This window comes from Varanus komodoensis, unplaced genomic scaffold (assembly GCF_004798865.1).
Source record: "Varanus komodoensis strain SLA01 unplaced genomic scaffold, ASM479886v1 scaffold10, whole genome shotgun sequence".
Lineage (NCBI taxonomy): Eukaryota > Metazoa > Chordata > Lepidosauria > Squamata > Varanidae > Varanus > Varanus komodoensis.
In genome coordinates this window covers 31,153,160-31,225,248 of record NW_025335269.1, presented here as the reverse complement: position 1 = coordinate 31,225,248, position 72,089 = coordinate 31,153,160, and the positions used below count along the sequence as shown (strand labels likewise).

At 42.6% G+C, this 72,089-nt stretch overlaps 1 long non-coding RNA gene across 1 annotated transcript; it reads right to left on the bottom strand.

The window, feature by feature from the left end:
• Positions 1–38,736: 38,736 nt before the first annotated feature.
• LOC123017692 lies at positions 38,737–56,033 on the bottom strand. Its single transcript, XR_006413646.1, has 3 exons — positions 55,955–56,033; positions 48,441–48,510; positions 38,737–38,805 (listed from the first exon to the last, which is right to left on the bottom strand). It is a non-coding gene; the product is annotated as an uncharacterized LOC123017692 (long non-coding RNA).
• Positions 56,034–72,089: the final 16,056 nt, after the last annotated feature.

The window sequence follows — 72,089 nt, the reverse complement described above, 5'->3', positions numbered from 1 at the left end:
TTGCTTGAAAATGTAAGCCGTGGTCAGGGGTTGAATATTCAAAATGGCTGCATGTATGCGCCACATTGGCTGCTTGACTGAGCAAAGCAACCCTGACTCTAGCCATAACTAAGGGATCAAAACATACGCATGGTTTCCTTTCTCCTCCTCGGTTGCAAACTGCAGTGCTACGGCACCTTATACTAAGGATCCAGTCTATTAAGCATTTGGTTGAAGCATGTCATTCAGCTGGTACTGCAAAGCCCTTGAATGCTGACACTGGGCAATGGCTTCTTGCCCACAGTGGCAGATTAAAAGATGTGTGGGATGTAGGGAACATTAGCATTGCCATCTGAGGCCACTAAATCCATTAGATAACATCATCTCTATACTCAGCCCATCTTGCATGCCTGCCAGGTGTGCTTTAAGCAGCTTTATCATGTTTGTGTTTCTGCTGTGACTACAGTTTGTGGGTGTGTGCATTCCTCTTCTTGGGCACATGCCTGTGTGAGTTGCTGATTATGTTATGCAGTTGATCCTGTCATGTAGCTATTAGCATCCAAGAGCATGACGCTGCAAGCACTGTGAGGCTGACAGTTGCTCCAAGACATCTGGGTTAATTTAGCCCTCAGTCTGGTGGCTGACCGAGGCCAAACCTTATTCATATGCAAATATTAGATTAAACATTTCCAAATTTTATTGGCAGTTTTTGGAATTGTGCTGCTGTACCAAAATTATAAGCATTATCAATCCCTTTTTTTCAAGTGAATCAAATATCTAGGGAAAAAATTTCACAGTACAGGCATGGAGCCCTTGGCCTCCATCCAATGTGCTTGGATAATTAGAGGCTCAGATGAACAAGGGGTGAAGGCAGATGAAGCATTGTGTCAGCAGACACCTGTGGATTTCTTGCCCACCGGGTGAAAATGACACACACACACACACTACCAGTTCAATACTGAATCAAAAACTGAGTTTTACCTTTCCCCTTGTGTGTCAGTCTTTCACACAAGACTGTTTCCATGTTTTAAAAAATGACCATGTGCGCTAATGCACACACACATAATTATAATTATCTTCCAAATAAATAAACAAAATCAAACAAATTGCTCCAGGGATTGCACGGAAGTTACATTGGTGATATAGCAGGCAATAGTCAGCAGGCCATCGTAATACAATTAGGATCAGAAATCAGCTTTTCCTCAGCTCATGCTGAAAAAGCATAGAAATTATTTTTCAAAACTTCCAATTCAAATGGGAAGAATGTGTGTTTTAAGGACAGCAAAGTGTTCCCAAACACCCTTTCCTGCTCATAAAACATCATATCCTCTACATGAGTATGAAGAAACTGCTTCTATTGCTTACTGCTATTAGTTACTGTGAAACCAAACCATGCACTGGAGACTGTATAAAAGAGAGAAGCAATGTGCTTTCTGCCAACAAGACTTAGAGTCAATATTAGATGAGCAAGATGGAGTGAGCAGAAGGATTGTTTCAGAGAAAGAGAGATGGTACTGGAAAGACAAGCAAGGAGAAGCTTGTCTGGAAAAGCTTGAGGGAAGAATGAGCTCTGAGAAAGGCCTTAAAAGAAAGTAGTGTCAGAGGGAAGGTTATCTGTTAGAGATGCAGGAGCCCCTGTGGCAAACTGCATGGAGATGGGAAGGAGAGAGTGGAATACTACCTTGCTTCTTGGTTTAATTAAAAAATCCATGCTTTGGCTTCACCAAGAGTAATATGCGCAATGTTCTCTACATGGGGCTACCCCGGAGGAGTGTCTGTAAGCATCAATTAGTGCCAGACGTTGCAGGTGAGTTGCTCACCAGCACAGGATATTATCATTCTGTCAGCTCAGTGCGGAAAAAAGCTGCACTGACTGGCAGTTGTTTTCCAGGCTCAACTAAAGGGGTTAATTTTAAAAGCTCTAAAAGTCTTAGGGTCTAGTTGTCTGAGGGACTGCCTGCTTGGTTACTGAGATCAGGAGGAGAAGGCCTTTCCACCAATTAGGCACATTAGGAAAGGCTTTCTCCAATGTTGCCCCCAAACTGGCACTCATTCTCTTTGCCACTGTGACCAATCCCTACTCTCAGAGTGTTTGGGATGTGTGTGTCAGGATGCCTCTTTTTAGCCTGGCTTTTAAATTTGTTATTACAGTTCGTAACATTGTTTTTTGACTGCTTTATTGTGTTTATGTGGTTTTTATGTGCTGTGGTTTTTAAGATTTGGATGTTTGAAAACCGCTTGGAATGTTTTGGAAAGGCAGTATAGACACACTAGGAATGTTTTGGAAAAAATAGGATAATAGATTTATCAGCGTTGTTTAGCCACAATAGTTTAATGTAATAAACTCCATGTACAGAGGCAGCACACCTCTGAATAAGATGCTGAAGATAAACTACAAACAATGACTACTGCCTTATCAGAGACTAGAAATACCAGAAACAGTGTTCATGAACCCTTGCCTGATCCAGCACAACAATTCTTTACAGAGAGAGAAACCATAACAAAGAGGCTTTATAGTAAATAAGCTTCATTTGATTGGATAGCAAATATAGAAGAGGTTGTCAAAGGACTAGATCTCAAACAGGAGGGGAAGGACTGGAACTTGAATGCAATGCCAAAATAGACAGAGTAACAACAGATTTAAGGATGCCTGGAGCACTGGTAAAAATGGAAACGAAACCTTGTTGAAGGGATGTATTCTGAATCTGCAGAAGAGGGGAGATAAGAGTTGTAGAAAAGGCCAGACTTTCCAAGTAAATTAGAAAAGATGCTTTTGAGATAAACACAGCTGTGCTGCCTATTCATTGTCCTTGACTGCATCATTTATGTTTTATATCTTCTGCTACCTGGTTCGTATTTAAGCTTGATTCTAAGATGCCCTTCATCCACAGGTAGCTGCCTAAGATAAGGCAACATGCTGTCCTGGTCCACACTACAAAAAGGCTTATTAAATAAGCACTGTCTATGCTCAGAGGTGCTTTCTCTAATATTACCTTGCCTACAAGAAATCTGTTTTCAGTTTGGGAGTCACAACTGTGAATAAGCCTGCAATGTATATGCCTGCAATCCCAAATCAGATGTGTTTAATAGAAAAAGCACCTCTGCACATACAGAATGTCATTTCCTCACTAATAATTAAGGGTACCTGCCCCATATATATCTGAGATTAGAAAACAGAGATTCCAGACTATGCTCACTCACCCTCTTTTTCAAATATCTCAGAAAAATGTTTTAAGACTGGGAGTAAACTGGGTGACTACACACAACAATTTGTCATGAAGCTATTCCCATTATTTAACATGTGAAAATTAGAGAGTAAGGGTACATAAGGCGATCCCATTCTGGAAGAAGAGAATCTAGTCTTTGTAGCTCACCATGCTTTTCACCCATTAAAAGGAAAAATCAATAATCACTGGACAAATTAATGTGTGCATGGTATAGCCCTGCCCAAAATCATTGCAAGGAGCTGGCCCCAGGTTAAAAGGAGCAAGGAGTTTGCTTATTTTCCCAAGAACTTTGGCACTGAGAAGCTTCCACTTCCAGACCTGTTTGCCAGATGTGACCATCTGTCTACAGAAAGTCCTGCTTATCCTTACAACCTTGTAGTTTGACCATGTTTGCAAATGGGAATGATTTTCTGGAAGTTCAGACTATTGTAGGAAATAAATTTGAACGCAGTTTTTTTTCCCTCCACATAAGAGTCCAAACACAAGGACTCTGTGCTTACATTTGAAACCGAAAATGAGCAAACATGGGTGTTCCCCTATAGGGATTCACACAGCAGAGTTATATACTGTTAGCCAAACATGGTAACTGACAGCCTTACTGTTCATATGTCTGGTCATGCTTGGCACACAGGCAGGGAGGGGAGGAGCAGGAGAAGGAGTCCTGTCAGCATCTTGCCTGTCAGACTCCTGGAGGTGCATGAACTGTAGTTTTCACGCCCATGGACTTTTGTTACGTAGGATTCTTCCAAGAGGCACAGGCCTAGTTCTCACAAGCAGCAGATGTGGTAGCAAACCTGTGTCTTCTTGGCTATACCACATCAGGCAGCAGATGGGAGTTTACATGACAGAATGCTCTTATAAAAGGGGTGAGAAATCCTACGCATAAAAAGTTGGCATGACAGAAAGAAGACTACCTTTCTCCCTGACCTCTAGGCCCTTTCCAGCTCTTCATCCCATGGAGAATCAAAGCATCCTGGAGTGAGGATGTGGCAGCAGGTTCCTCTCTGTTCTGCACACAGCCATTCCAACATTTGTGTTAGGGTTCCCTTCAAGCACTCCAGTGGACATGCAGGGACCTCAGAGGATGGGGCCTGCCACAGCATACCTGTGGTCAGACTGAACAGTGGACATGGACTCTAGATTTCTGCCGATTTCTTCCATCATGTGCATCCCTGCATACAGCGGTGGGTCAGTCTGGGCACAGGTTTGTCCTGTCGTCTGCTTCTTATGAGAACAGTGCCAGGGAGTCTTACAAGTTACTGTGGAAGTCTTCTCAGCAGAGAGCCAGTGTGGTGTAGTGGTTAAGAGCCTGGGACTGGGACTCAGGCGATCTGGGTTCTAGTTCCCATTCAGCCATGGAGCCAACTGAGTGACTTTGGGCCAGCCACAGACTCTCAGCCCAGCCTACCTCACAGTGTTGTTGTGGGGATAGGATGGAGGAGGAGATGTAAGCTGCCTTGAGCCCTTTGTAGGAAAAAGGCAGGATATAAATGGAAAAATAAATAAAACTATGCTGTGAACGAGTGCTGCAAGAACCTTCTGACCTCACACTTTACCATTCTGCCCACCCCACAAATATATATGCACCCTGTGTTCTGTGTATAACCTGAAACTCTGCATGATAGTCTGGGTACTGAATGAAGTGAGCCACAGTCCATTACAAAACCGGCCAGAACAAGTTTGTTATTTGGTACTTGCAATGAATGAGGTTTCCCTACTCTTTTCATATCCTGTGCAATCCTGTAATGTTTCACTGGCTCTTTGAAATGTTGCCTCATCCCAACAGGACTGCAGTCAGGAATGGAAGAGTATTGCATCTGAAAGCAGGTATTCATTCACCCTGGCGAAATGCTATTCAGTGGAAATACCTGTTAACCTTGCATGCTGCTTGCCATGTAAGGAACTGCACAGGCAATTCAATTAAACAATGAACAGTAAAACAGCAAGACAGTAAAACTAGCAATACAATTACAATAAAACCATTTAAATACAACCATTCTTTAAATAATAAATATCTTGCTACTAAAAACTCAGCAAGGCAGCAGCAAACAATAACCTGTTACAAAACCAGCTTACTCACCAAAATAGTTACAAAATAAAAATGTTTGCAAGAGATGTCAAAAAGAAAAAAGTGAGGACACCTGGCAGATACCTTTGGGAAGTGAATTCCAAAGGTTGGGTGCTACTACAGAGAAGGCGCTTCTCCTAGCCTTCTCCCCCCTCAATTCATTGGGGGTGGAACCTGGAGAAGGGCCTCTAATTAAGACCTTAGTAATTGGGCAGGAATGTTCCCTCAGATTACAGTCAGATGCGCTTGGCTCAGCATCACCCTCAGAGAAAATAGCCACCCCCCCCCCCAGATGCTCATGACTGATAGGTCAAAGCACTGTTTGATTGTTATTGGCCTGGAAAAGTCCAATTATATATTAATGCATTTTTCCAAAGGTTTGTTTTTTATCATCCGCTTTGCTGTATTGTTTTACTGTCTTATCTAACTCCTCTGCCTTGCTTAGCTCAAATACATCATGACATAAGCACAGAAAAACAATCCAGTCTACCTGAGCCTTTGCGCATGTGCCTTCAGTCAGAGAAACTAAAAGTCCAGAACCTTCAGGAAGAAAGAGCTGGTAGCGACATTAGGCAAAGACATTTTTAAGAGAGAGAAGACTGAAATAGTTTGGTTGGTGCTTTCCTATTATGAAACTGTAGCACATTTATAGTAAGATTTAATTATAGCTATATTATTTTTAGCTAGAGGGAAATGTAGTATTTTATTCATCACATTCTTTTTTAAAAAAGCTTTAAAATCTGTTCTTTTAAATCATCAGTTTTTATCCCTGCTGGTAATCCATGTGCAAATGTTATGGTCCCATGTGGAGCTCTGTGATTTGGGAGCATTACAGAAGCTGCCAACACCTTAGGCACACCTTAGTTTGTTCACAGAGTATCTTAGTCTGGTATTCAAACTGAGCCCCCTACAGTGGTGTGTTGTTATGGACATCAACATGGAAAAATGCTTTACCATGTTTTCTGTAGTATGAATCCTTTCACATTTACAATTCTCCTCCTGAAGCTTCAATATTTAACATTTTGTATTTTTATTTCCCCCATAAGTACAGCTGCCACTGTTTCCTCGTCTTTGCGGAACACTAATGCACACACTAACCCCATTTGTGTACCTCACAGAAAACTGTGTATACAACTGAAGTTCACTTACCTTTTGCTAAACCATTGATGGTGATCACAGCTGACAGAATAAAAGAGCAACACATGGTTGCTCAGCGTCAGCAAGAGCTGAAGTTAAAGGGGAACATCTGTAAATAGTCACTTTGCAGCAGTCTGTGGGGAAACAAGCACTTCTGAACTTGTTTGATGTCTTTAGCCTGTTGGAATAGGATTATATGGAAACTATCATTTGAAATAAAGGCCTTCAGTTCTCTTCCCTGTTAACTTTGGAAACAGTGCTTGTTCTCAACTAATAGACAAGATGCCTTGAATAGGGAGGGAGGGGCCCAGCATAGTGCTAAAGTACATGACTTGTGTGTGGGCAGAGAAGCCCAAGTTAAGGCCCTGGCATTTTTGCTTGGAAAATGATCTAGTAACAGGTGGAAGGAAAAGTCCTCTGTATGAGATTCTGTGGAAATGTGGCCCGTTTCATCTTCATCTATTCATGTGTGTGCTGCTTTTCCATAAAATTGTGCCTGAAGCTGAGCTGGGACACTGAAGGCTAGCTGTAATGGGATTGTAGGCCAAAATATCTGGAGTGCCACAACCCTGCTATAAGAATTGCACAAGTCTTATTCATCATCCAAGAAATGCATTTTTGTTTGAACAAATGGCTTGGATAAGTCTTCCATGACTAAAATACTGTTTATTAACAAGCAAGTTGGATATACAGAGGATTACAGTTAAGTGGGTTACTTGGAGGAAACCTGTTGAACTGGCTAGCAGGGTGATTCAGATAATTGAGGCTTAAGAATTTTTATGCTTTTACTCAGAGACTGTCACAGAACACAAACTCAAAGGAAAATAAAGCTAGTCTATAAAAACAACTATTACTGGGCCACACCAGCCTCCCCAGCCCTTTGAAATTAAAACAGAGGGCTGGGGAACTGTGCTGACTGAAGCTTTTGTGTAGAAGCAAGAATGGATTTCAGATAATCAGGCTGTAGCACCTTCCATAAGTGGAACCCACAGAAGGCAGATTCTGAATCCAATCCAAGACTGGGGGTGCTGTTTGAATATTTTTCCTAAATTACACATATACACATCTAGATATGTATTTTCAAGTTAAGAAATTTAGCACATCAGAGACAACAACTCTAGTCCAGCAGCTTTCTAGCTGTGATAGATTTCTGCCTTAAGGGAGTTTTCTCTGTAATGAAGCGTTCACAGTAAGATTCTCCACCCACAACCTGAAGTGATACAGTTCATTCTACCATGTCTAGACTCTACCAGCTCATTCCATTGCAGAAATCAGATCTATTTTAATTCTGCTAACATACATGGAAAACACAAGCCTAGAACATAGGATCAAATAAAAAATAGACTCAGTTATTTTCTAACTAGAGCTGCTGAACCATCATGATTTAGGAGTGATTTTGCTTTAGCCAGTTCAGGGGAAACCTTTATTTCCAAGGCTGAAAAAATACTGTGCAGAGCACTGGCTGGCAGGCCCTTGTAGCAATCATGCAAAAAGTAAAAGTAGCCCTTTTAAGTTAAAAAAGAAAGAAAGTATGCTTTGGTAAAGCAGTAAGAAAAGTTTAATCAAACAAACACAAAAGGCATCAAAATATATTATTTGTAATCAAATGCATAGTGGAAAGAGGGATGGCAAGAACAACATGTTATCACTGAAGAGCAAAGTCAGAGAAATCTGAAGCCTCAGCAAACAGGTTATTTAGGGGTGTTTTTGATTCCCCTTATTTCAGCAAAAGGAAAAGGAGCGGAACACTGTCTCCCTCTTAGCTAGGATCGAAAACTTCAGTCATTTCTGATGGATTAACTGGGGGTTATCTTCCACACTGCATATGGTGGTATGATGTGATGTACACAGGCCAATGGGAAACTGGTTGGCCCAGGCTCATGGAGCAGCTGCTACAAGTGAAAAATCAACCCTCCGGTGGCCAAAGTCAACTTCAAGCAAAAGGCTTTCAGCAGCCAATGCTGAAGGAAAACAAGGTTTCTAGAGGTCATTCTTTAAATAATGAGCACTCTTGAGCTTAGACAGTCTGCTCGATAATCCTGCTTCGCTCTTGGAACAATTAGTTCTCTCTTTTTTTCTTCTCATTCTCATTCTCCTCCTCCTCTATTCCTCCTTTTTTTTTTACAGTAGCTTTAACTGTTTGGATGGAGATCTGCCTATTGTCCTATGGGAATAGCAATACTACCACTACTGCTACTAATAATAATAATAATAATAATAATAATAATAATAATAGGGAAACAAAGAAAGGAGGAAGAGGTGATAATGGAAAGAAAGTCTAAGCATATAATCATTTGAGTGTGGAAACCCAAGACCCCATTGGGTGTCGCCACATCTCTGTTCCCTGCTGAGGTTCAGCGATGCAAGATTCCTGCCCTGTATGGACTGCTCGCATCTGAACATTTCATTTGTGAGTATTGCTAAAGTCCCCAGAAAAGTGATTTGGATTTTATTTGGACAAGATTTATTTCACTGAAAAAATAACTTTGTTATTGTTAGATGTCTCAGAAATCTTTCACCTAAATGCAGCCAGCAGCCACTAAAAACCTAAAGCATCAATGACAACCATAAACAATTCAAGTAACGTCTCACACAGCTTATTGTATGCCATCAATAATCTCAGATGGAGAAATGTCTTAAGCTGGCACACAACAGATGGTAATGTTGACAAAGTGGATCTCTCTGGGGGAGGGATGCATTCTGTAACTGGGGGTGCCACCACTACAAAGCCCCCCCTCCCTTTTTGCGATCCTCCATGCCTCAGTATTGCCTGTAGGATGCAGATAGGTTCATATCAGTGTCTAGTGCAATGTGTGAAGTGAATGCTTCATTACCATTAATTTTATTATTTGAACAGAAAAGCTCATTATCTATAGCTGTGTTCATAACTTTTAGAAGCAACCTACTATACAGGTTATCTTGAAGCATTTGCTCAGTGGGTTGAAGAACTTGAAATGATCTTTTTTAAGCAAACAGGCTTTTGGCACACAACAGCACTGCCTTGAGCATAGAATACAAAAAGCTTCTCTCATTAAGCATTTTCAAGGCCCTTTAAAATATGAATAATGTCTAAAGGTGGACCATTGCCCTCAGCACAACTCCTGCTTCATTAAAGAATAGAAGAAAAAAGACTGCACTGGAGTTGGTAAAGACTTTTGTTCCTTCTACAGTCCGCTAACCCTCATGTGGGAATTGGAAAGTTTGGAAAAATGAGGGGGAAGGCTTAATCCTTCCTTCCTGGTGCATTTTGGTCCTGATCCAAACTGGAATCATGCATTTGCCCTCAAGAAAATAAAATCATTGGACTCATCTGCACACCACACTATCCACGTAATAGGCAGGTTCGCACAACATGGCAAACCACAGTGGTCTTTTACCACTGTTGGCCTGTTGTGTCATCCAACCCCTGTTGTGGTATTTCAGTGTGGTATGTTTGGTTTTTAGCAACCACAAACAAGACAGTGATCTGTTCGATGATTTCTCAGTACCTTGGTGGCTTGTTGTGTCATCCTGATCCAGGAAAAACCCATCGTGGTACCAGGGCCATAACCAGAGACCCGCTTGGCAAGAGGGGCTTGTTCTTGCATTGCCATGCAGCTAACCAGAGAGCTGCTCTGGTAGTCGCCATGGTGAGCAGCTGCCGGGGTGCCCCCACGTTGCCCAGCTCCTGCCCTGAAGCCCTCCTTTGCTGCTGCAGGCAGTGGGAGGAGGCAGTTAGCTGGTCGGCTCTGGAAAGGAGCGTCTGCCACCGCTGCCCCTACCATGTGCCTGAGGGGAGGTGAGAACCGACTGTGCCTGGTTGGGGGCTGTGCTGCTCACCTGATTCCCCCCCACACACAATTCTTGCTCCCGCTTCCAAAGAGGCATCCCCAGCCTGACACCCACTGTGGTGGTGCCCAGTTACAACTGCTCCTCTGGCACACGAGAGTGAGGCAGGGCCGTGAGCGCCACCTCCCTGTCATGGCTGCCACTTGCAAGAAAAGCTCTCAGGTGGGCAGTGGGTTTGGGACAACTCTCGGGCAAGCAGGAGTGAGAAAGGTGGGTGAGGAGGGGGGTGGTTGACGGGTGCAGCCTCCAGCCAGGTACCATGGCCTAGCTGATTCTCTCCCCTCCCGCTGGCACAGGTGAGGGGCTTCCCTCAGGTGCGTGTGAGGACAGCAGGGGAATCAGCTGAGCGGCACAACCCCCAGTTAGGCACGGCTCACTAGCAGGTTTTTGCGTGCCCTGCTCATGTGCAAGAGAGGCTTCCTTCAGTTGCATGTGGAGGGGCAGCAGGGCAATTGGCTGGATGCCACCACAGCTCCTTTCCACAGCGATGCAGCTGATTCCCCCACCTTTTGCCTGAGTGTGGAGGGACCAGGCACCCCACTCCTGTTCCAGAGGTTCCCTCTGACGCATGAGGCAAGGGGCCCTGCTCAGCTGTGCTGCCTTCTCTGTAGCATTCCAGGGTAGGGGCCCTGCTTCTACAGCAGGGACTGCTTGACAGCCACAGTGAGGCAACCTTGGCTCCCTATTGCCTCTGTCAAAGAGAGGGGCCTCCTCCTTGCAGGAATGTCTCCCAGGCTGCCGCAAGGAAGACTGCGGGGGAGGAGAGGTTCCACCATGAGCCCGATCATTTCTCAGGCACGTTGAGGTAAACAACAAACTGTGGTTACCACACAGGATTGCTTGTCATGATGTCTGAACCTAGCCAATGACCCCAAGTCAGTCTGGTTTGGCTTAATCAAACCAAATAGATCTGCTTTCCCATCCACTTGTTTGGGCTTCTCCAATACTCAGTTTCCTGGTTTTCCATCATCTTTATCACTCTTGAATTCAAAAAAATGTGGCGTTCCAGGTTTTTGAGGGCCACTGTAAGAACAACCATCTCTCAAGACTGACATGACATTGTTAGGGTCCTAGGGTTGCCCTGTGATTTCCCCATGCTTTCCCCATATTTTTCACCACAAGGAAAATCCATTCTTTTTTTCTGGCGTGCCAAAGTACTGCTGATGTGAGCCCTCTTTTTAGGACCATGAAAGCATTTCTGTTGGGCACGATTGTAACATTTGCTCTGATGTTTCTCTGTAGGGGGGCCTGTAACATGAGTTCAGTTTGTGTCCTTTCCTTTCTTTTTGGCTGTGCTACAAACACAGCCTTTTCCCTTTTAAACATTTTGAAGTTTAAATATTATTTACACACTCCTAGATCAGCCATCTTTTGAAAATGCACAACTGCAAATTTCCGTCATAATAGTCCAGTGCAGTTCTTCCTCATTTGGAAAAAGGTGTTACACAGAGGCGACTTGTTGACTCACCTGTACACATGCCTACAGTGGGAAGAAAATGGTGGGGGAGGGGTGGGGAAGAGGTGGCAGGAGGAGCGATCTCAGGTAGGTAAGTGTGGAGGAGAACATGCTGCATACCAGAGGGCAGGAGGAAAACTCCAGCAGTGTGGAAGAGATCATGAAATTCCACAGTCAAAGGAAAGTGACACCATGGGCTCGGGCTGCACGGAGGCCACTGTGTGAGCAGCTCTTCAGACACTGCTATTGCCGTTAATGTCAAATCTGTAAAATGAACTTCGCTAGAACTGCCAGGCTCACAGTTAAAAAGGAAAATTCCAGTCAGTAACAGCACCCAGTATTATCTCTACAGTAAGCTATAAGAATTAGCAAGCTAGGGAAAAATAGAAATAGATTTGTTGGGCAGCAATTACCCAGCAGAAAAATCAATTTCTTACTGTTTGGCCATTAAGCAGATGGATTATTCTGAAAAAAGCAGAATAGCACGAATTTATTTGAAAGATTTCTGTAGTTCAGACATAAGGAAGGTCCTCAGCTTCTTGTTTTTACTTCTGTTGATACCATTTAATTTGCCAAAACAATAATCATCATGCTGAACCTGTATCCGGAGTCTCATGAAAGTGGCTCATTAAGTCTGAAGGAAATGGTGGGCTCAGACAGGGAACCAAGGACGCTAGGGAAAAGACATGTTTAAGCCACAAATAGTTAGCGTGTGCTGGGCAGGATTTGCATATTGAACACGTTAAGCTCCATGGCTGAATGGGGACTACAACCCAGATCTCCTGAGGTCTAACCCCACCCTCTTAGCCACTACACCACACAGGATATTGTGTTGTCCAAAGCTGCCCATTTAACTGGCTGCATTTAAAAGGAAGATGGTCAAGAGATCCATTTTTGGTTGGGATTTTTGATTCTAGCAAGAAGCTTCATTTTATGAGGAGGCACTGGCATGGATTCATTGCAACCATTGGCCTTTTTGGCTAGTCTCCAAGCCTTCCAGGTCAGAGCTGAACAACTGCCAAAAATTAAACTTGGCTGATTCCAGCTAGGCAGCAGGAAGGGTTTTTCCAATTTCTCCTCCTGGAAACTGAAGAAGCTATCCAGCCAACAGAGATTGGCTCTGGAAGCTCACTTCATATTGCTTAAGGGATGAGGGTGGGTGGGGAATAAACTTTGGTAAACCCTGAACCTGGAATCCTAGCAGAAAAACCTTACCTGTGAGTAACACATAGGCAAGACTAGATAGAGTTTATCCTATGGCATGATATCAAAGGATTCCTCCATTGCTTAAGAAGTTGTAACTTGAGTCTAGGGCTTAGAAAAGAGGTGTCTCTGGATTTCTGTCTTTGCACACCTTTTTAACCTTTTGGCCTCACTTCTTTAATGACAGTGAAGCTTGCTGCTTCAGGCTTATGTATGCCCTGTTTTCAAATAAGGCCTCAGTATTAAATTCTATGCCTTTTGCTTTGATCTTGCCGTTGTTTAGGGTTTTAGGCTGGAGACCTAGAGATGGAAGTTCTCTCATTCCTGGGTGCCCAGAACATCCAGAAAGGTCTGAGCATCTGCTGGTTTGGACTGGGTGGATGAAAAAGCGGTGGCAGCAGTCTGCTTGCTGGTTTGCTTGCCCGCTGGTTGAGGCTTCGGGAGCGTTCCTAACCCTCTTGCTATCTCCTATCCTTTGCAAATATGAACCTCCATTCTGTAATGATAACAGTAACATACACTAACAGAACGTAGCACGTGCTAGTTTGATAGTTATTTTAAGAGACATGGTGGTCTGACTGAATGGCATATGTTGTCCGGGGCTGTTGAAGTAACATCTGTATTGTGATCTCCATTGTCAGCCTGGAAAATAGATACATCCTGTCTCAAGTGTTACCTTCTTATTTCTATGCAAAATTTTAAAAACTTAAAAATCCTTGAAACAAATTTAGGAAAATAACACTGAAAAACAAAACTGGAAAGATTTCTTGTATTGGACATAAGGTCATCCTGATAATCCATGGTTTGACTGAGAACAATCAGAGCTACTAGCAAATATTCCTCATTTAACTGATTGATATTTGTATGCTTTAAAGTTTTCCCTGGTTAGGGCTTATTACTGTTTTAGACTGGCTGCTGCTGCTTTTTGCTCTTGTTGACATTGCCCATGTGTTTTCTTGGGGATTTAATATACATCACTTTGAACAACCCTTGTTGAATGGCAAAGTAGTTCATAGAACACTTTCAGAAAGAATGTGTTTTAGTTACTTAAGGGAGCCACGCCAATGCTTGAAGAGTCATGCGTTCCTCCTCTGTGCCTAGCCTAGGTTCCAACAGCCGCGAGCAGAGGTCTGCTTGCGAAACGGACCTTTCCTGTCTCCCGCATCCCATTGCGATCGCATGGGATGAATTTTGCCGTTCGAAGGAATTGCTGTAAATAGGGTGTCCTACCTTGGGTGAGCATGGAATATAGAGGACTCCATGTGCTAAGGTCTATAACATGGGGTCTGCTTTGTTTTTGGTATGTACCAAAATCGCTGACTTATGGTGATCCTGTGAAGGAATGCTCTCCCACATGTCCCTGTCGCTGACAGTCCTGCTCTGCTCTTGTAAACGCAAGACTTTGGCTTCCATTTTATGGAATCAGTCCATCTCATTATTGGCCTTCCTCTTCTTCTGCCTTCAACTTTCTCTGGCATGATTGTCTTTCCTAGTGAGTCCTGCATTTTCATGATGTGCAACAACTTTACCTTCATCATTTTTGCTTGCAGGACAAATTCTGTCTTCATTTGGTCTTGGACCCGCTTGTCTGTCCTTCTGTCAGTCCAGGGTATTTACAAAACTCTCCTCCAGATCCTTGTTTCAATTTTCTTACTGTCGTTTCTCTTCACTGTCCAGCTTTCACACCCGTACGTAGTGATTGGCAGTACAATACTGTGTGGATGGCCTTAGCGCTGGTCTGCAGAGAAACATCCTTCCATTTGGCGATCTTTTCTAGTTCTTTCCTGTCCTAAGCCCTCTAATTGCTTCCCTTCCAATGTGAATTCCCTTAATTCCTTGACTGCAGGGTCTCTTTGAATTGATGATGAAGTCAAGATATGTAAAATCCTTCAGAGTCTTCGTTGTTGACCTTAGCGTTATTTTTTTTCCCTGTAGTCATGATTTTTGTTTTCTTAATCTGTAGCTGCAGTCCTTGCTTTGTACTTCCTTCTTTCACTTTCACCAGGAGTGGTCTCAATTCATTGCTTCTTTCTACCAGTAATATGGTATGATCTGCATACGTGCAGTTATTGGTGGATCCTCCACTCCTTACTCCTTATTCCTCTGATCCTAATTCAACTTTCCTTATGATATGATCAGTGAACGAATAGAACAGACAGGGAGACAACAGACAGGGAGCCTTGTCTGATGCCTTTGCCTAAACCATTCTGTTTCTCCGTCTACTGCCCTAACAGTAGCTTCATGTCCATAATTCAAGTTATGCATGAAGACAATCAAGCGCAGAGCTGCCCCCATTTTTTTTCAGGCCATCCATAGCTCCACACAGTCAAAGGGTTTGCCAAACCTATGGCATGTGTGCCACAGCGGGTATGCAAAGCCCTCTCTGTTGACGTGCGAGCAAAGTCACCCCGCATCGCCCCAGCAGACGAGCATCAGATAACAGCGCAAATAGGGGCGATGCACATACTCGGAAAGGAGTTGAGGTGCCAGGCAATGACATCACAAGCTGCAACACATTAGCCACGACTCGTCCGAGCTTTCGCATGGCTGGTCAGTGTGCTGCCAAGGATTGCTTGGACTGGCTGTTTTCAGGTTTTATTGCAGTCTTGGGACTTTGCAATAAGTGGGTTTTGGGTTGCAGTTTGGGCACTCGGTCACTAAAAGGTTCACCATCACTGGGTTAGGGTTATAAAAACAAGGAGTCCTGGCATGATTTGATGGTTGGAATGTGTTTAGAATGGGCAGAAATGATGAGCTGTGCAGAAAAAGCTACTCCAGGAAGGCATTTTATAAATTGCAATATTTTCAATGGAAATTTAACCCTATATTAGGGTTAAGGGTGTGCACCAGGGTAGGGTAGGGTTAGAAAAACAAGGTGTCCTGGCATTATTTTGATGGTTGGAATGTGTTTAGAATGGGCAGAAATGTTCAGCTGTGCAGAAAAAGCTACTCAAGGAAGAGTTTTTCAAAACCGCCCTATTTTCAATGGTATTTTACCCCTATATTAGGGTTAGGGGTGTGCACCAGGGTAGGGTTAGGCCAGTGGTGGCCAACCTTTGGCACGTGTGCCACAGTGGACATGCAAAGCCTTCTCTGTCGGCATGCGAGCCAAGTCGCCCCAGCATCACCCCAGCAGCTGAGCATTGGATAATAGCGCACATGGGGGCCATGCGCATGCTCGGAAAAGAGTAGCGGCGCCAGGCAATGATGTCACGTGCCATGACTTGCCTGAGCTTTTGCATGGCCGGTCATTGCACTGCCAAGGAGATATAAATATATATATGCTTGGACTGGCTGTGAATTATTTTTTCTAAACTAAAACTTAAGTTTTCAGGATTTATTGTAGTGTTGGCACTTTGCGATAAATAAATGGGTTTTGTGTTGCAGTTTGGGCACTCAGTCTCTAAAAGGTTCGCCATCACTGCTTTAGTCTATAAAGCATAGACTGATCTTCTGATTTTTTTGGTGTAGTCCAGTAGCTAATATATGTATGAAATATGATCTCAAGTGCCTCTTTCAGTTTGGAATGGAGTTTGAACATCAGGCGTTTCTCATTCTATTTGGATAAAATTATATGTTGCAACATCTTGAACAACACTTTGTTTGCATAGGAAATTTGTGCTATTGTACAATAGCTGCTGTACTCGTTTCCATCTCCTTTTTTGAGGATTGGAATGTATACTGAATGTTTCCAGTCTGTGGGGCATTCCTTTCATAGAAACATTGAATAGTGGAGTTGGAAGGTGCCAAGAAGGCCAGCAGGTCCAACTCCCTGCTGTTGCAGGACACCACGTTACACCATCCCACTCAAATGACTGTCTGGTTTCTCCATGAATATCTCTAGTATGGGACAGCTCTCCTATGACCTCTCTAGGCTACTGGTTCCACTGTCATATTGCTCTTACAGTGAGGAAACTTCTTGATATCCAGCCTGAATCTGTTTTTTTGCAACTTGAGCTGATTATTCCATGTCCTAAACTCTGGTATGAGTAAAAAGAGATCTTGTCCTTCCTCTTTGTACTTTAAGGTACTTTTAGAGGGATATCATGCCCCTCCCCCCAGTCTTCTCAAGGCTGAACGTGTCCAGTTCTCTCAGTCTCTCCTCACAGGGCAGTCTTTCCAAACCCTGGATCATTTTTGTTGCCCTCCTCTGGACCCTTTCTAATTTTCCTGCAAGTTTCTTAAATCTTGTTATCCAGAACTGGAGACAGTATTCCAGATGAGATCTGACTAATGAGATGTATAGAGAAACTACTGCTTCTCGCGATGTATTTAAAGCTTTGTTTATTTAAAGCTTTTGTATACTGTCCAACTACCACAGTTTTGGAAGTAATACTTCTCTTAGTGCATTCCAAAACAGTATTCGCCCTTTGTGCGACTGTATTGCATGTTGGTTCATATTTAGCCTCTTGTCCACAATAACTCCAAGGGACAACTCCAACAACTCCTTTGTTTCTATATATGCTAGCATAGTCTTGTTAGGATCTGGACTGACTCATTCTCTGCAGCTTGGAATAGTTGTACTGGCATCCTGTCTACCAAAAGTACTTTATTTCTTCCAAGAGCTTTCAGAGCAGCTTTCAGTTCACTTACCAATACTGCACATCCTTCCTTAAAGGATTCCTCTTTGAAGGAGTCTGTCCTCCTTTCCTCTTTTCTGTATAGTTCTTCTACATATTGTTTCCAACTTCTATTTATTTTGTCCTGTCAGATAGGACAGGTATTTCTCCTCTCCTGGTATTTCTGCATTGCGAATATAGATTAGAATTTCCCACTGAATTTTTGGATCTTCTGGCAGAAGTCCCTTGTTTTTCCTTTTTTGATGTTTTCTTCTGTTTCTTTGCACTGGCCATAGTAATAATTCTCTTTGTTTCTACATGATAGCCACTGAAAAAGTGCATTCAGGATTCTGACCCTATTTCTGTCACCTTTTGCTTTTGTTTCTCAATTGTCCTTAGTAATTGTGAGTGTTCCTTCGAGCATTCATCACGGCTTCCCCGCTCCTGCTTTTCTTTGCTACAGAAATTATCTTTTGGCATTCTTTCCTAATAATGTCTCTGGTTTCAGTCCAGAGCTTTTCTGGTTCACAGTCAGTTGAGTTTGTTATTTCAGGGTCCTATATATTCAGTGTTAATTAAGCAGGCTCTGTAATATGGGCTTTCCTAGCCTGCTCGCTATGCTTGCTATGCCTGGCCATGTTTCATGTCCTGTGGTCCATTAGAAAGAAAGGGTGTATAACAAATTCCGGCCTGTTATTGGCATCAAGCTTGGAGATTTTTCCTTAGAATTGCTGTCCTGCAAAGCACTCTTTGTTTTATGTTGTTAGTGCTTTTTACAGTCCATGTGAGTAATCCATAGCATTATTGAAAGCAAAGGATGTGTTAATCCAGGCATCAGAAAACCAAGGACAAGAACCAAGCCCTCATCTTTGGAACATGGTAAACACACATTAGTCAAAGACAGGTACTAGCCTCCTTGACATTTGACATCCACAGATGGGTACACACTCTGCTAAGGTTGGCATCACCCTTGAATATCTGTAGTTCTTCACTAATGGTAGCATTATTGAATAAATCAAGAGCTTCTGATTTATTTATCTGGTAGAAGCCCAACATAGCATGCCAGTGCACATGGTCTGGGTGGACAGATCCAGCCCACCTTGGATCCATCCTGTATCTTGAATGGTAAACCACACGCTATCATTTTGGCTACCTTATGTACAAAAAGTGACACTCTGATGGGAGTGGATTCAAAAGGCTCAGTAGGACCCTGTGTGTTTGATAGCCTGTTCATCTATAGGTTGAGAAGTTCCTGAAGATGACATCCATGCACCCCCAAACCCCAAAGTTCTATCTCCCACTGTACTGGGCTTGGTAACCCCAGTGACCTTAGGATGTTGCTGAGATAGCATTTTATTTTTCTGTTAATAGCAGGTTTGTTACTTAGTAAGGACAGTAGCAGCCAAGAGGCATTTTGCTCATGTATGCAGTGCTTCTACTTAGGTCCATTCAGTAAAGCTTTAAAATAAAATTTGAAGGTGCTTCCAGATGAGGCTTTTATGGTGCCACTGCCCTGCCTCATTCATGGATGTTTACTGGGGGTCCAGACATCATTGTCCTTCTTCTCTTCTTGACCCTTGTGTTTTCTTATAGCTTCTTCCATCTTTTGTTTAGCACAGGAAACCCATTATGGAGAAAAAGACAGAACTGCTGTACAATGCTTTCTGATTGCTACCCCCAGGAGCCCTTCATCTGGGAGCACTCCCAATCTTCCTCCCTCTGCCCACAGAGGCACAGCAGTATTCTGGGATGGTAAAAGAATGAAGAGGTGCTTGAAAGGGAAGTGCCTGAGACAGTGAGGGGTACTTCCACAGGACAACCACGCATCTGCAGGGAACAGGCTACCTGATTGCATGGCTTGAATAAATTCTTTAATCAGAAGTTCTTTGGGGTTTGCTCCACCTTCACGTTGCATCCGTAAATCTCAGCTTCATGTAGGCATTGTGTCAAACTTTTGCCCTGAAAAGCCTAATGGTGAAGTGAGCTAGTTGTTGTTGTTTACGAGAAGCTATGAAATCTTTTAATTGCATCAGCTGTCATATAAACTTTGTAATTAACAAAGCAAATGTAGTGGACACAAGCTTCAGACTGGAAAATAAATCTACTACTGTAGATGGGGCTAAATCTGCTGTAACCGGCAATCATTCTGCCAGTTAGAACGATTTAGAAGCACAGACCAAAATATGGACCATATTTATGTTCTTGTGATAACTTGTCAAAAGTATCTTAGGACAAAGACAACTGGATTGTATACTGTAGGAGACATGATAATCCACATTCCATAGGAAGCCATGCCATGTGGCTTCTGAGCCATTCTACCCTTGATGTTCCCACCGATAATCAGGCACTTCAGGTGCAGGGTGCCTCCTCTTTCCTGCCTCTCCTCCCTCAGTCCTCCCATAGGTATCCTAAGGCTTTTAGCCTTCCATTCAGGAAGAATATATTATTGCCAAGAGCTCTGTACTCCAGAAATTGTGCCCCTTCTCACATTCCCTGTTCCGGTTATTCTACTCAGAGTTATTGATGCCAGTCCATCTACTTGGAGATACCATGTGTGTGTTCTGCCTGTGCTCACTGTTCAGTGCAATTCAACACACAAAGGGATGAGCCAACACATTTCCAAATGGTTGGAGGGGATAGACAAAGATGGAGCACTTGCTCCCTTCAGTTCCTCACAAGCCCTGTCCAGCCATCCCTCATCCGGGCAGGGTATAACCCCGTGAGCAAGGGGAGCACACCAGCCTCTCCCGCCGCATGCAGTTCTGTCACCCTCTAGCTGGACCGACCAAATGGCAGAGTTCTTGGAAACTCACTGTCTCTCCAAAGGAATAAGTCATAATTGCCACCAAAAGAGGGCAAAGAAGATTCTGGAGCACCCAAGGCACGGAATGCTTCCTGAGAGCTCCAGGAATGCACTCATGGCTCTTATCTTGCAGGCTGAAAGTGGACTTCCCTTCAACTGTCCACCCATTAGAGGGACTGGAGCTTCTTGGGTGTGGACTAATTGATGTTCACAGTGTGTGCAGTATAGCCAAGCGGCCAATGTTATCTCCCCCTCTTTCCTGGCTCCTCATGCTCGTCACATACTCCTCGTCCTCCTGAAATACCAAAACTGTGTTTCTCAGCCCCATTTTACATCAAGCTTAAGTGTGTGGTTTTAAAACAGTTTGAAAAGATGCCTCCAGTTGTAGATCACAGCCTTACCTCCAGGTTAACATGGTGAAGATATGACTGTGCCATTCAGATAAACTTTGTTCTGGCACATTCTTTAATATTTACCTGGGCTCATGTCCTCTTAAATTCTCTACCTGTTCCTTGGAAGTTAACACATGGATTCTCTGTGCTCTTTTGACAGCTGAAATCCTAAAAACCGTGGAGGGATTTCATATTTCCTCTTACAATGCAATGCTTTGAGGACCTTAGCACATTTTTAGTATATGAACTCGTGGCATGTAGATGCCAAGTTCAGATGGATGATGGTTTGGACATCTGGTCTGCTTTTGCTGAATATTACATATACATTTTTAGAAAGTTATACTTTCATATAGATGTATACCTATACATTTCACATGTATCAATTGAAATGGATAGCTTTCAATTTATAAAGATATATTAGTGTGTTTCTTTCTTGGTTTTTCTGTTTGTTTTCAGGACAGAAAACCACAAAATTTTATTACACCCTTGATCTGCCCTTCTCTTCTCCCAATATTTGAAGGATCTCCTTTGATTTATTGTTTCTGGACTATGCTTCTTCAAAGGAAGAAAGGAAAGCCACAATCAAAATTGACAGATGCTTCAATTTTGTCTCCCCAACTCCTTTAAAAAAAGAAAAGAAAAAGTAGCTTTTATGTAATTGGAAAGAGCAGCATTGATTTCCTTTTTGCTTTCCTCCCCTGTGCAGCATCCTATACTGAGAAGCTTGTAGCAGAAAGATGCAAAGTGTTCCACTTGCAGTTTCTGACTAATGGCAGATGGTCCAGACTGGATAAAACCCCAAGAGTATATTCCCTAGATCAGTGGTTCTCAAACGTGGGCCATATGGCCATCCAGGTGCCTTGCCATTTTTCTAGGAAGGCACAGTAAGGGCAATATTTCCAGGGGTCCACCACTATTTTCTGAGGGGACCACCCAAACTTCACTGCCAGGAATATGAACAATTTGTCATAACTCTCACAGCTCATCCTCTAAGGTAATTTCAGCAGCACAAATATTGAAAATTGCTACAGTTTACAGTAAACACCTTAATGAAAATGACAATCTGTAATGAATGAACTTTATTAATCTAATGAAATTTATCAATCTAAACTGTATCTAAACCATATGATACAGTTGAGATTAATAAAGAAGGCAGGTGGCAAAGACTCCGTTTTACAAATAGTAGCAATTATGAGAAGGGTCTCAGAGGTCAGTGAGGCTTAGAAGGAGAGGAGACCATGAGCAAAAAGGTTTGAGAACCCCTGCTCTAGATGATAGGCTAATAATAGTAGTAGAAGTAGTAGTAGTAGTAGTAGTAGTAGTAGTAGTAGTAATAATATAAAAATATCCCACTTCTTAGTATCCCACTAAGGAAAACCTTTTCACACACACCGACATGCCATGATAAAGGGTATATATTTATTTTCATCTGACTGATGCTGGAAAATTTGCATGTATTATTCTTTATGATATGTTTCAAGCGTCCTACTTAAAACTGGTAAGAAAGCAGCTTCTGAAAACTGACATCTGATTCCCACCAAGCATTTTGTAGCTTTCAGGATAAGTAGAGATGTACTTTTCAGATGTTTGGTGCAGTCTGCTTAGAACCACTCTAGGACTAGTGAGAACAATTTAATGCCTCTAAAGATAGGAAGACAGACTAAGAAGTTGTTCTGTTGAAACATCAGATTTCATAAGGATTTGATCATTGTATCTTCTGGATCACTTTTTACCTTGTTAGAAAAAGATTTGGAGATCAGACCTGAGGGATAGGTCTGCACTGTCAGGTTTACTTAGACCAGTCTTCCCCAAGTTACTGCCCTTGGATATTTTGCAGTTCAGCTCCTGTGAGTCAAAGCTGGTAGGGCAAATGGTCAGGAATATTGTGATTTCTAGGGAAGGTTGACATCATCTAGCAAGAAGGAGGTAGGAGAAAAAACATGGTATTAAAAAACAGAACTGACCACTTTTGGCAAATACTTTCTTCCTGGCCAAACTAAACCAAATCAACATTAAAATATAGAAAGCAGGCATTGGGGGGGAAGATGTGGATTAGGAGCCACTAAGCTCTGCTGCTGTTCTGGTCCAATTTGGGCAGCCTGGACCTCTAACATGTTCTAGGCCAAATGTTCCCATGCATGCCACCTTGCAAAGTCTAATTGCCTGGCATAGAATTACTGTCAGGCGCCCACTGATGAATTAGTGACAAGCTTAGTTGCAGGTGAACCCTAGCCCAAAACAGATGTTACCATTTAGCATCTATGGGCCCCAACATCCTGGCAGAGACCGCCCTGATGCTCACCTTGGGCTGCCTTCCATTTTGTTTTCTTTCTGGCATAGCACTTGGAGCAGCATCAGGTAGCTGGGCTTAAGCTTTGGTGTTCTTTTCCCAACATGTCCCTGATGTAGCATTGCTTGAGGGCCTTGGCTAGTCTCAGCTGGCCAGTGCTGCTTTGAGAATTGCCTCTGCCAACAGGCAAGCCCATCTGGGCCTTCTAAAAGAAAGGGGGCCCACCAGCCCAAAGCCTTCTCAAGGTCTAGACATCAGCCCTGTTCTCCCCCATTCCCCACCGCACACACGAACCCACCTACCCAGACAAGGATTGTCTTCAGGGATCAGAACTCACATATAATCCCATGGCCATTCATATGAACAAGGAGGATAAATGGAGGCTCAGGTGGGGCTGGGGAATGTGAAGGGATATTAATAATCATTTCTGAATTTGACATAATCCCTGATACCTAACTGTTGGAATATTTTGATGAGAAGAATAGCTCTCTTGTGAATTGACCCCGTCCGCTCAGCTTTCTTTAGTCATAATGCCCACCCCTTCTTTGTTCTACATCTTTAATAGTAAGACTGTGGGGAGGAACTATGTTTAAATGTGCAGCTCTGTGTCCGGACGATATCACTCTACAGCATGCTTCCTCCGTGTTGTCACTTGGGCACATGTTCAAGGGCACCTTTCATCTCTGTCAGCTTTTCCTTAGGAAGCTGTTCGTTGTTTAGTTTCATCACAGAGCTGAGATCCAAGCTGTGTACAAGGAGCTTTTCCTTTCTTGTCTTTTCAGTCTGTCATGTTGAGGTGGTGCTGTGCTATTGCAGAATGGCACACATACACAAGTAGGAAAACCCATTTTCCTTCTGTCAAGAATAATAACTCTTTTTCCCTGCCCTTAAAAAAAAAGAAAAAAGAAAAGCCCCTGGGAAACTGTTTTTGAAAAACAGAAGTGAAACAGGAGGATCACAGCACCCATAAATAACGGTGTAAGGAATCCTGAGTGTACAATAAATGTCTCATGTAGCTTGTCACATTCTATGTACTTAGCCAGAAAAAGCTTTACTAGTAACTTTTGCTTTTCTCAGTTTGCTTCCTCTCCTACCTGGTGCTCTGAACCTCAGGTGGCCCTATAAACTCTACCTTTGGCAAGATGCAGAGCCAAAGAGGACTTCAGGAAAAGAAAAAAGCCAAAAGAGGCAGCAGAGACCCCAGATGGCCACATCTGAGTAATCAAAGCTCTGTTTTTAATCTTTGATGAAGCCATCCGCTGGTTAATTGCACAAATTATTCCATTAATGGTTTCTGTTTATCATACGGCAGAATGGCAGGAGCAGTGCGGTTGCTGTCATCATCAAATGGAAGTGTAGGCTGCCTGGTGTATCTCAGGCTGCCCTGCTCCCCATGGATTCAAGCAGTCACTGCAGTGGTCATGAAGGCAAGGTTGTGTGTGTGTATGTGAACTTGCGCTTGTGGAGTTCTGACTGTAATCAAATGACTTGTTACTTCCCATTGTCTGAAGTCTGATCTCTGGTCCCTTGGCCAAGATGGGAGCTGTCATAATGCTATCACTTTATATCTCGGTATGTCACTAAGCCTGCAGTTTATTTGTCCAAGTTCCATTTTAATAATCCTCTTTCTCCTGGATCTTGTGATTTGACAATAGCAGAGTTTATCCTGTTCTGTTGTTGTTTTTTTCTTTCTCAATGCAGCACAGGGATTTTCTTGTCATTCTGACAGAGCTTGCCAAAGCCAAGCCAAAGGAATTAGTGTCCGTAAATATGAATGTGTTGGGAGTCTGAAAAAACAAAGGCAATAACAACTGTTCAAAAGGGGTGGAGTGATATTTTTGGTTCAGCAGTCACAGAGATATATTGTGAAATATACTGTGGTGGGGAAATGAGTGAGGTCAGTTAACTTATGTCTAAAGTCAGTGAGATGAATGTCCCACAAAGGTGAGATGAGTAAGGTAGGGTATAATCGGGGAAATTGTAAAAGGAGGGAAAGGTGCCTTTTCAGGATCTAGATCTGCTGTTAACATGGAAACTCGATGTTGTCACACAGAGCTCTTTGTAAATACCTTGTTTTCTTGAAGGAGTATTCACAAATCCAAATCACATCATTAGTGTTATTAATGTTTTTTTGTTTTTGAAATAAAAAATAGCCATCTAAAATTTACAGCAATGCCAACAAAACCAAAGAGAAAATAGTAATTTGATGAGGTTAAAGTAGCCAGTATTTCATTAGCGTCCAGTGAGTTTTCATAATTTAGGATGGGGTAGACAACATGCAGCCCAACAAATGTTTTGGCCTGCCGTTCCTGACATGCTTCATCATCGCCTGTGCTGACTGAAGCTGGGGGGAAATGTAAGTGAAAGCATCTGAGGGGGCACAAGTTGGTCACCACTGACTTAAGGAGTACTTTCTGTCATATGACCCTTCTAAATAGAGTTCCACAGGAAGAGCTAGTGCGGTTCCATCTGCCATCTGTGAGGACTTTTGAAATGGCAGTGTTGGGGAAAGGTGTGACAGAGGGTCAGCAAGAAGGCAGATCTGGATTGAATGTTCTCCACTTGTCTGTTTGGGTATAGTGATCTTAGTCTTTTGGGTATTGTTGGGAAAATTTGGATAAATCCTGTCTGAAAAGCATTACTCCTGTGTGCCTTTGCATTGTGGGATCAAATCCTGTCTTCCTTCTCAAAACCAAGCTGTCACTGTTTAAAATGGCATTCCCCCCCTCCTTTCTCTCACCTTTAGCTGTAGGCTACAGCAGATAGGCCATTTTAGCCCAAATACACATTATAAATAGTCAATGTTGGAATTCAGTTTACAATAATCTTTTGGTAGCCCAGAGGGCTTCATGTGCCCTGATCATGCAGAATGTTTTGAGTCGAGATAAGGGTCTGAGCTTATCATGAATAGTTTCTAGTAGCTTGAATCTGCATGTCTGAGCAGACCTGGAGGTGGGTTCAAGTTACTCAACTAAAGTGGCAATACAGACAATTATAAATATTGTAATCTCATTGCTACAGTGTGATTGACTGACATTTCTTTATCTGTTTTGTATGTGGTGACTTCAGAATCTTATTGTAATCTGCATTCTGTCATCGATTGCCCTGTACCTGTGTACCTATAAATGCCCTGTAATGGTATTGAAGCTTTGCAGCAGAGTTCACCTCTGCCTGCCCGGTAATGCATGCATTATCGTGAGTGTACCGCGGGAACCTTGGGGTAAAACAATAAAGCCTCAGATGGTCTGGACGCTTGGTCTTTCCCATGAACCCGAGTTTTATTTCCTCTTCTCAAATTGAGATTCCGGGATTCTGACAGTATGTTTTATCATCATATGTTCTATGAAATTTTCTTATTATAAGTGGCCAGTATGTAGACATGCTGTCTTGCTCAGTCTCTGTATTGGATAATTTCCAGATGGTCTCTAATATTTTCTTCTTGGGCAAGGTGCTACAGCATGAGTTAGCTTCTCAGCTCCAGGTGTTTGTGGGTGAGGCCAGTTATCTAGATCCCTTTCAATCTGGTCTCAGGCTTGTTCATGGGGCAGAGACTGCCTTGGTGGATGATCTATGCTGGGAACCGGATGGGCAAAGTATCTTTCTGCTGGTTCTTCTGGAGCTCTTGGTGGCTTTTGATACCATGATCCATATTATCCATAGATCCATCCATGATCAGTCTGAGATGGGACTAGGTGGCACTGTTTGATGGTGCCCCTGATCCCTATTTGAGAAGCAATTTCAGAAGGTCTGTCTTTCTCATTTGGGGGGATCTCCCAGCCCCCAAATCACCAACACCCACCCCATTCAGCAGCATCTCCCAGTTCTGTATAGGACTTTCTTGAGGCTGGGAACTAAGTGGTGGGGAAGCCCATTCCTGTCAGTGTGTCTGATCCAATGTAAGCCTAGATCCAACCCTTTGAATGGCAATTAAAGCAAAAGAATGTCACTAGGGATGCAGCTATTATTAGTATTGATTATTAATTACTGTTAATAGCAAGTCAGTTTATGAGTTGCTGTGTAGTTGAAACTCTCAGGCAACACACGCAATCAAAGCAAGTAAAATCAAATACAACAAAGCCAATTATACTTCAAAAGAATTATGGTTTTAAAAACAGCAACAAAATTAAAAATACAACTGTGGGGGCTGTCCAAACCCCTGCATTTTAAAAATTACTGCTACATTATTTTGTGTCCCGAACTGGAAACTAATTCTGTCCTCAATTTATGATGGATGCCTAGTTGTGGGAACATTCAGACTGGATGATCTGCCGTGTACTCTTTCTAGTCTGCAGATAGCATCTCTTCTGTGTCAGCAAGTTATGAAGCGTGCTGTTTTGTATCCAACCCTTTTATTGCTTTGCTTTCTGATTTTGCTTGTCGTTTGGAGAATGCTCCAGGGGTTGTCTTCAATTTGTCAAACACACTAAAAAGAAAGAATCAGTACAGCTTGGAGGAGGGGGGAGAGGGAGAAAAATTTAGTATTTTAAATGTTTACACCTATTTTTTCTGCTGACAGAAACAAAGGAGGGAAAACATTTGGAGAATGTACTGCTAATAGAGCACAGTCACTATTTCCCAAGCACTGACAGTTTACCAGACAAGATCTTGCTTTCAGGAGGTCAGGAATGAGGCGAACGCAAGTCTAATGGACTTTGATGAGTTTCATATATTGCTACATCCTGGAATAAATAACTTATACTGCAAGTGGAGAGATGAATGAGAAGTAGCTGAAAAGTAGGTATCAAGAGAAATAGTTGGTATGCTGTTCTTTTACTGTGGAACTGGGTTGTGTGTGTCTATATTAACCAAATCCTTCAAACAGATTGCTTTATATTTAGCATGGCCTTTAGAGATTTCACTAGTAACAAAAGCAAGATCAGCATACAATAATACAGCAAAAGTGGTGGAAGAAATGCATTAAAAAAGAAGTCTGGAGAGTTTCCATTCCACACGAAATGATGCAAAACTATCTGATGACAAAACCTCATGGAACCCACTAGTATTAACTGTGCTCTAGTCCAGTCTATTTTAGGACTGTATAGTAGTAATGCTTGTATTTGATTTGCAAGTGTAAATGTTAGATTTGCAAATAGTGTTCGCCTCTGCAACAGTGTTTGCAAATAGTGTTCAGTAAACATGGCATACACATATTGTGCCAGCTAGAGTATTTATCAGGTCATGGAGAATGGGCAGAGACAATGAAGCATTATGTTAGATATGGCTCAGCTCATATTTTCTTTACTAATAACCTTGGGACAGCCTCTTGTGCTTAAATGGGCAGGAATAGGGTGAAGTTAGACTCATAGACTAACCAAAGTAACTTGCCTCTGTGGATGCTTCCACATGGAGGAGTCCTAGTGCTAACAACTACAAGGCACTGCACAGCTCTTCTCTCTGGTTTGTCACAAGAGATTTATCCTAGTAAGAAAAGGATGGAAAAAGTGGAGGGAAATCACAGTAGGGTTATGAATGGTGAATGGCATCATCTGGACCCCACCGTGGACAATTCCGTGAATCAAGCAGGGTGATGGTGCCATAAAATCCTCACTGGAAACACCTTTGAAGGTGAGCTCCTGGGGCAGCTTTGAAAACATCCTGAAAGGAAACAGAGGAAGCTTCCTTTTGATCAAGACTAAAGCTGGTCTACAGCAGAAGGCCCTGCTTGCCTTCATTGTGGAAGGCCTTGCCATTCCCATAGGTCTGCCAGTTTGCTGACTGAGCCATGAACACATTTTACTCTGCAATTGGAGTTGTGCAGCTTCTTGTCTGTTTTAAAGCAACTCTCAGAGAGTTTGATGGGGCTTACTCCTAAGGAAGTGTACATTAGAGCTGCTAAATGTACCATTTAATCAGTTAAGCTCAAGGTCTGACCATGAGCCCACCTTGGCTAAGGTATTGCAGCTGTTCCCCATCCCTCAATGATACTTGATTTAAGTTTTTAGACTTTCTGCCATGTTTCATCCGTGCGCAGAACACCCCTGTTTTTTCAGCCTCTTCATTGGCAACCAAAGCTGCTTAGGGTGTGCCTCTATCACCCCTGTAGCAGGAGCTTGCAAGCCCTCAAACTCAGAGGCCAGGGAACATCCAGTGCAAAGTAGGCACCTTTGCTGGACAAGGGCAGGGCAGGGCAGGGCATTTCTCCCCTCCCTGCCCCCCCATGGCACCAGCACAACCCACACAAACACAAAGTGGTGATGCACAGCCAGCCCCCACACTGGTCTGCAGTGAGCAGGATGTGGCCCCTGCATGGATGGCAGAAAATCCTCTGTGGACCAGTGCCAGTGCACAGACCAGTGGTTGAAAACCACTGCCCTGGACCAAAGATGGGCACAGACTGTAATTGGGATGCACTGTAAGATCACTTTATGATATGAAATAGATCAGAAAGGATTTCTGGCTCCCACTGGGTTAACAATGTCAACAACAAAATGACATTCCCCCCTACCCCAGATTATACAGCTGTAGTGAATGAGAGAGGAGCTGAGTGAGAGAAAATGTACTGTACTGGTTCAAGTACTGGTCTAGGATTGGGAAGATCAAGGTTCTAGTCCCCATATGACCACAAAATCTCACTGGGTGATTTTGGGCCAGTCACTGATTCTCAGCCTAAGTCACCTCATTGAGTTGTTGTGAAGATAAGACTGAAAGGCAGAAGAGGCTAATGTAAGCTGTCTTGGGTTCCCTGAAGGAAATATAATAAATAACCAAACAAAACAAAGCTGGCAGGTTTTGTATGTGAGAGAAAAGGCACTAATACATTTTTGTGTAAAACACCTTCATTCAGTTCTAGTATGCAAAATAAATTGTGGGTCTCAGAGTTCTTTAAGCGTGTGTCTTTTTAAGTGTATGTCTTTTGTGCCTTGCTCTAGCAGGTCGATCTTTGAATTCTAGTTAGAGACCAACAGAACAGTTCCCACAAGTCTGCCCACTCACTGCTGCAGACACTTGATTATTTGCCTTTCTTTTTATCAAGTCACATCTCTCTGCTCACTCTTTAGGCCTGATATCCCTGTATGAGCTGCTCAGTCTGGCCCAGAAAGCATTCTCATTATCGTCTATATCACTGTGAAGCAGTCTCAGATTCAACAAATAAATAGCACCATACAAAAATACTGCAATGTACTGGGAGCAGGCAGGTTATTATGGTGCGTCTACTCTGACTGCCTCAGACATGGCTTGGACTGATGCTCTGATAGGCTTTTCAGGAAGATAGTGACCTAACCCCAAACACATAGAGTACCACATTTAGCTATTATTAAATCCTTTATTTACCAGCCATACTCCCCAGGAGATAATAGACTGGAGAAGGCTTACGCAGCCGGTCACACCCCAGATGTGCTAGACAATAGCCTCATTGGCTGGAGATGATGAGATTTGTAGTCCAAAACATCTGGAGGGTATTTTGTTGGAGAAGATTAAAATAGAGCCCTACAGGAAACCCTGACTACTGTCTCAATATCAGAGAAGAGACTGTTTTTTTTTAATTTCTGAAAAAAGTTGCCTGTTGAACATGGGCCCTGGTCCACAAAGGGCCTTCATGGAGTAGTTTGCATTGTAAAAACAAACTTTCCTGTGGGTCACTTGGTAGGTTCACCTCTCCAGAAGTTCACTCCCATCTTTTCCATTCTGGCTAATTCATATTTTCCCTTAGTTTGCAAAGTAATCGGGTCTTAGCAGAGTGCTGTCAAGGCAAAGGGAGCAGCTGTTGGCATCATAATCTTTTGTCTAGTCCTGTAAAAATGTGGCATCATAGTAATTTGCTGAGTCCTATAAAAATGTGGGAACACATCTGAAACATTTGGTTTGTTTTATGTGGCATTCTCTTCTTAATACAATATGTAGTTGATATATGAGAGGCAAACACCAGTAGAGGTGTAGTGAGGTCCTCAATCATATCCATTGGTTGATAAAGAACCTTCCTCTTTTGTTCCTCTTTTGCCTGAAACTGGCCCCAAAATGTTGATGTATTATTCTTGGCTCCATAGGCTTCATTATGTATTTGAATGTGTATACCACCTTTCTGTCAAGAAAAATGACACTCACAGCGTCTTATTTGTAGAAATGTATTTGCTAGTGGTATCTGACTTGCTCATTATAGGGCATAGTTTCTTGTGGGAATTATATAGATAACAGCTCCCATATCAATTTTAAGTTGGAAAGTTTGTTTATTTAGGTTTATGTTTGCATACCAAGATGGCAGATGTTCCACTGACAATATAGATAAATATGCGATCTGTTATTCATCATTTACCCCTTATTTGCTCCTGTATTATTTTTATGATTATAGGCATTCTACACACTACAGCAAAATGCCCTATTTTGTGGCTTGCCTACGTACGGTATCCTTTGCAGGGCATTGCCTGCAATTCTTACAGCATCTTCCATATGTATTTTCCCCAGAGGTTTTGATGACGTGTCATATAATCTGTGCTGAAGTTTTAGACTACACTTCTGGTCTGACTACTTTTTCCCTTCATTTTCTTCATAATTTTTATCGTACCCACCATATCTGGTATATTACTGCTTATCAGGCTAGAATGGAAATCCAACTGTTGTTTAGTTAAGGTTTCATACTTTCTCATTTTTGTTATTGCATTGGCTAATCTAAGACGAGGATCCAGTGGAAGCTGATCTGCCAATTTTGTATCGTTGTTGCTCCCAACTACCATGTGCCTTATAAGCTCCTCTTTTATTGCTCTGTAGTTGCAGTGTTTGGCTAGGATGTGTGCAGCAGTGATAAGAGCTTCTGTAATTTCCCCTTCCTCCTGGCATCTTCTATTGAATTTTGCTCCCTCATAGATGATATTTTGTCTGCTTCAAAGTGGTTATCAGAAGTTTGTTTCACTTCCCTATAAACTTTCTAATCTTTTGCAGTGAGAAGTAGATTACAGACACTGACTTGGTCTGCATGAAATCACATCCCAGGGTGTCTAACCCTCAAACAACCCCTGCCTCCTGTGTTTGCACAAAAAACCCAAGCTATGATAAACCAGTTGCATGTGGGATGCCATGCAAAAATGCACTTGTGGGCACCCAATATGATGTCAAAGCTATCACAGGTAATTTAACTAATTCTGTGAGCAGCCCTGAAAACTACAACCCTGCTTGCAAAATAGTGAGCATGCCCTGGCAGTTCAGGCTTCTTCCTCAACTGAGAAGCTGTATTACATTTCTCAAATCTCCACAACCATTTGAGCCAGCTGCTTGAATTGTGAAAGTCAGGGTGTTAAAGTTGAGGCTTTTGCATAATAGAACCCATAACTTTACAAACCTGTGCCCTTTTAAAAATTCTGCTCGGCTGTCTGATTATTCTAGGCCTCTCCCTTTGCCTTCCCTCACCAGGAATGTGCTCTCTCTCTCTCTCCCTCTCCCTCTCCCTCTCCCTCTCCCTCTCTCTCTCCCTCTCCCTCTCTCTCTCTCTCCCTCTCCCTCTCTCTGATGGCGCCTTGCCTTCCCTTGCCTTGCACCATTCATCATTCTTATAGCCTGGTTATTTGTCCCCTTCATTTCCTCACACACATACACAAACATGCCCTCAATTCTCTCTTGCCTAGATAGAGAGCATAACATCCCAACACCATGTACAGCATCTGACATCATGACCAGTAACCACTAGTAACCAGAGGAAACTAAAATCCCTCTTGCAGAATCAGTGGTGCAGCCAGGGTTGGAACTTGGCGTCCAAAACTGGGGACTTGCAGCCCAGGCCCCTCATGACTACCCAGAAAAACAAAATCCGTTTCATACTCATACTGTGGCACCATAATTTAAGTGAGCTCGATATGCAGAATTCCACGTGCTAGAGTTTTGATTAAGAAGTGGGTCACTCAAATGGACTGGTTTATGAGGCACCATGGTTGGTTGTGCTGTGTGAAGCCAGTCAGCGACTGGGTAGGTTTGCAGAACACCCTAAGCTTTTTCAGGCTTATACGCCATGTACTGCGAGGGTTTGCACAACACAACAACAGAGCAGAAGACTACACAGTGTGGCCTGTTTGTCCCAGAGCCAGCAGCAAGCATAACAGACGAGCGGGCACTCCCGGGCTCCAGGCCCACTTTCTCGGGTCCTCTCTCCCCCGTCCTCCTGCAGGCAAGCCAGGGGACACCACAGGGGCACTTCCGTTTCCTTGCTCCCCGCAACCGCTGGTGGCAGGCAGTAGGGGAAATGGGGGACTGGTGGCTTGGTGGTTATGACAACCAGGAGGACACCCTCCCCACTCCAGCTTGAGACAGAGGACATTTCCATGGGAAGGCTGATGGGCAGCCGAGATGGAGGGAAAGTGCTGAAGGGAGGGAATGGAGCAGGGAGGGTTGGGCTCGGCTGTGGCTGCTGCCCAAGCAAAGCACAAACCAGAGCTGGGTAATCGGAGTGACCCGAGAGAAAAGAGAGAAAACTGATGGAACTGCTCTCCAGCCAGAGTGCGCAGGGCCTTCTTACGGTTCCTCCCATGCCTGCTGTTGTGCTCAGGTGGTTTCAGGGAATGCTTCAGAAAGAGGGGCTTGTCTTCTGGCTTCTTTGAGAGGTTTGGGATCTTTTGCTGGGGTCTTAACACGTGGGAGCTTGCCCTGGCTTTACTTTCGCACAGGCGCACAACACATGTACAGAGCAAAAGAAAGCATATGCAGAAGAAAGCATAGAAGAGGAACACAATTCTAATGCTGTCTAGGCAGCAAATATTCCTAGTGCATCTCAATCTTACTCTGAAGAGGTAAAGAACCTTCCGCCATATGGACAGAAAGAAGCTAAGAGGAAAAGCAAGGGACTCCCGGGCTACTACTTGCCAATCGGCTCTCAGCAGCAGTCCCTTGTCTAGGCGGGAGGGTCGCAAACGTTCCATGTCCCAGGCTGGATGCCAGATCCGTGTTCAGAGCTTGCACGCTTCCAGTATCTACGCCTCTGGTTCTTACTCTTTTTCCACATCTTTGCTTCTACAGGAGCAGGAAGGCTGCTATAGTTTCTCAGACATAGACTAATTACTTGATGGGCGCTTGATTGCTCTTGACCTTAACTATTGCTGTCTGCACCTTGGCTATGTCTGTTCTCTATGGGTAAAAAAACATGTGCTCTTTGTATTTGCTGGCTGCTGGATGGGGAAAATCTTTAGAGAGATTAGGCAAAACAACCATGCAAGGATTACTGCCATTGTCCTGAGCCAGCACAGTAAGTGCTACAAACCTGGAAAGCTCCCCATCCCTGAACTTCTGCTTTCCCAACACTTCTCGTGGCTTGTGAGCACGCCCATATGGCACCAATATCGGTATTACTTGTATGCACACACTGCCCTGCATGGTGCTGACGAGCAGGGGCTCGCTGCTACGCACCGCTTTCTCAAGCCACGTTCGGGACTTGGGGTGGTGATGCCAGGCAGCTGCTGGAACGCCAGCCCTTCAAGCCCCATCTGGCGTGCTGAGGGCGGCTGGCTGTTGCCGCCACTGCCAGCACTGCTGCTGGGCTGATGGGATGGACCGAGTTGCAATCTGCTCAGCCTCTTTTAGAGAAGAACATTCAGCGTGTGGCTTGACCTTCCTTCCCCTGTTACCACCCTCTCACCCGCTGCTCTTTGAGGTTGGGAAAATGTCCTCAGGGAGAGATAAATAGGGCGGTCTTGAGATAAGAGACCTGGCAGGCCAGGACAGAAGGTGTCCTGAAGCTGCTGTAGCCTTCTGCCTTCCCCCTTCTGAAATGCCCCAGTTAGGTGGATGAAACAGCCATCTAGCAAAAACACAGACGCTCCACTATTCCTCTTGCTCTGCATTGGATGCCAGTGAGCCTCTAAGTTCGGGGGTTTATAGGCCTCCCGATGCAGTTTCACTCTAAGGCTGGTGACTTCCAGGGCTGCCCAGATGGAGGCAGCAGGTGGATCGGATAGCCCTGGCCCCTGCAAAGCAAAGGGCCCAGGCCTCAACTCCATGTGTGCACCACTGGCACCTGTCCCCGCCTTGCCACTGGGGTTCCCCTCCAACAGGCCCTAGTAGGGGCAGCATCAGGGCCTCCACATCACACCCTTCCCAGGCCCTGTAAACTCTCTGGGAAGGCCTGGTGAGTCCGCAGGTTCCTCGGAGAGGAACGGAAATTCACAATTGCTCTTCTAGTATGGCAAATGTATAGCTCTGGCATTTCATTTTTCCACTAAGCCCTTTTACAAATGTCAGCAGACTAATCAAAGATCAGTAATCATTCAGTAGTATGACAGGTGAGCTTTACTCACGAAGACTTCAGGAGCATTTTGTAGCTCTGAACCTTCACCCTACTCCACTTAGAAGCATTTTTCCAACCTTAACATAGTAGCAGCCCTTTCCATTCAATAAGCCAAATAAGGAAAAAAGAGTGGGGAGGGATGTAGGAACCCTCCAGACTATTCTTACAGTAATTAATAATGGATACCATGGGAATAGGTTAAACCGTGGAATTTGATTCCACAAAATGTAACAATCGCCACCATCCTGAATGTCTTCGAAAGGAGCTTAGATAAACCCTATGTCTCCCCTTTTAAATTTTCATTAGATAGAAGTTTAAAATTGAGGATTGGCTCAGTCATCAACTCAAAAAGAGAATGCAGCCAGGAGTGAGACTTGGAACTACAAAAGGTAATCAAGTGTAAGAATATTTCAAGGCCAAGATTATCCATACTAGTGTATTCCTAATTGCTGTGAATGGACACAAAAGTAGGACTGTGGAGAAAATGGACAGGAAGAAAATTGATGCGCTCGGTACATTGTGCTAGAGAGAAGCTTTGTGAATACCCTGGACCAACAGAAGGACAAACAAGTGAGTCCTAGATTGAATCAAGCCAGAACTTCCCTTCAAGGTTAAAATGATGAAACTGAGGCTGTTGTACTTTGGGGACATCATGAAAAGGCAAAATTCACTCAAGAAGGAAATAGTGGTAGGAGAAGTCAAAGGCTGTAGTAGAGGAAAACTAACTATGAGATGGATTGATTCCATGAAGGAAGCCACAGCCTTGAGTTTACAAGAGCTGAGCAGGGCTGGGGGGGGGGGGTGCATTTTGGAAGGGATTCATTCACAGGAACTCTGCCACTTAGGGACAACTTGGAGGCACATAATGACACACGGGCCGGGTTCACATGTCGTAACAACCAACGTGTCACCATGTGGCTTCCATGGTGTGTGGTTTCTGCCCACATGTGCTTGACAGAAGTGTTAGTAGTTTCTACACTAGCTTGGTTTCCACCTGATAGATGTGAAAGGATGATTTGAAACAAGGGAGTAGAAAGATTTAAAAAGGTAACAAAGGAGAGGAGGGGCTAAGATCAGATAGCACAAGGTGTGAGAAAAGGCAGGATGGCCAAATACTGACTCAGTGACTTCCTGATCGTTTATTGACAAGCTTGGCAGAACGAGATGAGCCTACTGTAGCCCACTGGGGGCAGGGCTGGATTGGGAAGAAGGGCCGGTGCTGGAGCAGCGCGGAGTAGGCGGGCGGAAAGAGTGTAAACTCCCGGTACCTCAGCCAATCAGGGGAAAGGAGGAGGGAAGAAGCGGCCGGGAGCAGAGTTCAAAAGGGGGATGTGAACAGAACAGGTGAACAGGAAAATGGGAAGGAAATCATTTCTTTCTGTTCCCTTTGTTGCAATAAAGTTTTAAAAAGAACTCTCTGCATGCTTGGAATATTTTTCTCTTCCGACAGAAAGGAAAGAGTGATTTTAATACACCCTACTTGCTCCATCCCCCTGCTGTTGGCCTGTATCTCGTCAGCCATCTTACCTGAAATTCAATCCCTGGCTGTATGGCTGGACTGGTTCTTACAGCAGCTGCTGCTCTTTCCAGGGGGCTCTGTGGTAGCTGCATACCAGGACTATAGAAACCATGACGCCAGGAATGGAAAAAACCAGGGTGAAACATGGGCATTATAGAACAGGCTGTTGCTTTTTATTGTAGTTTCTAAAAATCAAACATAGCATGCTGAAAAACAACGGCAGGGTTCGGATGACGTGGCAGAGCATCCTGCACAAGAAACCACCATGGCTTGTGTTGTGTGAACACACACGTAAGACATGATTCAAGACGTTTCTGCAGGAGCAACCCCCGTGCAACAGCCCTTGTTCCTACAAAATGCACTTCTCAGTTATATGCAGCCGCTCTTGTGCCTATTCTACGCCTCTGCTCTGCCTCTGCTCTGGTGCCTGCAAAATACTCAGCTCAGTTCTTTGCAGGAAATTTAAAGGTTAATTGCCTTTAAGTACCCTTTTATCTCTGATCACTGATGGGAGGTAATGACAAAGGAGGCTTGCAAGCCCAGTGGAAAAGCTGTGGGGGATACAGCGGGTCCACTGGACCCAAATTTCTCCATTGCTGCCCTAAAGTAAAAGTGATGTGTCTTCAGTTTTGGTAATCATTTTAGAACACTCATAAAATATGAATTGTCTGCAGATGATGGTTCTTCTGAGGAATATTAATAACATCAGATCCCAGAGCAGGAAATTACTCCATTACTTATCATCTGCTACAAAATAGAATGATTACTCAACATGTATTGAAAGAAGCACCACCAACTCTAACGCCAGTTTGTGAAGAGAAATATGAGACAGAATCACTGTGGCCACAATCCGCTGGGATGTGCTCCTGTTGCAGTGAAACGAATGGGCGGTGGAACAACAGCCATTTTGGGGCCAGTCCCTGGAGCAGGCCACTTGCCACGAGTCCTCCACCCTCTCCCTTAGGTGGCCACCACACACGCTCTCTTTGGCTGCCTCAGCTGGAAGTGTTTGCACTTCCGCCAGTGTAAGACCCCTGTAATTAAAAGTGTGGAGGATTGGCAGCCCAAAGCTCCAGCTGACCCTCCCCCTTATGGCCACCCACCTTACATCTTTCAGAGGGGGCTCTTAGAGAAGGCACAGGGAGGCATATATGCAAGGAGGCATTCCTTCAGATATCCTGCTCCCAAACCATTTACGGCTTTATATGTTAACGTTAACACCTTAAATCAGGCTCTGGCTTCAACTGGGAACCAGTGGATGGTGTGTCCTTGCCCCCCAGTCCTCGTTAGCAGCCTTGCTGCCCTTCTTCTTTTGAGAAGAGGTGCCACAGCCTGTGCTCCACCAAGCACAGGGGTGATGCAGGTTCTTTCTCCATGTCTCTCTCCCCCACCCCATCCCTCCCATAGATCAAGTGCTCTTCAGGCACATTGCCCCTAACAGTGCCTAGCTCTGCAGAAGGGCCCCTCACAGCTGGGCATTGAGCCCAGATGGCTCTCCGAAAAGCCCAGCCAGCTGCCTTTACTGTCCAGCACAGCTCTACAGAGAGTCGCCATGAAAGGATCCTCAAGGAAAGCCAGAGGGCAGGTGGCAGCTCCGGAGCGCGCCACAGCTTGCTCTCTCCGCAGAGCATTTGCCACAGCAGGAGAGCAGGGCTGGGCGTCTCAGGGACCTCACTGCTGTGCTGCCAGGCTGAGCAGCAGCTCCAGAGGGCCTTGCTGGCCCTGTTCTCTTGCTGTGGCAGCCAGTGGGGCTTTCTGGAGCAGATCCAGGGGGCGCGCTTGCTTGGCAGCTACTACCTGCTGGGCAGTACCTGAAGGGGGTCTTCCTGGCATGAGGATGAGGAGTGTGCCATTTGCCCACTCCACTGCCCAGTGCGGGAGACCCAACCAACCTTATGGAAGCTCTAGCTCTGCAGCTCATAGTATGGATGGAGGACTCCAACCCTGCAGCCCACTTTCTAACAGACATCTTAGATTCATGAGGAAATGATTACGTGACCTGGAACTTGAAGAAGACATTTCTGTTCTGCCAGAATGGAGATGAAGTCTTGTGTTAGAGCTGGAAATTTGACTCACCTGCCCTTTTCAAATGTCTCCACAGTTCTGGGCAGAATTTATACTGCTGTATTATGGATTTGGCTTCCTCTGGGGAGAAAAATGATAACAAAACAATAGTGTTACTTTCTTTTTGTTATAGGAAAGGTAGGAGCAAGCTATGAAGACATATATTCCAAAATAGGTTCAGAAAGAGTTGACTGCTGACTCATTTTGGTCTCTGCAGATCTACTTCTGAAATGAGTCACAGCGCAACAGAACATAAAGAATGTGTCTCCCTCCTTCTTATGGATTGGCCAGGTCATTATTTCCCATATTTTCCATGTGTGTATAGTTATGATAATACTCTTTAAATTCCACCTGCACAATGCGACTTTCCTGTTCTCTCTTCCACCCTGCAGCTCCCCGTGTGTGCCTTAAATTTGCTCTGGAGGGTCCACCAGCCTTCTGGAGCAGATTGGGGATGAGATTATGGAGTGCTGCCGGAAAGCGGGGAAATCCATTCTGCTTGCAGATGACCAGCGTGATATTAGCCATGATAATTCAGTTACATCCAAATGAAGTTAGTGAGTGGTTAGCCCCATGGAAAGCAACTGAAGTCACACTCATGTCAATAGGGACAGGCATGGCTAACTTAGTTTGGTCCCCATCTATAATCAGGAAGATAACCTTGTTCAGCATCATAAAAGTCGGTGAGGGTGAATTGAACCTAGTCCTGAATGGGGTTGCACTCCCTCTTAGGGACAAGGTCCGCAGCTTGGGGGTGCTCCTCGACCCGGAGCTTTCATTGGAAGCTCAGGTGACCGCAGTGGCGAGGAGCGCTTTCCTTCAGCTTCGGCTGATCCATCAGCTGCCCCCCTACCTGGAGTACGACTGCCTTGGGACAGTGACACACGCATTGGTGACTTCCCGTCTCGACTTCTGTAATGCGCTCTACGTGGGGCTACCCTTGAAGACGGTCCGGATACTTTAATTTGTTCAAAATAGAGCTGCCAGGCTGCTGACGGAGACTGGGCGTTATGTTCACATGACTCCAGTCCTCCGGCAGCTTCACTGGCTTCCCATTGAAGTCCAGGCCCAATTCAAGGTGTTGGTGATGACCTATAAAGCCCTAAATGGCTTGGGTCCTGGTTACCTGAAGGAGCGCTTACATCCATATATGCCCGCCCACCCCTTGAGATCTGCAGGAGAGGCCCTTCTCCGGGAACCCTCCGTGAAAGAAATTAGGAGGGTAGGTACTCAGAGGAGGGCTTTCTCTGTGGTGGCACCCAATCTATGGGATGCGCTCCCCAGAGAGGTCCGCCTGGCACCGTCGTTATTTGTTTTTCAGCGCCAGGTGAAGACCTGTTTATTTAAGCGTCATTTTAATTGTTAATATTATGCTTATTTTATCTGGCCGGGGCGACTTATTTTATATTGTTATTTTTTGTATTTTAACTTGATGTTGTGAGCCACCCCGAGGCTTCGGCGAACGGGGCAGCATAGAAATGTTTTAATAAATAAAATAAATAAATAAATATTGATAAGTGTCATAGTGCAACATTAAAAAAAAGTATCCATGAGAGACAGACTGTTTAAAAAGAAAAAGAGAGCTTCAGGTTGCATTATTTCCAATGGTGTGTGTGCACTCATATGTTCTGTCCCGTTGTCATATCTGACCAATAGGTTTTGTATGATTCTGAAAACAGAAATCATAGTGGCATAAATGTGCCCACTATGGGTTGTGGGGTGTCTCTCATGTTTCTTTTAGCTGCCCCCCCAAAAGGGAATCTGTTATGGAGACCATATGGAATGGATTAACTCCATAAAGGAAGCATGAATTTACAAAAGCTGAACAGGGCTATCAAGGGCAGGACTTTTGAGTCATCTCACCACAAGTTGCAGATGATGGCACATTGACTCAGAAGTTAGCCCCGCTGTGTTAAATGAGTTTTATTCCCTTGTGATTATTCCAAGGATGCAGGTTTACGCATTCTCTGTATTAATTTCAGTGGCGTTTAAGTATGTCAAACCTTCTCATAAACACATTGTATGGGACAGTTCACATAATCAGAATAAGCCACTGTAGCTAAAATAAGTCACAGTTGCTTATTTTGGTTATGGAAACCAAATTTATATGTCTGTATAGCGGACAGCATAAAATGAATACCACAGATAAAATTTAAGGGGGAATAAAGACAGTTTAAAGTTGCAAATGAGAATCAACAATGGGAATACATTTGGCAAAATATAATTTGAAAATGTGATTTATGCATTATTGTAGTGACATGGGAACTCTTTCCTGGTTGTGCATACATTGGTAACCTATGAATTAAGTAGCCAGCCATATGAGTGAGCAAATTTTATAACTGGGACTAACTGGGGTAGGAGGGGAGGGGGCAGCATCTGCATGACTTCAGAAGCATAAATCAAGACTGAGACATAAGCTCAGCTGAATGACTATATTTAGTTTGAGTTGGTGATGAGGAAGGAAAGACAGAAAGACAGAAAGACAGAAAGAGAAGTGTTGTCTGGGAAGATCAGCAGCAAAGTCTGGAAAAATGATAATCTATCTGGAATAAATGTAATGGAAAGTGGGTGTGAGTATGGATACTCATTTTTCTCTTTAGCAGCTGTTAAAATACAGCATGACATTTTTTTCCAGTATTTCTGGCTAGACTTTGATTTAACTGTGTGAGCTGTGAGTGAACAGTAACTGTTTCTCATTGGCATCCCGGGCAATGCTTACAAGGCCTGCTTACGACCGAAACCATGCAGGCAACATGTGAGAACCAGTCCTTCTAACTACACTGGTGGGAATCAATCAATCAATCCTAGCAATTCCTTTGTGAAGCAATTCTTTGCGCAGTGCAAGCTTTCCTGTATGGGGTTGTAAATCTGTTGCATCTAGTTTTGGTTTGGTCACAGAATTTAGTCCAAGCACGTATTATTTAGTATTCATGCAAGCTCTCCATGCGGGAAGCTCTGCATTATGTAGGGACTCTCCTTGACTAGAGAAGGCTCCCAGTTCAAATCCTTGTCCTCCAGCTCCTGCAGAACTGATGGGTTTCTATGTCCATGGTGGTGGGGATGTGTGTGGAGGTGGACAGAGCCAATACAATTGTCCACGTGATTCTAATCCATGTGAGCTGAACCCATCTTGAAAGCCATGGAAACCTCCTTCTTGGGAGGAGCAGCTCCAAAAGCCATAACAGTTCCTCCAACATTGTGGACTATTGGAAGCTGCCTTACACTGTCAGACCCTTGGTCCACCCAACCTATTTAACTAAGTCAGTCAAACTTACACTAATGGCAACAGCTCCTCAGGGTTTTAGGCTGGTGTTTTTCCAGCCCTGGAGATGCTAAGGACTGAACATGAGACCTTCTGCATGAGCTGTGGCACCTTTCCTTGAGCAACTCAAGCTGTAGGGCGGCTTCCCCCAAGCGCCTTCAATTCCTTGGAGAATAACTTTTAGCAGCAGCACCAAGAGAGAGGAGGCCCCCAACTTCCTGTTTTTCTTGACACCTTCCAGATCTATTCTGTTGGAGATGAGAAAACTTGCGGAGGGTGCCAGGTTGGCAGAAGCTGCCCCAAGGTGGTGGCCACCCTTGTTACATTGACCTCCACAACTAAGATACAAGAAGCCACGCTGAGACTAGATGGGTGCAGACTGATGCAGAGGGCCTAACCGGTTCTGTGGCTTGAAGACAACAACAATAAAAGGAAATTTATTGTATTTTATTTAGCTCTGTCAGGTACTTCAGAGAGCTAATGCCAGTTAGAGATGATACTGTATGCATGCATGCATGCATGCATGTTTATATATTATTTCAATAAGAATAATGTTTGAAGAAAAGAAGAAAAGAAAGGAGAGAGAAAAGGAATAAAAGGGATAAAGAAAAGAAAAGAAAATAGATAAGAAACACCAAGGGATCTTAAATAAGTATTGTATAGAATATCAAATATAAAAGATTTTGCTGTATGTCAGTGGTTGTTCTTTCTACTTTGATCACATTTTTTGACATTCAGTGAAAATTCATTGACATTTTCTTCTCAATTGTGATTCTTTAACTTTGCTATTCACCTGGACGCAGCTTATTCTAACAACAGTGCATTAATATAAACATTAATCCCTAGCATGTTCTCAGAAATTCTATTCCCTTTATATGTATATTTTCTGTTATTTTCTCCAGTAAAAAGTAGGTCATGTAAAATACAATTTCCGCTTATCATTAAATTCTTTGGCTATTATCTATTTAGAAAATTAGTCAGTCTTGCCCTTACATGTACTGCAATACTACATAGTCAGCTAACTTACTTTTCCAATCTTCAATAATTAGTCTTTCTTCTGCTTTCCATTTTGAGTTAATTTTAACTTTAGCCACAATTGCTGTGTACTTAAATAATGCTCTTCATTAACTCAACTTACTATAACAATGAGAATCAGTGCATCTCTGAACAATATTTTCAGAAATTCTATTCCATTTATATAACTCTGCTTGCTGTCACAGTGAAGCATTTGTGAAAACATTAACCTCTAACAAAATTTTCAAAAATTCCACTCCGTTTATGTATAGATTTTTCTATTAATATTATCCCCATTATAAAGTAACTTGTGCATAGTATAGTTTCCACTTATCCTTGAATTCTTTGGTTGGTTTTCTATTTACATAATTAGTCAATAGAGGAGACACTATTGGGGTAGACGGCAAGAAAACTGACCAAACAGGAGACTTTTGCGTCTTTTTGGCACGATGAATCTCTTTCACATGGAAGACAAAGAAAAGCTTTGGACTGCAATCCCGCTTGCAGGTTGGCTACTTAAATCTGTGGGATTTCAAAACCTAGCTGTGCACAGGCTTGCAAATAATTTAATAGGAGAATAGACCTTTCTAAAGGACCTTTCTAAGAATATAAATAAGATGTGGTTGTGATATGGAGGTAAAGGAAAGGAATCTGATAGAAAATCCATGATCAAGCCTATGCCAAGCTGGCTGCTACAGTAATCAGAAGCTAAAGTGCGATTCATAAATAGCTTGTTTCATAATATGCGGTGAATACATTAAAGTGAAATGACATTCACTTCTGTAGCAGCTAAGATGAGAAAGGAGAATCTCTAATGAGTTAAACCTTTTAACTCTCTTGTGTCTGGTTGTGACCTTGCACTCTTGCATTTTTCCAAGACAGAAAATGGGCAGAGTTTGGATTATGCAATTAAAGGATTCCATTTTAAAATATTGGACAGCAACTGAGTTCACACAGTTGCTATCCTTGACAACCAGCCTTGTTGATCTCTGGAAAAAGAGGGGGGTTAAAAAGCAAAAAAAAAAAAAAAAGGCCAGGGCAAGCCTGAAATGGCTTGCTAATGTGGCAAGGGGGTGGGGAGAAAGACCTCTTCCTTTTGCATTGTCTAGGGGAGGACTAGGGGAGGGGGGCAACAACCCAAGATGAGGGGAATCATCTGTCAGGCTTGCTGTGGGTTGTTATGCATGCCACCAACCTACTGTGGCTTTTGCCTGCCTGGATTACTGGGATGTGCAGACGTGCACAATATCCTCCTGTGCACACAGACCACCGGGTAACATCGGGTAACATACCTTTGTGTTATGAGCAACTTAAAACAAGCAGAAACACTCATTTCCAGAATGAAGCTAGTTAGTAGAGCTCACACGCTAGCTCACTGCCAAGCTGTTCTGATCTAGAAATGAGTAATCCGGCTTGTTACCAGGGCTACTTTTGGAAGTGCAAAAGCCCCTTTGTGCAAGTGTTCTCTCCTGCTTGCACAAAAGAAAGCGTGTGGAGGCAGTACAGAATACTGCCCATCATGTGTAACTTGGTATTTTCTTTCACCCTTCAGGACACAATGCAGCTGTGATTCAAAAAAGTAGGATTTGTCTAGCAGAATCATTAGATGTGGTCACGCAATTTTTATTTAAGAACAAAAGTTTCAGTTCTGTCATTATAGGACTACGTAGGTCACAGATGTTGGGGTGGCCCTTCAAATGTGCTAGATTGCCGTTCCCACCAGTCCTAGCCATGGGTGGGTGTCCAGCAACTTCTGAAGAACTGAACATTACTCATCCTTGAAAGAGAATAAGGAGTTGAGGAGTTTTATTAAAATTCTGCATTCAAATATTTAATAATTCCTACAGAGTGGCAGGTGGTTTTTGGAGATTTGCCAGGTGGCAACTTACTGAATTTCAGGTGTCTGGCAAAAACCTTCCTTTTCTGGGGCACCTTTGGTACCATCTAGACTATTTACATTAGTGCATGGTTTTAATAAATTGATGTTTATTTTATTGTTATTTAATTATTTCATTCTGACTTTATTTTGTTTATTTATTGTGAACTTTTAATTGAATTATTTTATTAATGCTATTTGTTGATTTTATACTGTAATGGCCACCTGGAGGGCATGCTGCGAACAGGTGGCTTTTCAACAAATTTAATAAATGAGGGAGCTCTTTTCTGCATTTCTTTTAACCATCTTGGTTGGTGAATATTGGCTATCAAATGTTAAAAAGTGCTAATCTGCAAAGAATGCTCTTGAGAAAACCTCTTAGACAAAGGCTTTAATTCCACAAATGGAACCCTTAAAGAGGAGATTCTTCATTGCAGTTTCTAAGATGAAAAATTTCCACTCAGACGCCATGGAAAATTAATCTACCATCACCATTTCAAGTTAGTTTTTATAGACTTACTGGCTGTCTTTTCTGTAGCAGCACTCTGGTTTCCCTCCCATGAGAGGTTCGACTAGCTTCACTCTTGATGACTTTTAGATAGGTAGCGAAAACATTTTTGTTCTGTCTGGATTTTACTGCTATCTTTAGCCAAGATCAGAGCTATTAATTCTGTTCTGCTTAATTTTAATGTTCTGCCATTGTTTAAATCAGATTTGTGGGTTGCTGTTTTTTGTTTGTTTTTTGGTACTTTGCACTGGAAGTGCTTGTTAGGGCTGTAATGACTTAATGTCTTCAATAGTTAGATGCAGTTCAGTCTAGCATTGCAAGAACATGCTTCAGCCAGCCTTGGGCTTGTGTGTTGTCTACAACTGGAGTGATTGTGAGATCAGAAGCTTCTGCTTCCATGTAAGATTAACCACAAGTTAGTGCATCTTATAAACCCTAGACTGCGGTTCTTATTGAACAAGGTTAGCAGAAACAAGTTGGCTTCACAAGATGTGGTTTGAAGTTGGGTACTTTGCCTAGGTTTAGATGGCACAGCTCACCATGATTCATCAAAAATGGAAATGAACTCCTCATGGTTATGCTGGAGAAGATTGGGGGAAGGGAAATGCATGAGCCACCGCAGTTAATTCGCAGGATGCAGAGCTCTGCTGGAGCAAGGAAATCATGCAAGGGGGAGAAGCTTTAAAATCGTGAGGGGTCTGGCAAGTGTACCTGGAGCTGGAGGTGGTGGATGCTATGTTGCCCACCACTGAATTAACAGTGCATCCAACTGTACGAGCCTTATTTTTCACAAAATACGGACACTTGACCACATTTTAGATGCTACCAAAGAACTGTACAGCCTGTAAGGCTCAAAGAAACACAGAACAAAATCTTCAGTTAATCTGACCTGTCAGGATTGCTGTACCGGGTCAGCAGGCAATCCTTAACACTGACAGAAATGCAATGTGGTCTCATGTTTGTTTTCTGAGGCAGGTGGGACGCCCAGTATCTCATTAGTTTGACTTTGAATTAGTGCCATAAATCAAGAGATCAGCACAGCTGCTCCAGCAAAGCAAGGTGGAGTGCTTCCTTGAATGCCATGCTGCTTTATTTCTGTCCAGTTTTCATATTTTGGGGCAGGGCTGGCTGCATATTTGAGAGAAATTGCTCAAATATGCTTCACAGATCTGAAATGGAAATATTTTGATGTGGCCACTTTAGACAGTCATGACAGCATGCATCAGACACCTCAAAGCACCACTGGCAATAGAAAGTCACATCAGCATAGGTGGTATGACGCTACAGTTCATTATGAACCAGTATTTCATACTCATTTGCACAATCTGCGTACAAATTGGACAAATATATTAAACCATTTTATATTAATTTTGAGCTTCCCACTTTTCAAGTATAATGGTTCTCGCTCTCAGAATCAGAGGACAAGGAAAAAAGTAATTTTAACTGTTATCCTTGCTTTTTAAGTCTTGTCTAGGCACCCCGTCTCATTACTGTTGAATCAGTAAATGAGAGAAAAAAATGTGCTTGCATTATAAAACATAACACTGTTGGTTCTCCTGGATATTTCAGCGGCTTTCAACACCAATGACCATGGTGTCCTTCTGGACAGGCTGGCTGGGTTGGGAGTTGGGGGCACTGTACTACAGGGGTTTCGCTCTTACCTGGCCGACCATGTCCAGATGGTGGTGCTGAGGGACAGTTGCTCTGCCCCATGGTGATCACACTATGGGGTTCCTCAGGGCTCTGTACTGTCCCCCATGCTGTTTAACATATACATGAGACTGCTGGGAGAGGTCATTTGGTGGTAGCTTTAAATCTCTTTCTCATCTAATGCAGGTGAGGCAGTTTCCATTCTGAATTGCTACTTGAGATCGATCATAGGCTGGATGTGGACCAATAAAGTGAAGCTCAGTCTAGATAAGATGGAGATGCTGTTGGTAGATGGTCCAACTGCCTAGAAGGTGGGCCTTCAACCTGTCCTGGATGGGGTTGTACTCCCCTTAAAGGACAGGGTCTGTAGCTTGGGGTGCTCCTGATACCAAAATTATCACTTGAATCTCAGGTAGGCTTGGTGACCCAGGTAGCACCTTCCTTCAGCTTCCTTCCTTACCAACTCGGCCCCACCTGGACAGGCAGAGCCTAGTCACAGTCACCTAGACTTGAATAACCTCTCAACTGGACTACTGTAACGCACTGCAAGTGAGGCTGCCCTTGAAGACAGTCCGGAACCTTCAGCTGGTGCGAGCAGGGATGCAACCCCCTGTGACTCCAGCATGTCTCACCTTCATTGGTTACCAATTGAGCTCTGCCCCCATTTTAAGGTTCTTGTTTCAACATATAAAGCCCTAAAGAGCTTGGGACCAGGGCATCTGAAGGACTGCCTCCTTCTGCTGTCCTGCATACCCCCCTGCCCCACACCAATCTGCTCTGGACAGGCTACAGTCCTTCAGAGCTGATGGGTGGTGGAGCTGCTGGGGGAAGGGGATGCCTCTCGCCAGCCCTTTTTGCGCCATTGGTGGGTGGATACAAAGGCTGCCAATGACACGTCCTGAAGTCTATTATGTCACCTCTAGTATCAGAGGTTCTGTATACCAGTTCCTGGGGGATATGGGCAGGAGAATGTTCTTGTTTGTGGGTTTCCTATGGGCAACTAGTTGGCCAGTATGTGAACAGAAAGCTGGACTAGATGGATCCTTGGACTGATCCAGCATAGCTTTTTTTTGCATGCACAAAATAATTCCTGAGAATGGACATAATTTCTCTTATTTCATAGAACAGAAAGGATAGAGTAAAAATTATGTCCAGCATGTCCTCAAGTTGTGATCCCGAAGTCTTCTCCTGCATCATATCCACCGACTGGTGAAAGGCAGTAGCTCTGTGTATGTGTGTGTGTCTGTTTTTTGAACATAAACGCCTTTACAAAAGTGTGAAGAGACAGGAACAAGGGAATGCAACACGAGTCCATCGATGATGGTTATCTAAAATAGAACAGTAATTCAAAGGATCTGTCTTTCAGTCAGAACTGTCAATCATTAATTTATTTACGTGTGACTTACCAGGGGCTGTGGAGGAAAAGCACCATGGCAACACCTGCATTACGGGCTTGCTATCTCTGCAGCCACCTTCCTGAGGAAAAGCAAACATAAAATGTTTAAAATGCATGTAGCTTTTCAGCAGGAGCTGGAAACACAGCTGGGCCTTTGGGGAGGAAAAGAACATGATCTTAACCTAATTTCCTTTTTATAGCATATTAGATAGTTAGGTAAATGTATCTAATACTCTATACAGTTTTTGCAGAGTGTGCCTTATTTCTGCTATTAAGCAATAAACTATTTCTGATTTTGAAAAAACGAAGCACTGTTGTAAGTGTATTTCTTTTCACTCTAGCACAATTCCTCGGTTTTGACATAACAACTCAAATAGTTGTTTTTTGGCATAATTGGTAGAAGATTTGCAATGCTGGGGGCAGGGCAGGGATCTCAAAATGCTGTTGTCGTGATGGTTCCTTTCTTTTGATCTAATATCTTTGCATTCTTTTGGCATAACAGCTTGTTCATATATTTTGCTTTCCACTCTGCAATAAATGTTTCTTTTGAAGATTACATATCTCATATTCTTGCTATGGTAATAATGTATGTCAAGGGGGCCACAATGTTTTTATCCCCCCTGGGCTCAGGGGTCACATGCGATCCAGCAGTTGCTCTTTCCTTGCTGCTGGCTGTGGTAGGGAAAGCGCACTTTCCATGGGGACCTCCGGGGAGCAGAGAACAGACAGTGGGGAACTTGGCAGGGCAGTTCAGCGGTCGCAGGGAAACTTGAGGGGTGAGCAAAGGCCTTGGAGGAAGCCATGTGTAGGCTGTGGGCTGTACACCCCAATAAATGGGCTTGTTCAGGGATATTGTATAATTACATTTTTAGTCTACTTACCAGAAAGTTAGTTGGTTTTAATTAGAAACAGCAGTAGGTCCAGATGTAGAATAATAGCTACTATTTTTCCTCTCACATGCCTTATTTTTTTCAGTATGTCTTTCCCAAATTGCAAGTATATTAAAATAATCTCTCTCTCCCTCTCCCTCTCCCCCTCCTGCCTTCCCTCTCTGACATCTCAAGCCCTTGGTATCAATTGAATTTTACCTTTTATGCAAATTCTTCAGTGTAATGTAATATTGAGTCCATGTCAAAATAATTTCCACACACAATAACACACACAATGAAAAATAGTTTCTGATTTTTCAAATATATTCCCCTATATCAAAAGTGGTAGAAATTCTCAAAACTTGCTCTCAGCTTATGGTTAAATTTTTCACAAAGGAATTATAGCAGAATTTTTTATGACCAACATAAATTATTATTTTAGATTTATCTGACAAATATAATTTCAAATGTAGTACATTTTCAGAACTGATAGTCATGTTATTTTTTCTTCCCATGAGACATGCCAGAATAAATTTGTGACTATGCAATGCTTGCATGCCGAGTTAGGAGAAAGTCCTACAGCGGCCGGAACGCCACATCCAGGGCCCTCAGTCTTTAAGATGCCACAAGTCACTTTGTTGCTTATGCTGCACAAAGATAACATGGTTACCCCATTGGAAATTGCCAAATAATTGTAGATGGTCAAACCACAGAAGCTGCTAAATATCTTCCTCTATTCAGAACTTATTACAATGAATGATCATAATGTTACTTCTGCATACTTCACCGGCTCCTAATTTGACACCTCTATTTTGCAGTGTTAATTTTCTTCACAAATGTATCCTAAAGAGAAAAAAACTTTTCTAGTTATTGTTTTTGTTGATGCTTCAATGAAATAGCACACTTTCCTCACAAACAGACTGCATATCCAGCTGGACACAGCGGGGGCTAATTTCCCCTTGTTACCCCTCCCAGGTCTCAGTTATACAACGAGGTGGGCCCCACCATTCAGTCCTGGCTAAGTGAGATCTCATTTTGGATCAGCCTTGCACTCAGCAACGGGATTAGCTAGTAATAGATATTACTAATAAATTAAAATGTTATGCAAGTCAGACCAACTTCTAGGGGAGTTCTTGTTCTTTCTTACTTGCACTGGTAATACTTTGAAAACTGTTCCTTATGACACAATAAAACAGATTCAGTATTTTAACTCTTGGGATTTTTCAAAACTTTTCCCTCTTGTTGTTTTACAAAGGCCTTCATTTCCTAAGTTGAAGCCTATTAAGTTTCTCTGTTCGACATTATACTTCTAAGCAAAATAAAATGATTAAAATATCTCTTTTAATAAACAAAGCCAGAACCCTTTTGCAAAATACCATTAGGATCATATACACGCTCAAGTACTAATTTTCTAGTTTGCTGGGATAATGAGTAATCTAAAAGCACATATTTAAGTATACATAATGACTCTATTTATTCACTTGTCATTAGCAGTACAAAGGAGCTGAAATAATCTCCATTGCTATTCATTCCATAATGCACCCTCATCACTTCCATTTTTTTAAAGGCAAAGTGCACTCACTAAAATTATTGTGTAAAAAAGGATCTAGATATTGTTTCCAAGATATCAGGTTTAGTATCCTTACTGCAGAATGAGTTTGGAAAAAATAATGAGCTACACATCACATCATCTGGTTTATCCATTGTTGAGCTTCTCATGTTACAGCTCGAATGACAGCATTATCAAGTGACCTTATATTTTAGAGTTCATGAATAAAGAGTTCAGCTTCTTTAAACAATATGAGATTTTCAGACAGAAACTTGTGCATCCAGCTACATCAAAGAACCAGAAGCGGAAAAGATGTATCACCATCTATGCATTGGTACCAGCCATTTAATTTAATTTGTTCAAGCATTTTCAGGAAGATGTTTGGAATCCTTGCTAATGAATGCCATCTGGTCTTACACTGTCAGCAGGAAATTGTTGATTATACAACATACAAACAAAGATCTCAATTTTTGACTGGGTAACCTCCCAAATGGACAGAGGGAACACAGTGGACATAATCTACCTAGACTTTAGCAAAGCTTTTGCCATAGTGCCACACTATATTCTGATAAGAAAATTAGCAACACCTGGAGTAGATAGAAAAACTATTAGATGGATCCAGAATTGGCTGCTAAATCAAAGAGTGCTCATCAATGGCATCTTCTCAAACTGGAGGAAGGTAGCTAGTAGTGTGCTGCTGGGTTCAGTCCTGAGTCCAGTGCTCCTCAACATCTTCATTAATGATTTAGATGAGCAAGTACAAGGAAGGATGATCAAATTTGCAAATGAGACAAATCAGGGTGGAATAGCAAACACTCTAAAAGACAGAATGAAGATCCAGGGTGATCTTGATAAACTTGAATGCTGGGCTGAAAGCAACAGGATGAGATTCAGTAAGGACAAGTGCCAAGTCCTCCATCTAGGAAAAAGAAACCAAACCCATCAATACAAGACGGGGATATGTGGCTCAACAGAACTGAAGGAGAAAAAGGCCTTGGAGTAATTGTGGACAACAGGCTAAATATGAGCCAACAATGTGATGCAGCTGCCAAAACAGCAACTGCTATTTTGGGATGCATTAATAGAAGTATTACTTCCAAATCACAAGAAGTAGTAGTTTCCCTATACTCACTATTCAGACCCCATTTGGTATTGTGTCCAGTTCTGGGCACCAAGACTGAAGAAAGATGGAGAAAAAAGTAGAAAGGGTTCAGAGAAGGGCAACAAAAATGATCCAGGATTTGGAAACACTGCCCTTTGAGGAAATACTCAGAGAACTGGGTATGTTCAGTCTTGAGAAGAGAAGTCTGAGGGGGGACATGATACCCCTCTATAAGTGCCTCAAAGGCTGTCACAAATAGGAAAGTCAAGATCTCTTCTTGCTGATGCCAGAGTGTAGGACACAGAATAATCCATTCAAATTGCGACAATTCAGCTTCAGGCTGGACATCAGGAAAAGCTCCCTCACTGTCGGAATAATACAACAGTGGAACCAGCTGCCTAGAGAGGTGGTGGGTCTCCCACACTAGGGACATCCAAAAAGAAACTGGACAGCCATCTGAGTGGGATGGTGTAACTTGGTGTCCTGCAACAGCAGGGGGTTGGACCCGCTGGCCTTCATGGACCCTTCCAACTCTACTATTCTACAATTCTATAGCAGATGAAACAATTTTTTGAAAAACACATTGCAAAGTTAATTAGAAAGCATACTTGTCACCTTATAACAGTAGCTTATTGTGATAATTAACTAGTGCTTTCAATGAATCACCATTACATCAATGTAATGCATTACTTAAGTTCGTTACTGTTACTGTTGTACATTTCTATACTGCCTGTAGCCGAAGCTCTCATGTTAGTATGTATAGCCACCTAGAGTTATGAATCTAACACCACATGATGCCTTTCCCTTTTTTCCTCCTATTCCTGTCTATTCCTGACTGATGGGATCTGAAATCCAAAAACCTTTGGCAGGTATCACAGAGAGCAAAGTTGTGGTATTCATTTCACCACAGTGCCTCTATTTAAAATAACATGTGACATGCTGTCAGTGCAGTGGGCATCACCCTGCCGACTTCTCATGTCAGCAGCTGTCAGGAATGGTAAACTCTCATGGTGGTGATGGTGTCATGTTATGTCACATTAAACTTGACACTATGAGAAAGAGAAAAGGACAGAGATACAGGCCTGGTTCACATGAAATGGCAGTTCCTGGATTATTTAATCCATGCATTGATAGGGCTGCAGTGCCTCCCATGCTCTTGCCGTTTCCGTTTCACATCTGCTTTAGCAAACAACTTAGGAGCACTCTGCTGTTTGATATAAGATGTAACCCTGAAATTCTGGGTTGTTGAGGGAAAAACGTTCTGGATTCACATATTACATCCAGTAACGTTTTGGGTTGTTGGAGAAAGTGGATATGCAGAGGACGTGGTGAGTGAGTGGGAGGCAACACGCATGCTTGCTGCGTGAAGAACCAATGAACCAGGACCCCAAGCCGCAGAGGTTGTGTAAACTGATTTGGCCCTTGCTGCATTATTTGCTAGAATGTGAGGCACCATCTGTTTGAGTGCTTTAGAACTGAAGAGGTCCCAGGGTCTGCATTATGACAGGACTTAAACATGCTTATCCTTGTTTTAAATATAGGACTTGGTCGGCTGTTCACTTAAGAGGGAGGAGTATGGTTTGGCAGTCTTATTTCTGTATACTTCTGTCTTGTTTTAATGTTTCTATGCAATGGGATTTTTTCCCTTGCAAATTTTTCTATAAATACGTTGTGTTTTAAAAATAACAACTTCAAGTCCTCTAGTCAGAGCTTACATTATTCCTGCAGATGTTTGGAGCAGTCACGCTGCCACACCCAACTGCACCTCAAGTGAACAGCAAGTTTAAAACAGCAAGTTTAAAACAAGGAGGATTCTGTTGGTTGCTTTTGTTTAAATCCTGTCAGCCTCAGCCCTAAAGCAGCTGGGCAGATGTTTCACCCTCCAGAGCAGGTCTCCGAGTCTATCCATAGATGTTTCCTTTCAGACTAGATGAGCTGAAAGCTCATGTTCCATATTTCCCCCATCCCTCTCATTTAAAACAATGCCTGAGTATTAATAAATATGAGACACCAAATGTGAATTTTATTCTATTTTATGACCTCACTATTCATGTTGCATCATTTTCCTCTTTGAACTGCATGGCACATTTCCTCTGACAATCACAGAACACCTATAATAGACATGAATTATTAAGAGTTACTCTATCTGTCTTGGGCGTAACAGGAAAGTATAATTACTCCATGGGTAAAAAAGAAACCTGAAGCAAAGGCATGGTGAGTGACTTGCCCATGGTTTCAGTGAATCGGGACAAATGCATGTGACCGAGACCCAATACCATTTGAAAGACCTTTTCCACACAAGGCTGTTAATCACTATATCTGCTTTTGGTTTTGTCACAGAATTGAGATCTGTTCTATGCAAACAGCTTTTTCATTACTAACCTCTAGGTGGCACTGAGCTATAGTGAAATATCACAATTGCACAAACAGGGAAAATTTTTCTATAAATATGTTGTGTTTTCTTTGGCTTTTAAGACAATACTCTATTTTCCCTGCTCTAACCCTTCTGAACTACCTCCCTCCCACCCCATGCCAGAAAGTGCTTCAGGAAACTGTAAACAGCCATGACTAAGGAATCACAAGTATACAATAAATGCCTCATGTAGAAAAGCTTTAAAAATGAAGGGAGCAGGGAATTTACAGGATATGTAAAGTAGGGAGGAACAGGTGAGCACTTAGCCATATAGACTTTTGCCAGCAATGGGAGATTTATTTTCTGAGTGGGGAAGGGGCAGACAAATTACATTATGATTGCATCTTGGGAAGGAAGAGTTAACTCTTCCCTCCATCCACACTGCAGTTCCAATATTGTTATTTCTTGCATTTTAATTTTATGTTGTGAGCCTCCCCGAGGCTTCGGCGAATGGGGCGGCATAGAAATGTTTTAATAAATAAATAAATTTGGAAGAAGAGGCTGCATCTATTATTCCGTTTTAAAACTGATGCCATTTCTAACACCTTTCTGTCCCTGTCCTAAACTGGAATTTCTTCTCACACTGTAAATGTTCCCCTCACCTGAGATGGAGGAGATGCATGATATTTAATTTATTCATTTTACTTACCAGTAGCACTTAATATAGTAAGATCTCTAAACAGTTTACATATAATAATGATGAGTCACCTGGCCAGTTCCAGTGGCCTCCTTTCAAAACACTCATGAAAAAATCCCCAACTGTGTTCTAGTCCGTCATTCTTTCTGTTGTCTAGTCACAAAATTCTAACTTAGCAACCACTTTCAAAGCAACCACTTCACACTCTTCCAACAGACCACTGAAGTGCAGACCATCCTGAAGCCTTGGAGAGAAGTACTTCAGAGATGAACGGGGCTCAGGGGCAGAGCTTTTCTACATGAGGCTGTTCAGTGCTTTTTTTGTAAAAAAAATAACAAAAAAAGGTGCTGGAACTCCCGGCAGTAAGCGCGCGACCACACACAGCAATCCCAAACTGAGCAGCGGAGCAGCGTCCCAAGCCGAGAAAGCAGCACCCTCACTATCTCACTATCAAATAGCAGATAGCAGAGAAGAGCAGCCCGCAGACACTATGTTAATGAGGTTTGCTGCTGATCTGCTATGATTCAAAATCACTTCGTAAAATCCCTTGGAAAAAAAGGTGCCGGAATGCCGTTCCGGTGCGTTCTATGACAAAAAAAGCCCTGAGGCTGTTAATTCACTGCGTCTGATTTCAGTTGCATTAAAGAACTGAGATCTGAGGAGTATTTCCTTTCCTGCTTTTCTACTGCAAAACCTCTAAGTGGCACTATAGTATAGCAGAACAGTGTAAATACAAGCTTTCTTACATCATCAGAAATAATACTCTGTTTTGAGCTTTTCTACACAAGGTATTTGTTGTACACGCATCGCTCCATATTCATAATTACGACAGCACTTTTTAACTAATTACAGACACAAGTGAAACTGGAAGGTCACAATATTGGGAACCTGGAAGATCCCGGGTCTAGTCCCCAGGTGACCTTGGGCCTATCATTCACTCTCTGCCTAACTTACCTTCGAGGGCTGTTGTGAGGATAAAATGGAGCTATGTAAGCCGCCTTGGGTTCCTCAGAAGTTGAAAAGGGTGAGACAGAAAGATGATGATTATGATCCCATACACAGGCCTAGATCCCAAAGGAGAGGAGGGCAGTCACTCCTCCAGCAGGCAATTTGCAGCACCTATTTTAAAAAAAGACAGCATTACACCCAACCTATGGAATGCGCTCCCCAGAGAGGTCCACCTGGCGCCGTCGTTATTTGTTTTTCGGCGCCAGGCTAAGACCTTTTTATTTAAATGCTATTTTAATTGTTAAGGTTTATTTATTGATTTTAAACTGACCAGGCTGTTTCCACTATTTTATGTATTTTATTTATTCTATGTATTTTTTGTTTGTATTTATAGGCAGGATTTTAATTATTGTAAGCCACCCCGAGGCTTATGCGAAGGGGGCGGCATATAAGCAGTCTAAATAAATAAATAAATAAATAAATATGTGCCTAAACAAACGTAAGTAAGAAGCAAAGCAACCACAAAAAGGCTTCATGGAGAATAGCTAAGAGTCAGTTTCTGTGATAACAGTCGGAGAAGAGATTGGCCTTGTATCTTTTTTATCTCTAGTTGTGAAAAGATCCAAAGTTTTATTTCTCAATCTGGAGTTGTTCATTCTTGAGGAAGAACCTGCATCATTTCACTGCTGGGGTAAAAGGCAAAGCTACATAGTACCTTTAGAAGTTCCTTTGAGCTCATCTGATGTAGGTTTTTTGCTTTCTACAGAGCTAGCCCTAGTTTATAGCTGTGTTTTTCAAACCTTTTTTTCCTAGTGCATGGTAAACAAAACCAGTGATTAGACTGGGAGAAGGAGTAAATTAGGTAATTTATGGTTCATGGACGACAGAAGGCTTTTGACAATTAACAGTCTGTGTGGAAAACACTTTTTCCATTGTGATTGGAAGCGTATAATTTGGTTTGAAATTATAATCAGTATTCCTAAATCTTGCCATTTTGATCAATTAATGCTGAACTTGGGATGCTCTGATTCTAGGCCTTCTCTACATGAGGTTTTAAACCTCTGTTTCACTGAGGCTACTTCTGTGTTCTTTGCAGGATTAAGAGTGACTTATTCACATGTGTTCTGTTGTTTTGTTTTCCTGTTTTTCTCCCCTCTTCCTTTCTCTGCTTTCTATGTGTTCCATTACACATCCACTGTGGTATAGTGGAATTGCAAAAAACCCATGTGCTTCCAGTTCATTCTGCCATTTCTAGATAATGTTACAGATCCTTAAAAAAAAAAAAAAAAAAAAACTGCGGTAATGCTTGGAAAGCATGAAAGTATATCTGGGAGATGTCACAGAAAGTACCTCTAACTACTGTGAATAGGGATTCATAAATGCATGATAAATACCTGGTATAGAGAAGTCCTAAGGACTTGATTTAGCTTCACTTATCTCCTCTCTCTTTTTGTAATCCTGATATTTGTTCTGGGCACTAGTCTGTTATGGGCTTGTGTCAGTACCCACTCCTCATGCCACAGGGAGCCAGCTGTTCTTAGAGCAACCAGAAATGTGATGGAGACAAATGAAAGCCTTAGCTTGAGGCCATTCTCCATCTTAATTTCTGAATATTCCAAACTGCACAAAACTTAGTTTCCAGGGCACTTTCTTTAACTGCACAAAATATGTCCAGCTGCTTAATGGTCCCACTGAAATCTGCAGGACTTGAAAGTTCTTGGCTTTGAAACCTGATGTACATAATAAAGCGCTTTAATATAATTTAAATCCAGGGAATATTCAAAGCGGAAAGCAGCATCATGTGATCAGTTGGCTGGTAGAACCAGTCAGTGGAGCATAGTTTGGTTTTTCACACAGAGCAAAGAGTCCATATGACAGCTTCTGGGAGAACCTACCTTTGGTAGGATATTAATCCTGGTTGAGAAATCCCTTTGCTGAGAAATGGCAGTTACTATAGAGCAGCCTTCCGCAATCTGGCTCCCTCTTGATTTCCCCGTAAGTCCCAACCAGCATGGCCAGTGGTCAGGAGAATTGGGAGCTGCACTTGCAAACATCTGAAGGGCATCTGGTTAGGAGAGGTCATTACTGAGCAACAATAAACCCCCACACCCGTAACTGATGTGTTTTGGCAAATAAATCAATATGGGAGTTTCAGGAGTTCCCTTTCAAAGGATGGTCATAAGCTTGTCTGCTACGGTCAGCAAAATGGTGTTTCATGGATCACTGAAGGCATCATCTTATGCCTGGCAGTGACTCTGAACTGCTGCTTTCTACAGGCACAGAAAAAACTTTTGTTTACATTTAGGACTGCAGCATTTACTCTACAAATCAGTTAGATCAATTGATCAGAAACCTTTTTCCATATTCATTTGGAAATAAGTCCCTCTCAGTTCAATAGGCTTACTCTTTGCAGTTGAAGGCTTGAGTATTATGACACAGAGAAAAAACTTTTCTCCACCCCATGCATAATTTTATATACCTCTATAATGTGCTCCTTCACTTGCTTCACGGCCCCCAACTAACAGGTAGACCAACCATGCTAATTCCCTAAAGGGTGGGTAGGAAAGTGTGTCAATGGAGTGCGACAATACTGAAGTTTCTGCTTGTCCTAAATTCTGCTGATCTCCCACTCCCCCGCCCCTCCCCTCCCCCCTCCCTTTCTTGGTTGCCTCTTCTTTCTCTGTTTGGGTGGCCTCAGGCTGTGTAGCAAAAACCAGATAAAATTCCCATTTTATGCATGTGTAGACATAAAGAAGCTCTAAATGCATAGAACAGTGCCCTATTTTTGGCATTTCTAAGCCCCCATAGTGGTTTGCTACTGAATTTCTTTTAAGCCTCTGTAGCAGTTCTCTACTGAATTTCAGTGGCAAACTGCTAATTTTTCTGCAGGGGTTTTGCCACCACCACTGCTGGACCACTGAATTTTGGTGGCATCATAATGCGGTCCAGTGGAAAAATTGCTGCCCCCCCCCAAAAAAAATTGTCAACTGCTGGTCTACTTAGATTGGCAGTACTTCTTCAAGGCCTGTAGACTTGGTCTTCTCCATCATCTGTTCCTTCCCCTCCTCCACTGCAAATTTACCTTTCCAAAACTGTGTTGCCTTGAAGAAGCACCATTGGTCTTTATATTGTGATAATACTTAATATTTAGTGTAGTTCAGTCTAAGCTGTATGAAATTTCTGTCCATATTGAGGAGAATTGAAGTGCATGTGTAGCCAGAACAGAGTATTGCACAATTATTGAGCCAACAGTCCTTTATGCGTAAATAATAGTTATATACAGATGAATTTTACTCTGTATCAATACGACCTCTTTTGTTTATGGCAAAGCTATTAATGACACAATGACAGATCACACACGGAATGTTTGGCTCTCATTCAGAGATCCTGTTCCAGAATTTGTATCCCAAAATATTCTTTTTTTGTTAATGAGATCTATTTGGTTTTACTGGTGTCTATGAACAAAAGGCTGAATGCATTGTCATTGCTGTAAGTTTGTTAAGGTAATGGTTCAATATAATTTTAAAAACACAATTAAGCGGAAAGTTCTGGAGGTTGCTTCCAGATGGACTATTGGAAGGCTTTATGTAATTTTATCATCTTTACTTCATTAATGGTTTTTCTGTGGCAAGAAAAAAGACAGAAGGAATTGTTGAGAAACATGGTGGGGGGGGGGCAGGGGGTTGTAAATGAAAGATGAGGAAATCCTTACTCTGGGTAAAATGTGGAGAATAAGGCAGGATGATGGCATGATAAAAGCCTCCTCTGGAAGCGCCTTAAAACAAACTAAAACAGTCACATTTGGGTGGTGTCTGCAGCTAGTGTCCCTCTGTTAACAAAAATTATCTGTGAGCAGAACAGTGTCCCTGGCTCTCCAGAGCATGCTTGGGAGACCACACAGAAGGTTACGGGGAGAAAGAGGAGTCAGCAAACAACGACCCTTCCCTGTGCCCCTGGTGGAAGCCCCCTCCGGGCAAAGGAAAGCCAGCTGGATATGCCCCAGCGTGTATCATGGAGCCCAAACATTGCATCGTTCCTGCCTTCAACTAAATTTGCTTTGCAAGATTGATGATGTTGTTCCTAATACTATGGCCAACTTAGCATTAGTTGCAAAACTCACAGAAATTTTGCAATGATGATTTATTTTTAAAGGCAGTGATTTGCCAAAACAAGAGAGACAATACCATCATTTTTCATTCTTTCCTTTCTGTATTTATTTATATGGGGTTGCATCCAGAATTACTCTGGATCTACCATGGTGACTGCACTGGACTACCCCCCCCCCCCCGCCTGCTCCTTCCCATGGCAGCCCCTGCAGCCCTTCCTGACACAGGGAGTTAGGAGACCTGCTGAATGGGATGAGGTTATCACCTGCCCCATAGCTGAAGCTCTCTGGGTGGAGTTGTGTGAAGGATCCCTAACACTGGATAGAAGGCCCTTACATGCACGAAGCCCTTCCTTCTTGAATTCAACCCATGATTATTAATAACATTTGTATGCTGTTTAATATACAATTCTAAGCAATTTATATATCAAAATATTAGAAAATCTTGGGAGGAGCCAAGAGGCAAAATAAGTAGCTGCTACTGTAAAGAGCTCCTCTGGAAAAGTATTCTCCTATCATTGTTATTCAGAAAATCACTATTTCAAGAACACTGTTAATGAGCAGTCAGAGTTACTAAACCAGGATTAGGGTAACCTCCAGTTCAGGAGCCAAAACTGGTCCTCCAGGGTTCTCCAAATGGCAACACCCCCTTCCCTTGGCCTCAGCTCTTTTGGCCCAAATCCTCACTTGTGGTTTCTCAGCTTTCATGGAGATGTTTCCCCTATTCTGAAAGGTCAAAACGCCTCTCCTAAGGCTTACTTCCTAGTAGTAAGAGCTGTAAGCGCCTATACACTGGGAAGGAGATTTGCCTGTGTCTCCCCAAGAGGTTCTCAAAAACTGACTTGGCTCCATAGGCTGATAGAAGTTCCCCATCCACGACCTACATAAATAAAATGGATAATAAATAAATAAGCAAAAAGATGGAATCATGGCCATAAACAAATGCTTAAGGAGACTATATTTTTTTAAAAAAATCTGGACCTGAAAGTAGTGCCACTACAAGCTAATTAGTACTTTTTCTTGTTAATGTTCTTACAGTGCAATCCAACATAGGTTTGCTTTCTCTGCTGTGTTCAGTGGGGGTTATTCCCAGATAAATGTGCATAGGATTGCAATGTTTTCCTTAACAGCCTTTTTGTTAACTGCATTTAGTTAATTACGAATTACTGATATTCCCCATCTTCAGTGCTGTCTGAGGACTGCTAGTTATACATAATTTTTTTTGTGGGGATGATTGCTTTTCAGTTGACAGGGAAACTGCATTTTACCCATAATTCTGGAGAAGTACATTTAATTCACACACAGTTATATAATTGGATTCTTACTATTCAGTGCTTGATTAACCTTAGCTGAATGTATGAATGGAATCCACTGAAAAGCACTTGTATTTGTGACATGAGATGAATACTATCTGTGGTGTCTGAATTCTTATGGTGTGTTCACACTTGAATGTCATCATTGCAATCATCAGTTGTTGAAATAAGTCACCAAGTCAAGCACAGTGATCTGCAATCTTTTACTGAAGGAGCTAGTTTCCTGCATGCAAAGCATTCCCTTTCCTTTTTTCTTTTGCACAGGAGAACATTCCTGTATAACACAAGTGGATTTGCTTTGCCTTGAAATTTTCTTGGTTACTATGCATGGCTCATATCCAGAGGACTGTTGCACATCTCCATATTGTGGCTCCCTCAACCTGGGATGCAGCAAGAGACTGCCACAGCCCCTGCCCTTCAAGGGTGATCCGCCACCCATCTTCCTTGCCAAGGCCTTCCAGAACCAGTCGAGTTTCCCTCACCTCTAGAAAGAACATTGAAGAATTTCCTGCTTGTCCATTCATCTCACAGACCTGCAAACTGCTTTCTAGACTTCATCCAGTTTCAAAAATATCTGGAGTTTGGGCACAAGAACTGCTTAAAGAGAAGCCACCTTGGTTTCTCCCCTTGCTTCCAGTTTTCTGTTGCTCTCTCTTTTTCCATGTGGTGGGCATAAGTTTTGGTTCATTGATTTTTATTTATTTATTTAAAGCTTTTATAGACTGTCCATCTACTGACGTCTTGGGATGGTTTACAACAACCAACAGATAAAATGACAAGGTGGCACAGCATCCAGTAATTCAATAATATAAAACCACATTAAAACCGATTAAACATTAAAATAACGGGAAAATAAAAAGGTTTTCGCCTGGCACTGAAAAGAAAAAAAGCAAATTGACAACTAAAGGGGAGAATAACCTAGCAAGGTGGTTAATTTCCTCTGTGTGTGTGTGTGTGTGTGTGTGTGTGTGTGTGTGTGATTACAGAGAGTGGAGGAGAGAAGATGTGGAGATTTAAAAATAGTAGGAATAGAAATTCAGGGAACTGACCTTACTAATGAGAAAGGAGACATCATGCAATCAATAAAGGTATAATACAGATGGCAATAAAGATGAAATAAAAATAGATATGGAGAGTAAGAGGAAATTTAATAGACTATTATTAAACAGTGTCATTTGTACTTTATTGTAATTCCTGTACTCTTAAAAATAGCAACTAAGCTTCCTTCGGGGTGTTCCTCAAAGTATTTGTAAAACAGATGGACTTAAAGTGAAAACATTGTCCTTTTATACATATTCTGTTGCTGGAGTAACAGAACTTGCAGTTCTCAAAAAGACATTCAATACACATTTGCCTTGTAAGAACTGGGAAGCTCTTGACTGTAAGAGCTTTGACGGACCAGAAGAATACCAACGGGGCTCTCTTGGATCAGACTAAAAAGCTATCTTGTCCACCATCTTGTTTCTGATAGTTGCCTCACAGAGGCCCACAAGCAGGAATGAGGGTGGTTAGCCTCTCTGGCTGCTGTTTCCCATTCCAAGGGAACTGGCATTCTAATTGCATTCTACATAGTGCAGTAAGAGGAAGTTGAGTGTCCCCCCCGCACAAACTTAAAATATATGAAAATACATCAATTGTGGAAACAGATTCCAGCCACTCCACAAATAAATTTTACTTCGGCCCCTTGGACAGTCCTTTCTAGTTGCTAACTCCCTTGCCCTGAAACAAATGGCAAGCTACTGTTGCTGCAGGTCTTTTAATTAGCCAGAATTACCCAATTATTTACTTCCTGTGGCCTGATATTGCTTACCTTTAAATTATAGCCAGGTAGGCAGGCTGTAAACCAAAGGCAATTCTTAAGATAAGGGCTGATAGTCTAAAAGATGTTGTCTCCAAACAGATCAAGATAATGGCTGATAGTCATGTTGTCTCCAAACAGATCAAGATGAGAAAATATAACACAAGTAATTATTTTTCTGTCAAGCATGAAAGGTCTGGTGAAAGGGAGCACAAGTCCACCAAAATGAAAGCTTCACTAGCTCCAATGCCAAGCGCTCGTTGAGTTGCAGTCACATTTCATTACTTCCTTTAAAGGTCAGATTCTGACAGATAGGAGTCCCTGGATATGGTGGTAAATGAATTGCTTCCTCTGGGATGGGATGTGTGTGGGTGTGTGGGTGTGTGTGCATGTGTGCATGTGTAAAGGTTAGGCAAAACAAAATGTTGTAGTTACTTAAGGGAGTAGAAAAGAAAGTTGAATGCGTTAATTGCTAGAATGTACAGGTTGGGACACCCAGTGGCTTGGACAGCTCATGTCGTGGGATGTTGCTCTGCTCTTTCTCCACTGAAGCTCCAGCCCTCCAGAGTCAAATTGGAGGGCATGTGGGGACTGCAGGTGGAAACAAAATTCCTTTCTGCTACTGGTTTCCCTTCCATGCTGGAGAAAGGACAACATTACCTCTAACGCGATCGTGATCGCTGTAGGTATGTGGCTAAAGAGCCCTTCCTTGTGTTGCATGATCCCTCCCGTAATATATAGAAGTGCTTCCAGGGTAGGTGGATGGCCTCCCCTTGGCTATCATGTTGAAAGCAGGCTTAAATCTGGGTGCTTGCTGTAAAACATAAGGAAAGATAAGGCTGAACTTGGACATAAAAAGCCTGGCTATTTTATTGCCTTATTAAGGCACTTATACTGATAGTTTTAATCACATAGAGGATACTGGTATGTACATTTTTGGACTTTCAGAGTTATATACCTTAATAGTGGTTTTGCTCTTGCCCTGCTCCCAATAAACGGCTCCCAATAAACACAAAACTGAAGTTTATTCTGAAGGATCAAAACAAATGAAGCAATAAAACTATTTCAGCTTGCACCTCTGTATGCTCACTTAGTTCCAGCTGCAGCCACTATCGCAACTCAGTGATCTGTAAATATTAAACTAAAGCACGATGGAACCGTACAAGCACAGTAATTGTATGCCATCTAACTTTGCTCAAAATTAATCTGTCTTTTTTATGGCTTTACTAGCTGTTGGCTTTCGAACTTGAAACACAATGGAAGTGGAAGAGCATTCCTTAAGACCTAGAATCTAGATATCACAGCAACTGTAATTTCATCCAATTTTTGCTTTCTAACTCTGTAAATAATTAATTTCATTACCCTTCATTAAAAAATGCCTCTTTGAAATCCTACTTTTTATGGAAGTTGTTCTGGTTGTAATAATAAACTCAGGATCACACAGCTCTTTTGAAAAGTTCTCCCATCATATATTCCACTTAAACCAACTTAGGTACAACTAATCATTTGGATGAATTGTACAAGCTGGACACACTTCAGTAAAAGGTGGCTTCCATCAGTGGCATCACCACTATTTTCTCTTTTTCTCTCTTTCTTTTTAAAGAAAAGAATTGAGGCAGGGAGTTTGAGACAGACAAGCTGGTAGAAAGGAAGAGCTTTAGCAGTTGTGTAGAAGAAGAAATTCAGCTGGTGCATCATTTTTCACTGTTATATAACAAACTGCATATGCCAAAATGCCTCTTCGTGATACACATGTTTAGAATACAAGAGACCTGGTATGTTTAAATTGGTTATGCTAAGAGAAGGTGGAAAATTAGCCTAGATACTTAAAAAAAAAAAGTTGAAATGAGTTATTGAGTTATTCAGTAGCTTGAAAGTGAAGGTGGGCCTGAAAAGAGTCAGAATTTGATCCATATATGTTTGCTCTCGACAGTTACTTATGTAGGTGCAATCTAGAACAATCCTTCCACCATATGCTTTGAGGAGCCTGTGGATGCCATTTTGGATGCTGGAGAGGCTCTTCCGTTCCAGGGGACCCTCCTCGTGAGGCTGAAACTCTAGCAGTGCCACACCATTCTGACCTCCAAGGCCTCTGTCACAACAGCAGTTGCAAGGACTGACTTTCCTCCCACTTCTGCTGTTCTCCCTGCTGCTTCAGCCACAGAATTATAACTCTGGGGAAACTGATCCTGGTACTACTGCTACCTTTAAGGGGCTTAAGGAGAAGAAAGCTGTCCTCACAGATGTCTGTCCCTCAACTGGAGAGCAGCAACAACACACCCTGAGAACAACAGTTGTCCATAGCGCATAGTCTGTGTTTTGATGGTGCAGGGCTTCTCTCATTGTTACCTCAGCAGCCACAGAGCAGAAGCAAGCTGAGATCATTAAAGCTGGAGTTCAACAGTACTTCCAGATAAGGCTTTTGTGTGCAATTGTGCTGCTTCATTTACCCAATTTTACTCAGAGTCCAGATGTCATCTTCCATTTCTTATCCCAGGAAATTAAGGGGAAAAGGGGGAAATGGCTGCTCAGTGCCTTTAGATTTGTGGCAGTAGGAACCTTCTGTCTGGAAGTAACCAAAGACTTCATTCTGGATGCAGGCAGCATATGTCTCTGCTCTTCTCATGGTCCCTTCAATATCCTTTGTTCACATTGCTTTTATTGCCACACTAGAACTGAGGTGGGCATCACATAAAGCATTGGATGTTTTAAACTTCAGTTCCATGACCCCTGGTTAGCAAGACCGGTGATCAAGAGCAATGCTGGAATCTGAAGTCCAAGGCATCTGAAGATCTATCTTCTGCCCTAGAGAGCAGCAAAAACAGGGGAGTGTCCTCTTCATATACAACCTCAGGTGTTTTATGCTTACTCCCAATGTTTCATTTACATGGCAATTGTGTTTAGGAGTGCAGCTTCTGTCCTAGTCTTGTTGAAGTGGCCAGTGCTTCGTTTTTTACAGTAATACACCAATGATGAGTTTTCATTTGCCCCAAATCAACATTATTGCCATGATGCAATGGGTGGTGATGTTGCATTTGCACTTGGTTCTGGCACAGAATGTCCCAAAATCCATCTGTCAGATTATTGTGCTTCTGTGTAATTACTTTGCTTAGAAAACAATGCCTCTAAAAAGCATTTCTAACCATGAAGTTAACAATCATCATTAGTTTCTAAAAGCAATAATAGCTGAAGTAATATCTTTGAGTGATAATATTTAATCTGATGCTTTGAGAACTGGGAGGGTTTCTAGTGACTCTCCATTAATTTAGATTCTCTTACACAGAAGTAAAGAGTAAAATGAAGTCTCTCTCAAGAATAATTGCTTGTGAAATAGCTAGTCTCCATGTAGTTACGATTGTTTGAAAAGTCAACATTTACCCAAAGTGGTGTCTTAGAAACTGCAATTACCCTATTTGAAGCAGAGGAGGATCTTTACATTTGCATTATTTATTTATTTATTTGTGCTTTTCTCAGATAATGTAGTGAAGTGCTGGGATTTAGCACAGACTGGAAAACTGAAGTGTTTACAATCCATTTGCCATAACACATGACAGAGGAAATGTGCTTTCCATTGCTCCAGAGGGCAGGATTGATTTGTTTCTGATTGCAAGAAAAGAAAACTTTGGGCCTGCTGCCCTTCAGATATTTTGGACAGATGACTTTGGGAGCACAAGAGAGCCTTAATTCCTAATACTAATGAGCTTAAAATATTTAATGTTGAGTGTACATTGGGAGTTTGGCAAATTAATTTGTTTAACTGAGCCTATTAAAAAGAAAGCTGGGGATGAGGGAGTTTACCCACTTCTAATTGTATGTTACCTCACTTCCTTCAATATCTAATGAGAACCTTGTACGAAGGTTTGAATAATATGGAGATTGACTTGAACCTGGTGCACTTTAAAGACAGGTGATTAATCCACTGAATGTCCTTTCTTTGGTTGACACCCATTGGACTTCAACACATGTGTTTATGTTGCTGGATTTCATCTTGAAATGATGGGGGCAGCAGGAGCAGTGCAATCTTGTTCTCAAGTGGCCTAATTTGTGTCCCCTTGATATCTGACAGGGACAGGGGTCTTTCCACTGCTATCTGGAAAAAAGCATGCCTGTGCGTTACCAGGGTGCCGAATGACTAAGGATCAAAGAAAGGGGGTTCCGCTTTACTTGATGTCCATCATTTTCATCAAGCGCACAACCCCAATGAGAGCATTTGCGTTAGTGGCCTTTTAAAATCCCCATTTAGCTATCCTTTCATTTTTTTTGTTTGGCCAAATAACAACTAAATTTGTTTTGACCTGAGATTTTCCACACCATATCAAACAACAGGGAATAAATACAGCATTATGATATTATCCATTATCCTTTTCAAAACAAATACATCTTCTGTTTTACTGCAACAACAATATTCAGTAAAGTGTCCTTAATGTTCCCATAGTCTCCTGGATTATGAAAATGTGTTTATCCCACAGCATTGCCTTTGCTGCTAAGGTACTCTAATATTTCACAAAATCCTAGAAGCAGTACAGGCCAGATGGAAAGATTCCAGTTGGTTCATGTATGGGTCCCCGATGACCTCAATGATTAAATCTACCTTTCTGTTTCATAGCATTTAGCAGGATTTTCAGACTCTACCTCTCTAAGAATGAGGGTCAGTCCTTTGGCTGTATCCAGCAGGGGGATAATGTACAGGGCAAATGAGATCAATAAAAGGGATTCTGAAGAACTATGGGATTGGGAGTCATGATTCTTCATTATTTCCTGTCCATCGCTCCTGCAGCTTATGTTAAATCCTGATAAAAAAATGAGTACAATAGATATCTCTTGTAAAGTCAAGCAAATCCTCTGAAATATCTCTTAATGGGTATTTGCAAAAAAACAAATCAAAACATTTTCTGTCATCATAATTCATGGTTATCACATTAAATTCTACATGAATTCTAAACTATTTTTTGAACATCTTCCAGAAAGGCTTAAGACAAGAATGTTACAATGTAAATCCCACTTCAACTCAGAAATTGGAGGATTATCTGAGTGCTTGTGGGCATCCAAATAAATATTTTTTAGTATCTATGTGAAATTGCATTAAAAGAGTAATACTCAAAGAATTAGGATAGTGGCTTGCTTGCTGACTGCAGGCTGAGTAACAGGGGAAGCATCTTGCACTGATCTGTGGAGCCAGAACTCTTTTGCAGAAGCTTTTCAAACTATGACATCCTATTTCATGGGATATCTGTAGTAAGCCACAAGTTCCAGTGTTTGATTACTTTTGAACAAGTGTATGGGAGCCATTGGTCCTCCTTCAATAATACCAAAGATGGAAACATGGTCTGGATGTGAGTTTAGCTGCCTGGATGTGTGTGTGGAAGCCAGAATAAAGAGACTGCTGGACTAGACAGGCCTTTAAAGGGTCTGATCCAGCAGGGCTCTTCTTCTTCCTTGAGATCAAAACAGCAGTGGAGAAGATGGGTGCCTAACCTTTCTTTCTCTGTGGACTACTTTTCCCTGCTTGTCTGGGAAAAGATACGTGTCTTTCCTCTAAGATTACAAAAGCAGCAGACAAGTGGGAATTGGGAGAACTACTCACATGTCTTGCCAGAGTTGAAGAACCAAGCTAGACCTCTTCAGTTTAAAAGGTTCTCAGGTTGCACTTTCTACAACCTTAGAGAGTAACAACCCTTGGCATGGGCTAGGACAGGAGTCGGCAACCCACGGCTTCAGAGCCGCATGTGGCTCTTGAATCCCTCTGCGGTGGCTCCGGAGCCCAAAATACGTGTCACAGCCACTGATCTGCGACCGAGGCTCCGAGTGACAAAATACAAATAGATGATGATGAGGCATTCACTCAGGAACACTGCGCTAGCAGGTCAAGTAAATTGTGACATCGCAGGGAAAGAGTGGAACAAGCTTCCTGCAGGCTCTCATGTTACAAGAAACTCTGCTGAAAAGATTCTTTTTGTCCAAATGTAATCTCCTTCCTCTGAATGATAAAAGCTGCGCTTGGGACCTGTCACAATTCACATTACTTGACTGTTTATCTGCTAATCAGTCACTAAACACACCTATATCTGCGACTTCCCCTGGTAGGCTAACCATGGATAAATCGAAGAAAAGTTTCTGAAGAAAACCAAACATTTAATGATACGTGGGTAGATTCATTTGCTTTTACTGCTGAAGAACTTATGGGGTTTGCTGTTTAATGCATGCAGCCCTTTAGCACTGACTTTGACACTTCAGGAAGCTGTTCAAAATATATGAAAGGAGTCCTACAAGTTTATAATGTAAGATTAAAAATAACAGCAAGAGCTGCAGCTCAGTCATAATGAAGATATACATAGCATTAAGGTAAAAAACTATATATGCAGTGTTATCTTCATTTTAGATGTCAAAAGGGCTTTGCGGCTCCCAGTGTTTTCTTTTGTGTGGGAAACGGATCCGAATGGCTCTTTGAATGTTAAAGGCTGCCGACCCCTGGGCTAGGATAACTGTTCAGGTAGAGAGCCTGTCCTGACGCAGCATGACACGGCAAGACTTTAGGCACCTGTTGCAGTTTAACATCTGTGGACCACGAGGAACCCCTGAGATAGGGCCCCTGTTCCTTACCTGTGGTGTTAGAGGAGAAGGCAAGGTGTCCACCAAGCCCTCAAGTCCACTTGTTTCAGAATGTGATAAGCTGCTACTTCTTATCCCTTGTGCTGCTAATTTCCAGATTCCTACTAGATTGGACTGTACTTGTATTGCTCTGCTTACCTTTGTGTTTACCTTAGACTTGCTTCACACCCTGTGCTTTTATTCATTCATTTATTTATTTTACTTGCAGTCCTATGCTATTGATCTTCGTTTGCATCCTGACTTCTCCTATTTTGAACTGCCCTTTTGTAGGACTGATAAAAGTGTGCCCAACCTTTTGTTTGTCTGCTGACTTCCCATAGTTTGTCCCTAGGCTGAGCCAGCCATAAAAGGACAGATGGGCAGCACTGGACTAGAAAGATTGTCGGTCGACTCAATAGAATGTAACTTTTTCCCATTTAGTTTCTTAACTTTTCTTATATAGTCTTTTTTAAAAGGCAGCCTTAAGCGAAACTGTAGGGATTCACGGAGAATAATGCATACTTTCTAATGGATATCCAGATGGTGTAGATTTTTTCACACCTGTCCAAACCTACAGCTTCATTTGTAGTAAAATAACACCCCAAATGAGATTCTGGTAACAAACCAAGGAAGATAAATGTACCTTCCCTCTTTCTGTATAGAATTCATCTTTCTGCTATTTTTTTAAAAATGTAGAATCAACTGTACTTGTTAGTGGATTGTGGGTGGGTAATGGGAGGGAGATAGTGAGAGAATAACAATTTTTACACTAAGCAGTGTTGAGACATTGCTCAGCAATGAAAGTTTAAAACTCTAAATTCCTTTCTATCCCTTTTCCCCATATGTAGTACTCCCATAGTATTTATGGAATATTCTCATCATTGTTGTGATACCTGTTACATAATTTGTCCATAATTTTCTGGATCTGCATCTGTTACAAAAAATGTTTGTATTTTTCCCCCTGTACAGCATGAAACGAATGCCGCATTCCACACTCATGAGAGAGTAGCTTTACACGCAGAAGAATTTTGTTTATAGGCAAACTCTGCTATGTTAACTTTTTTTTAAGGCTGGCTAAAATTAGAATCATTATGTAAATAAATATCTGCCAAAATCTGGTGTGCCATTGACCAAAGTTAATTAAATGACAACATGATAATCACAATGAACTGAACTACCAGAAAAGTGTTCAGGAATACGATCCATAATGTAGTGAGTAAGACTATGCAGAGGGGCGGGGGGGTGGTTTGCTCCTTATGAGCAGGAGGCACTAAAGGGCTTCTTCAGGGATATGTTCTACTCACTCATTCTGTAGTTCTCTGTTTCACTTCTTCCTCCTAATAGTTTCCCCGTAGATTAGTTATCCTGTAGGTTATGGTGCAGAAATGTATAGCTTGGACCCTTAGAGGGATGATTCATATCCTGTTTCATCTCAGAGATAGGAAAGCGCCTCAGAGCTCCTTTCTTCTCTGTCTTTCCTGTTGCGGTTTCCAGCCAGTTCTGCTTCTGGATCTTGCCTCCTTTCGACTGGGAATGAGCAGACCCTTTCTCATGAGCCAGCCCTACATTACAGCAAGTGGGAGCCCAGCCACACGTTGCGCTGGTTACGTAGCCGGTAGCTGAGCCTTCCTGCTCCCCTGCAACAAGTGCGGCTCTGATTCCAATGGGAACCATGTGTTCATTGAGACCCCATCGCAGCGATTCCCCTAAGCAAGCCATCTTGTCTGTGTGTGTGCCCAGCGGGAAAAAGGGGAAAAAATTAAGGAAAAATGCCCTGCAAACTCACCCTATGACATTATTTCTAGTGCTGGGGATGAGGGGAGAAGAGGTACCAAAGTAATTTGGCAGGGCTTAAGTACTTGCCCTTCGGCAGAGCTGGTGTGGGGGGAATCAGCATCGTTTGCTGTTGCACCTCAGGAAAATATCTTGGGCCACATCAAGAGTAGGCATGGAATGATACCTTCTGAGGGCCCATTCCCTGGCCAAAGCTCTCAGACTTGCTCCTCCTAGGAAGAGCAGTAAGTACTGCCACCTGTGCTCCGTGGCGCGCTGTCTCTCAAGTCAGGATGTGGTAGCCACGATGGAGGTGAAGGCTGACACCAGCAGGTGAGAAACTAGACTCTTTGCCAGAGGGTCTGTTTGGGAGGTCTTGCCCAAGAGCTCTCAGAAACCCACAGGCAGCCCTGTTGGGTTGGCCCGTATGCTCTGTATTTACACCGGCTGTTTCACATGAAGAGCATCTGTCTGACTGAAGGAGAGAAATACCCAGAGGAGGTGGATGCCTGCCACGTTCAGGGCAGCGCCGGCATTGCCAAGATGGCTTCTACTTTCTTCCTT